A 72089-nucleotide genomic window follows, 5' to 3' on the forward strand; every position below is an offset into this window, starting at 1 on the left:
ACAGAGGCCTCATCCTAACAGACAGGCAGAGCTGGGTGCAGCAGACTCTGGATTCTGAGAGGATGAAGACCACAGAGCACATAGCATTGTTCATCAGCAGAGCACCTCCTGATCCACTTATGCCTGAGATTTGGGTAGGCAGTGCTCAAAAATCTTCATTTAAAAAAATTGTTTATTTATTTACATAAGACAGGATTTTACTCTATAGCCCTAGCTGGCTTCTCTATGTAGACCAGGCTGATCTCAGACTCACAGAGATCCATCAGACTCTGTCTCTCAAATGCTGGAAGTAAAGGCATGAATCACCACACTTGGCCGTAACCCTTCATTTATAAAAGCTATTATAACACATTGATACTTTGAGATCCTTTATACAATAAAATCAGGGTCACCTCAGATGGCTGTATCTTGGTCTACTTCCCCAATTGAAGAAGGACCAGTGTCTGGGGAAGGGCCATCTACACTGACACATGGATTCCGACCAGCTCTGCTTATGGAAACTTGCATGAAGTCCTCCAAGAAATCCTAGACATGATTGGACGGAGTGTTAAAAGGGTGGTCTTTGTGGTAGTTTGGGGTACTCGCTATATCTGAAGAGACCCATTATAAAGAAAGTATCAGACCTCTTTACTCAGCCCCTTCACCCACAAACCACAATCCACCGATCTTTTACAGTTTATAATTTTCTTTATATTTATTTGTTTGTTTGTTTATTGTTCAGTGAGCCATCTTGCTAGCCCCAGTTTGTCATTTTTAATAAGTAGATAACATAAATCCTTAGATAGCTTCCCATGTGACTCAATATCTCCTCAGAGAAGGTCCTAAACAGATCCTACCAAAAATCAGAACATTATACTTGGGCTTCAGTTCATTATGAACTCCACAATTAGACCCAACTCACCATCAGCTACAGAAATCAAGTTCAGACTTTGCTATTGCAGGGCAGCAATGGTCTCCTGTCCTCCCTCCCTGGACCCAGTGCAAATCATGGCATCGGTGGCCATTGTTCCATTCAGCTCTTAATCGGCTTTAGGAGCCCAGTCTAATGCTTTTTCTTGAGTCATGGGGAGTCTGGAGCATCCACAGTTTTATTCAGGTGGTGCCAACCTTTCCTTAGCTCATCCCTTCAGTCTCACTGTTGGCCCTGCCCTGTCTCTCCCTCTGTCTTTTCCCTACCAAGTTTTTAACAGCACCCTCCTCGGAACTGCATCCTATACCATGCAAGTTTTGGCAAACTTCCGTGTGTTTTCCTCCTTTCTCTCAGTCTCCATCCTTTCCTTGCAAAGCCCAAACATGCCTAATCTCAGCAAAGCCTCCTCGGGCCTCAGTCAATCCCAAGCCCAGCCCAGAGTCTGAAAGCAGGCTGCTGCTTGCTCTGGGATCTTCTCCAGCCCCACCCTGCCGTCTCTCTCCACCCACCGCCCCCACCTACACCCAGTCCACACCCAGAGGTGAGCACCTGCCCTCCCAAGCTAGTTACTGCCCTCCCCACCCCCGGAGCAAGTTTTACTGCTCATTATTCACCAGAGGGTGGAAAGCACTGAGACAGCGCTCAGGCCCTCTAGAGACGCTCCTGGAGGAGCTGGGGTTCTCTAGGACAGCAGCCTTCAGTCCTTTTCTTTTTTACTATAGCCCATCTCAAGAAATACTTTTTCCACTGTGACCCTTTCCACTCTGATCCAGGGCATACACACAACACACACACACACACACACACACACACACACGCACGCACGCACGCACGCACGCACGCACACGCACACGCACACGCACACACAGAGAGAGAGAGAGAGAGAGACAGACAGACAGACAGACAGAGACGGGGGAGGGAGAGAGAGAGAGAGAGAGAGAGAGAGAGAGAGAGAGAGAGAGAGAGAGAGAGAGAGAGAGAACCGAAATTAAGTCATCACAATAGAAAAAAATAACTGAAGGTACAGAATAGTACATACACAAAATTAATTCCCACTAACTCAACTACGTGTTTAAAAACAACAGAAATGAAAATTGTGTGTGTGACTTTCATTAATTTCATGCATTATATATATTTCTGTACTGCAATAATAATATTTTGCTCAGCACTTGCTCGAGTCTGGAGAATGTGTCAAACTACACAATCCTTTTGGTTGTCAAGTAAGCACGGGTATTTGCTCTGTTTTCTAGTAAGAACCTGAGAAACAGAAAAGTTAAAGGACACAGTCGACAGGTGGGAAGTGGTTGGAGCGGGATCCGAACCCACGCTGACATAGTCTACAACTGAGGCCCCAGCCTGGCACCAGATATGGGTGACACAGCCTAAGGTCAGCTCATACAATGAAGTATATTGATAGTTAGAGCAATTTAAGGGTTTTCACAGTTTTTATGATGAAAGTTATTCTGATTCCATGCTTTGTTCACAAGAAACACTCATGTTGACACTTTCTCGAAAATTTTTGAAATGATATCATCTTAATACAATAAATTGTGGTAACAATACAGTATTTCCTGTTAAATATAAAACATTCATTTGTTTGTTTGTTTGCTTATTTATTGGTTTTTCAAGACAGAGTTTCTCTGTGAAACTCTGGTTGTCCTAGAACTCACTCTGTAGACCAGGCTGGCCTTGAACTCACAGAGATGCCCCTGCCTCTATCTCCAGAGTGCTGGGATTAACGGCAGGCTCTAGCACTGCCTGATTAAAACACATTTTTAGTCTATCACATATCTAACTTTTCAGACAGATGGATTTTATAAGTATAACAGGAAAGGCTTTAAGCTAACCCTGCAGTTACCTATCTGTTATTCTTTAACTAAAGGAGAAAAGGTGGATACTAGGAAAATTACCATAACGTGAATGGCAATAAAAATTTCCTAAAAACAAGGTCTTCCCCATTTTCCCACAATCTTAAATTCAAGAGTCTTATCCCCACCCCCTCTAAGAACCTTTTTGGAATAGATAGTTACTGGGAGAAGGAAAATCCATTTATTCAATGGAGTGACCCTGCATATATCAACCTCACCCCCAGGGCAGGCCCCATGCTCAGGCGTAGTTGGCCCACACAAATCAGACTCCATGGTTTGTTAGTTTGTTCAGTCTCATTTTGTTTTGGGTTTATTTTTATTTATTATTACTATTACTGTTATTATTATTATTATTTATTATTATTAGAGAGAGAAAGAACATGAATTTGGGTGTGTAGACATGGGGAAGCATCTGGAAGGAGCTAAGGGAGAGGAAAGAATACCATCAAAATACACTGCATAACTTTCTCAAAAGTTAAATAAAAGCATTTTTTAAAAATCAAGAGAATTAGCAAACTGAACAGACACGTTTTCCACTTAAGAAAAACAATAAAGCTCTGCTTCTGTGTTTAAATTTTAGCTATTAGTTGTGGTTCCCTTGGATAACTGTAAAGCTAATAGAAGTCTCAGTTCCTTTGAGGATCCCCACACACATGGTGAGTTCATCATTCTGATCATTGCTAGGTAACACTGATATTAGCCTCACTGTGTGTGAGCTATACTTTTCAAAGTCAAAGTGCCATATCAATGAAATAATGAAGTGAGAGCTGGACCAAATGTGGAAGCATGCATGACAAGAATCAATAGACTTCAGTCGACAGTGGACTAGTCTTTCTTGTCACATCAAGTCCTTAAGTGTCCTTTGTAATGTGGCAGCACTACATTAAACACCTATTTCCAAACCCAGACTTATTTCCTTTTCAGATATACAGAATGCATACTGGGTAGTACAAACTCATCAGTGTTTATAAAAGTAACAACTTGCTATTATGCCAAACCAAAATTTTCAGCATGCAAAAAAAAAAAAAACACCAGGTAATTAATTATTGCATTAAGAGCCACACTGCTTAACACAATTCCAACGTTTCTTTTCTCTGAAATGTAGAAGAAAATGTATTTATTATGGGCACTTATTTCCTGGACTCTCACATTGCTATGGCTAGGAGCAGCCCTAGTTCTTCTAACAAAACAATTCATTTTGGAGGAAAGAACTCTGCAATCCAGAGATGGGTCAACATGCCTTAATCGTCATTTATTTTCAAATGTATGGCAGTGAGCCCTGATGAAAATTACCCCCAACTTCCTTAAATGTCACCAAGCAAACCTCTGGTCTTTCATGCCACAATACTGCGAGAGTGAGAAAAATCTCGCTTAGCTTCTTAATGCTTCTGTCCTTCTGAGCCATTTGAAACCCCTCATCTTCCAGACTGTTTCATGTGACTAATAGTTGCTCAAGAGAAAGAACAGGTAGAGTGTAAAGCTCTGTGAGCAGGGTGCACCCACGCAGAGAAAAAACAAGTTTAACACGTTCTCGTGGAGCACACCCTTAGCCAGACCTATTAATTTAGAAAAATAATAGTAATATTAATATAAGCAACTGTTGTAGCCAGTAGGATAATAAGACACCAACTGGTGTAAAACAGTGGGAAAACCTTCCCGAGTTGTGCAAGGGTTGTTCCACTTCAACACGAACATGCACAATTAAGCGAGTGGGAGATGTCTGCTCTGTGCTTGTGGTCCTACCTGAGAGTTGTCGCCAAAGGACTGGGCACTTAGTTGGGCAGGAAAAGGAATACTACTCAGCTTCTACTAACATCTCTAACCTCAAACCATTCTGAGGTGAATGGCTCAATGTTTCAACCAAATAGTCACCTCAACTTTGAGAGGTCGGTAACCATGCATCCTTTTATCTCAATACTGCTTGCAGGGTCTAGAAATTCTATAATGGATCACCACCTCAATTCAACAATTTCCCCAGGTTTAAGGGGTCATCACCTAGCTAGATTCTGCAAACATTTCCCCCTTCCATATTAGCATGTCTATTGATGTTGCCATTGTTCTGGTCTTATTGATGCAGCATTTCTAGGCATCTGTTCCACAGCAGACTTCCTGGTATTCTAGCTCTTATAGTCTTTCTGTCTCCTCTTCTGTGATGTCCCTGAGTCATAGACACAGTAGTGAGGATGCAGATGTGTCTACTGGGGCAGGAATCCCCACGGTCCGTTGATCTCTGCATCATGTCCAGTTGTGGTTTTCTGTTATGGTTTCCACTTGCTGTAAAGCTTCAGTGATGAGGTCTCGTAGCCATACTTATATAGGAAAGGTTGCCCATACCAGAAAGGTTTAATAATTTTTATAATTTATCACAAGAAGTTTGTGATAGGAGAGGGTAATTCAGACATCAAGTGAAAGAGAGAATAAGAGGAAACCCCAGTTTTTCTCAACAAAAACACACTGATACTACAGCCACTGTTTCCCACACTCTTACCTGATCATATTATCTACCACTATTGATAACATTTTAGCTCAATACTAACAACTTTGTATAAAATAAAGGAGAAAATAAATTCATTGTGTAGAAATTAATTTGTGTATTTCGTTAAGTAGCTTATTTCATTCATACTCATCAAATTTCCATACAGTATTCTGTACTAAGTGAGCAATGAGTTGTAGGTACCAAACAAATATCCATGAAATGAACAAATACAATATTAATGAATTACTCATCCTTCATTATTAATTGCTTTTATTAATTTTAATTGAAACATAGTGTTATGTACTCCAGGCCAGCTTCAAAGTCATTATGTAGCCAAAGATGACCTTAGCTTTACAATCCTCTTGTTTCTAACATCCAAGGGCTGGGATTACAGGCCCGACAGTCAGTTTATGTTGTACGTGGGGTCAAACCCAGGAAGCTGTGTGTGCTAGAGAGTCACTTACCCACTGAACTGCATCCCCAGCCCTCATCATCTGACTTAAAACTGTGTTTCCTCCATTTGCTTTCTAAGTTCCTGTGCCTGTTCTTTCTCAAGAAGTTGCAATTTTTGATGTATGAAAATTCTCTCATAATTTTATAGACATTATAGTTGTATAAAAGTTTTTACTGAGCACAAAATTACAATGACATCTGTCAAGCAAATTCTCAATGACTAAGGTCTTACCTAATTGATTTAATTAGTATTTTATTAATTTTACAGCACTTTACAAAGAAGGCACACCCTAAAAATACTTGGGAGTGTTTCTAAGATGTTTTCTTCAAAATCATGAATGGAAGATGATCAGATTTGCATCTAATAATTATTTAGATTCTGAAGATGGAGCAACTTAAGGTATCAGAGGCTCCTTAAAATAAATTCAGCCCATCAAATTTCCAGTTGAATTATTAGGCTTATAAATCTTATTAATTAAATGATACTAATATAAATATGAAACAAGGCTCTCTAGACTGTGAGGTCCTCATAAGTGCATTGAATCTCAACACGTAGCATGGCACCTAATAGTAGGGATTTAGCTTCTTCATGAATCAATGCACGGTCAGTTTCACCAACTGGCAAGTCTACAAACCTACCAGTACTTCCAATCACTCTGCTGCTGGGCTCCTCTTCCTGTTTCTGTAATCTATGAGGACTCTTGCTCCAAGTGGTGTCGGTGAGGACAGAGTGTGGTGGAGAGCAAGCGAACTCACTCAGAAGTGCAGGCAGTACCCGTGTTCTCACTCACTGTACCATCCCTGTCTGCACCTCTGAACCCACAGCAGATACATCTTCTCTTTTAATTTTTTTATAAATTGTAGTGCAAGGTATTTGATGTCACTGTGGCATTTTCAGTGTTTTAATGATTCTCCTTTCCCAAATCTCTCCCATCCTCTGTTACTCCTGATCCCCGCTTATAACCCCAAGTCCCATTTTCTCTTTTCATGTTCCATGTATTCCTTTGCCCAAGCCACAACCTTCCTCATAAGCTGTTTTAACTCTCTCTCTTATTCTCCTTTCTAAATTTTTAGGCTTTATCCACACTCACATCCATTTGAACACACACATGGATGCTTTATACACTTAAGATCTGCACATAAGAACATGTGGGGGTTTCTCAAAACAGTAAAATTAGACACTATCTGATCCAGATGTTCCTGAGCAATGCCCTAAGGTCTCTGTAACCTTCCACATAGACAATGGCACTGCCATGGTTATTGCTGCCCTGTATACAATAGCAAATGGGACCAACATAGATATCCACCAACCAATCAATGGATAATTAAAGTGTGGTACATACAAACAAAGGGATGTTACTCAATTGGAAAGAAAAATGGAATTTGAGGGTAAAGATGTGGGGCCAGAAAAGGTTTCTTTTTAAAGAACTAATGCATCCCTCAAGGTCAAACTGATTCTTACCAAGAATCCTGATCTAAAAAGAACCCTGAGCAAAGCGTTATTGGCAAAGGCGAATCCAAGGCCAAAAGACCCTTATTTCTAGAATTAGAGAGAAAAATGTAGACATCTCACAAGAGATGTGTAGTTCCACAAGAAACCTTCTTGGTCCCAAAATCTTATTTGTTTTGTTTTGTTGTGTTTTGTTTTGTTTTAGACAAAGTCTCTCTATTATATAGCTTTGGCTGCCCTTGTTATGTAGACCAAACTGCCCTCAAATTCCCAGAAATCTGCTTGCCTCTACCTCTTGAGTGCTGAAATTAAGGGCATTTTCCACATACCTGATTCCATCTCAAAGTCTTAACATTAAGCAAATATAATCATGAAAGGAAAGTGAATATTTAACACACTGAGCTTTACATAATACATGAAAAACTATATTCACCAACACACACACACACACACACACACACACACACATACAGGTTGAGAAGACCCCTCCCCCAGCAGAACATTCATGACTGAAAGAAACAATAATAAACTTTAAACAAACATTTGGAAAAGAATTCTTGATTTTAAAGGTACATTTTGGATTTGAGTTGTATAAATAAAAAGGGCATGAAACTTCACCATTAGAACTGCTGTTCTCAACCTGAGCTGAAGAGGAAATGCTTCTCATAGAGTATCCCAAGATGCCTAGCAAATGAACACACAGCAGCCATTGAACAAGCCTCAAGAAAGTTGTACTTGGCCTTCAGAAAAGTAACTCTGATGTGGGCGGCTGTGAGCAAGCTAGTGGTGATCACAAAGCCACCTGGTGAGGGCGTATCTTGGTGAGGAAATGGGTAGGGAAGAGAATGGCAGCCCACGTGGCATGCCATCGCTGTGATGCCTTCGCAGCCCACTTTCTGACTGGAAAAGGAAGGTGACTTGCAAGAGCCAGTGGAATAAAGAAGTCAGGGCCGTTAATCCCAATAAGCAGCAAGACTGTCTCTCCCAATTAGCCAAGCTTGGTACAACTGTTCTCTCTAGGGTGACACATTCCCCTCCTCCCATCCATCTCCATCTACAGACTTCCTCATCCTCCCTCTTGACAGGGCTCAAACATCCAGTTCTCTGGGGAGGCCTTCTCCCTGCTTAATGGTCCTTCTTGACTTTTCCTATAGAATTTTATGCAAACTTCTATCACAAAGTTGGCCACATTAGCTGGGTATAGTGGTGCACGTCTTCAATCCCAGTACTTGGGAAGCAGAGGCAGGCAGATCTCTATGAGTTCAAGGCCAACCTGGTCTACAGAGTAACTTCCAGGGCAGCCAGAGATACATAGTGAGACCCTGTCTCAAAAACAACAAAAACAAAAAACAAAATTTGCCACATAACATTTTAATTCACTTTGACCCCCATGTATTTCCCTAACAGATTGTGTGAATGAGTTCACAGGCCTCACGTCTATCCTAAGATCTTAGCTCAGTGTGCTTAATAAATAGTAGCTCATCTATGCTGCTTGGTGAGGTACAGTGCACATAACTTACCCTGACTCCAGACAGCCTCTGCTGACAGAGCTCAGGCTGTCAGTGGCAACCTTTACCATACCAAATCTTTCCCCATCTATGTGCCTCCTCCTCCCCCAAACCCCCTCCTCCCCCACTGCTACCTCCTTTTCGAGATTCTTAGATAATGAGGCTAAGGTTAAATGGGGCTGAGTTTGTTCAAGGACACAGCCCAGCTCTGGATAGCTCTAATAAGATAAAGACCATGAGAGCACCATGGGATTTGGAAACCTATCATCAAGTTCAAGGACACCCTTTGGCTCTAAAACCATTCATAATCACATCTATGGGTTTCTCTCTTCTTACTTCCTTTCATGTTTCAGTTCAGTTCAACGGACTACGGAAAGCTGCCCAAATTCATTATGGTTTCTCACCCCCTCATCTAATTCCCATGAGCCCATACTTGCCTGCTAAACATGATATTAATGTCCACTCTTCAAATAAGGAAACCAAGACATATTCATTGATTTGACCAAAGCCTCACAGTGGAAGACCCAGGCTGGAGCTCAGCTCTGTATGATTCAAAAATCTCTGTTTTTCCTCTGCACCTGATGATTTTCTCTAATCAGGAGCAGCAGCCATACAGTCAGAAATCCTGTAAACTAACCAGAGCATCTCACGTAGAGATTTCTGGAGTCTTCAGTCTCTGCTCATTTTTAGGATATTTCTGATACACACATTAGAACATTGTGGTACACATCTTACTAACAACCATGTTCCCACATCAAATGTCTTCAAATTTGAAAAGACATCTGTTTCATTATGGAAACTTTATCTAAATAGTTTCCTGGGCCCGTTCTCTTAAAAGATGGACTGAATGATGTAAAATCTAGTCCCCCACCCCCAAATCCACATTTCCATTACATTCTTAGAAATAATTTCTATATGCTTTTTATACAAGACATTTATTACCATATCTCCAGTGTGAAGTATAGTTTGAATTTGGTTAGAGTTTGGTTTGGGTTAGGGTTCATGGTAAAACATAGACCCAAGATCCTGACAGACTTGGGCGTTACTGTCACATTCTGAATGTCTCTGACCATATGCAGATTCTGCTGGGTGTCTTCTCACTGCCTGGAAGTCCACCACTCTGTGACTCAGAATATACAAGTCGGACAGCTTGGATGTGAGTTGCAGAGGTTAGTCATCAGCGTTTCAAAGTGCCTCACTGATTGTATCATGGAATTTTGATGATGTTTGCAGTAGCTTGAGTTGAGAAAAAAAAAAAAAACTTCTGCCAAACCAGAAACATGTTTTAAAAACCTGTTCTCTGGTTTCTTGTTGTAACCCTTGTCATAATTGCCAGACTCTACCCTCTGCTCACTCGCTACAACTGCAACTGAATCCTTGAAGTCATCAATAGTAGAAAAGTTTTATAAAATATCAGTGCACATATACATGTTATACATACCTATCTCATTGTTTGAGACCAAGTAATGAGAAAGCAGTTGATTTAATGAACATTAATTATTTAATTATTCATTCAAGAAACTGTAATGAGGTTGAATTTGTACAGAGGTTACCATGAGGCAGAGTTGAAATAAATACTACAAGAACAGGTTGTCAATTTCTAAAAAATGGAGCTTAATTTAACTGATATATTTTGCACACTTATTAGGTCCCCATGCAAGACAAGCCAAGGGAAGGGAGGAGCTTCTTTGAGAACCTGGTCACTTCAGGGAGAATACACACAGCTCCAGACCATAATTCATGCATTCATAAACACCACTTCCCAGAGCCACACCCTAAACCTTTTGAGATCTGACTTCCAAGCATGTGAACTCTAAGTGAAGGTTTGGGGCCTCAGTCTGCTGTTCCTGGAGATCCCATTCACTTCTGATGTCTCTTTTTACCCCAGGAGACCTCATGCCTTGTGTCTCCTAATCACCACTCATCAGACCATTCATAACTTCCTTTTCTTTGCCTCCCAGAACAGCCCTTAGTCCAGCTGTGGGGGCACTCTTTCCAAAGTCCACCCTCTCATTGTCCGAGATGGTTCTAGAATTCACTAAATCTGTTTGTTGTTTCTAGGCACTTAATTTCACCTGCTCATATTTCTCAATAAAATTTGAAACACATATGCTTTATTCTTGAACCTTCACTTTATTTTTGTTTACTTGTCAATTAATTCAAAAGTATTTACAAAGCAATGTCATTTGCTTTGTTTGCAGAACCTGTGCATAACAGTCCAGTAGAAAGTATAGATGTTAAGCAATCAAACATATAAACATAAGCTGCTTCTAGACTAATTGCGAAGAGGCTGTAGCAAGGTGATGGTCACTCTTATGTGATATAAGAATGAAGTATAAGTTGAACCTGAAAATCAGGCAGGTTCTAGACAACCACACACCACATACCTGAGACCAAAGTCTTTTCTTTCCCTTTATTCTAAAGGTCTGTGAGGTTTTTTTAATTGCTAGATTCTTAACTGGTCATCTCAGGGTTACTCTTTGACATTACTTGCAGTCACTAGTATGGTGTATCCATACTTACCACAGTGGAAGCAGACCTGGTAGTATGGTATATCAACAACCCAGGGGAAAGAAAATAATCGCTTAGTTAAGTTACCAAAATGGAGAGAAGGGGTGTTACTTGAGATATTTTAGATGAAAAATCAGGAGACCTTGGTGATGGATCGAACCTGAAAGAGTAAGAAGAGAAAGATTCATAGCACTTGCTGGGCTTCTTTCTGTCTTACACAGATAGATGGCTGTCTTCAACCCCATTTGCCCAGTGCTGATGATGGGAGCATGAGTTTTGAACCCACTGAATTCCAATTATATTTGCAAATTCTAAGCTATCAAGGAAACTTGTAGATGTAGAGGTCTGGTGTTTGGGAAAAGGCTGACTCTGATGCAGTTCCTACAAGTTGGTATTGTGTGAGATCACTTTAGAGGAAACTATGAGTGAGAACCAAGCCCTAAAGGACACATTGGATGACTAGTTAAGGGAAAATACAGGAGCAGATAAACAAAAAGCCAATAGCTAGAAAGCTCAGAAGGAAAACGTTCATGTTTGGGGGCCTGGGGGAAGGGCTCGGGAGATAAAATGGTGATGGCACAAACATAAGAGTCTAAGTTCCATCCCTAGCAACCACACGAGATCATAGTGTGGTGGCCCATCTCTGTAACCCCTGTGCTGGAGATGGTGCAGGGAGCTCCCAGCCAGCCAATAGAGTAAACAAGCAAGTTCCAGCTCAGGGAGAGATCCTGCCTCAAAAACAAAGTGAAGGGCAGTAAGGGAAGAAAGTGGATGTGGATCTCTGGCCTCCCTCCCAACACATGCAACCTGCACACATACACTGAAGTGTACACACACACACACACACACACACACACACACACACACACACACACACACTGAGGAGGGATAGCTCTGTTCTCATGCTTCTCTGATCTTCTGGACTCCTCTAGAAGCCTTTTGTGCTGAAGCCTTGACTATGATTTGAATTTACATGGAACAGAACTGGCTTGAGCACTTTTCTGTCTTCTGTGTTGACTTTTTTCTAAGCAAATGTAGGGAGGAGTTCCTCCTCAGGTACCATCTTCTGCCTTTCTCTCTAGGCCCTCTTTAGACAGCTTCTTCCACCAAGCAATTTCATTAGTGCGTTTCAACTGACAGTCTTCTAGTGCCTCTCTGTTGCAGATGGTCGTTCAACTTGACTGTAGGCTCACACCACACCAGAGTGACAGCCATGAAGCCTAAAATGTTTTCATTGTTTATTATAAAGTAAGAGTGTTTTCAACTATTGAAATAGCTTGAAAGGGTATAAAATTAAGCATTTCCTTGTCCTATATGAAGATCTATGTGAAAAATTCCAGACAAGTTTTGGGCATCTATAGATATGTATCCATAACATAGTTTTCATTTCCATCTTGTCTCAGTTACCACACTTACTATGACTTCGACATCTTCCTCTATTGGCACCTAGATGTATCTCCTAGTTTTTTCATTATGCAAATGTCCAACAGTTTACTCTGCCAACTCTGTTGTGATTGGCATGTAGGTTGTTGCAATTTTTCACTTTTCTATCAGCAGCAATGCAGCAAATATTCTCACATTTGATTTATAATCTATTGAATTTCTATACCTGTGACTAAGTTCAGAGCATGAAAATTGCTGCATCCAGGGCTGGAAAGATGGCTCGGGGCTTCAGAGTTCATGTTGCTTTTGCAGAGGGCCTCAATTTGGTTCTCAGCACTCACATCGAGCAGTTTCATGGGGATCTGACACTTTGGCTTCTGTGCACATTCACACACACACACACACACACACACACACACACACACACAATTAAAATATATCTTGAAAGCTTGTTGCAACAAAGTGCTTATGCACTTTTAATTTTTGTTAGACTTTGTCAAATTGCCAGCCCAGCACATTAAGCCAACACAAATTCTCACTTGCAGAGAGGTGCTTCCCGGGTTTCCTATCCTCTTCCTCAAAAGGTATTGTCTAATGTTTTGATGTCAAAGGCTCGCCTGACTGGTGAAACACTTTTTGTTTGTTTTGTTGTCGGTCGGTGTTATTTTTGTTTCTGACTGAGGTCAGCCATCTTTCCGTCTGCCTGTTAGTCACTGCACATCTGTTGAGTGGCCGCTCTAGTGACAGCTCCTGCTATGGTTGGATCATGGGCTTTCTTACTGGTTCACAAGTGCCCATTTTGTGTTATGGAAACCGGACCCTTGTATTTTACACGTGTAAATGGTCTTGCCCTAATTTACCACTTTTCTTCTGTGCTAATGTTTACTTATCAGATAGACTTTCAACTTCCCTGTTGGCAAAAGTCACCAGCCTTTTATTTTATGCATTCCGGGTTGGCACAGGTAGCACTCAATTCAAAGTACTTCAAGTACTTAAATCTTCACTCAGTTGTTTTCTCCTACAACAGGCATCTTCTTTATTTTTTAAAAAAACCTTCATTAATTCTTTGAGAATTTTGTATGTTTTGACCATATTCACCCCTCCCCCAACTCCTCCTAGATCCACCCCACTTCCCTACCCACCCAACTTTGTATCCTCTTTTTTATATGTCTTTCTACCCATCAGGTCCTAATTTGTGCTGCCCATGTGGAGTGCAGCAACTTATCAGGGACTACACAGTCCTGACTCTGCCTCCAGCGGCTCTCAGTTGCCCCTAGCTCCTCAGACAGGCGTGGGACCTCATGTCACCTGCCCTCCCCATGCTGGGACTTAGTCTGGCTTGAGCTTCCAGGGATTATAGAGTAGGCTTCTCTTTCAGCAAAATCTTCACTCTATTGGAGATTTCTCTGGTATGAGGAGTAGGCTAACTTCCTTCCAAGAGCCTAGTCATGTTTCTCAGCATTAACAAGTTGTCTTTTTTTAGACAGGAGATCATTTCTTAATACACACATGAACACACATGCACAAGCACACCTACACACATGTATGCACTTAGGGGTCTGCTTACAATATTGAGTTTCTCTGCACAAAAGCAAAGTGTTTTTTGTTTTGTTTTTTTTTTATCCATGTTGTCTCTATATCCCTGAGGAAATTTTCAAGTTTCATCACATGAGCTCTGCACTCTTCTTAGCTTCACTATGAAGTACTTTACATTTACAGTTGGTACTTTGAGTGGCATGTGTTTCTTTCATTATACACTGCATCTAATAACTGAATTATTTTTCCTTCACTTGAATAATGTGACACTAAGAATGTTGCTTTTTTTTTTTTTTTTTTTTGGTTTTTGAGACAGGGTTTCTCTGTGTAGTTTTGCGCATTTCCTGGAGCTCACTTGGTAGCCCAGGCTGGCCTCGAACTCACAGCGATCCGCCTGGCTCTGCCTCCCGAGTGCTGGGATTAAAGGCGTGCGCCACCACGGCCCGGCAAGAATGTTGCTTTTATGATACAAAAGTTTTAGTTTGGTGACTATGCAATTTATTTGCATTCCAGCTTTTCATTTTAAAATGAGGAGTAACATCAAAGTTTTCTAGTTCTGTTTTTGCTCTTTCTCAGCTGTCGATAATCTCTGAGTGAGAGCTTGCTTTTCTTCGACATTCTCATCCAAGGAGTCCCACGAGCTCATGTGTCTTGCGAATTCTTTTTCAGTCAATGTACCAGGGATGATAAGCATCATTATTCTTTTGATATTTCTTGCATCAAAGACACTTAGGCTATTATTATGCAGCAAAAGTCTGTTATTAAAAGATACAAAGTATAGCACTTGGAATTAAAGTAACATGCTACCTTCAACTTACATTCAAATCTTTTAACAAAATCAAAACAAGAAACATATGTGGAGAAATAGAGAGGAAGACTAATGTGACAAAATGTTAATATACTTTAAATCAATTATCTTCCTTCTGCATCTAATTTCTAAAGAAAGAAAGCTTTCCTCCCAAACCCTCACTTCCCCAATCCTTTACTGCCATGTAGCCTCCACTCGGACAATCTGCTTCAACTCCATTATGTCTCCAGCATCCTTTCCTAGCTCAGGCTCATTGCCTTAACTATTATGATTGCTTCCAATGTGGCTCCCTAGCGTCTCTTTTCTAACTGTTCCTCACAAAGCTTACTGGACAAACTCATAACACGTGATATTGACAGGCTAATACCTTACAGTGGATCTCTGTGCCATAGAGCATCACACTCATTCCTCAGCAGGGCCATCAGAACCCTTCATAGTTGGTCCCTGCTCTGTCCCTCACCAACCTCTCACAATTAATGGCTTGAGAAATAAAAATTCCTTTCTGCCTTTGTTCTCCATTTGTTGTGAGCATGGTCATCGTGGAAAACCCCAAATCTCCTTTGTAGATTTCTTCATCTATCTTCCTTAATATGGAAATTATTATCCTAAAAGGGAAATTTAAGATCTAGACAAATTACCATCATCTTTGTGATGAGAACCTTTTAAAATTTGTTTTTATTGTTTGATAATTTCATACATGCTTATAACATGTTTTCATCAAATCTACATCCATTCCCTCCCCTCCAATTCCTCTTCTATTACTCCCACTACTCATCTCTCCTAACTTCTTGTGTTTTGTTTTGTTTTTTAATCCACTGAGTCTGCTTGGAGCTGCCTGTGTGTTCTTGAACATAAGACACTCTACTTGAGCTTAGGTAACCTCCCTGAGACTGTATCCCTGGAGAAAACAGACTCTCCCTCCCCCAGCAGCCATCAATTGCCAATAGGTCCTCAGCTAGGGGTGGGGTTTTAGGAGCCCCTCCCATGTCCCCGTGGGATTTTTGGCTGGCTTGATCATGTTCAGGTCTTATGCTTACAGCCATAGCTACTGTGAGCTGATGTGTACAACAGCCCTGGAATATCTGGAATATCTGGAAGATATTGTTTCACTACAGACATCTACTACTTCTAGACTTTACAATGTTTCCACTTCTTTTTCCATGATAATTTCTGTGCCTTGGTGAGGGGGTCTCTGCAGGTGTCAGACAGAGAGGTGAACAGCAAGGAGATGAGAATGAAAACTTGGGTCAGATTGACTTCAAGAACCTGGATCAGGACTTCTAAAGAGTCTGATATCAGGAGGTTTATTCCCGACACATTTAAGCCCAGTATAATTTGGAGAAAAAAATCCTGGTGTAATACAATCCTTAGTGCACAAGGGAGCCTTTCACTCAACTCAGGGTGCATGTCATTCCTTCCAAGAAGATGGGTTCTAGAGATAGGCTACCTGTGCTAGCTTAAGGGCCTAAAGGTCTGGTCTGGTCTTGGTCCTACAGATAGCATAGAGGTCATTTGGGCTATTAGCCACTCCTGGTCCTAGTTGTGGGACCTTGAGGAACCCCTGACTGTAAGGGTCAATTAGGTTTCTAACCACCTCTGGTCTTGGTTGTAAGAGCTTGACATGGCCTGGCCCAACAAATAGCACAGATCATCAGGCTATTAATCACTTCCAATTCTCAGCTTTCTGGATAAAAGAACACATTTTTCATCTTTCCCATTGGTAAGACAATCCTGTGGGCTTAACATTCCTTGTTTGTCTGGAAGTCTATGAACACAAGGACCTTTATACTGTGCTCCCAACAATGTGGAAAGAGGAGTGTGATATAGATATCCTATTTAGAGATGACTGCTCCATAGTCTCTTATTCTCCACATATGGCCAATTCTGGGTCTCTGTGCTAATGGCCATCTACTGCAAAAGGAAGCTACCTTGATGAGGGCTGAGAGATGCACTAATATATAGGTATAAAGGTAAGAACTTGGGGGGACAGTTTATTACTATGGCCATTTTGCAGAATAAAAGGATTAGGTTTTATGACTTATGGACTTTGCAAGTCACAGGTTTTTTGGTTCAGTTACTGATACCAACATGAGTTCCATTTTATGGAGCAGATTTTAAATCCAGCAATAAATTGATCTGCCACTGTCTTAGTAATTGTTCTATTGCTGTGAAAAGACATTATGACCAGGGCAACTCTTATTTAAAAAGGTATTTAATTAGGGACTTGCTTACTGTTTCAGAGGTTTTAGTCCATTATCATCATAGCAAGAAGCATGGCAGCAAGCAGACAGACATGGGACTGGGAGCTTACATACTGATCCACAGGCAAGCAAGCAGGCAGAGAGAGAGAGAGAAAAAAAAAAAAACAGAGGCAGAGGCAGAGAGACAGAGAGACTGGGAGACAGAGACTGGGCCCGGCATGGGATTTTAAAACCTCAAACCCACCCCCACTGACACACTTCCTTCAATGGGGCCACACCCCCTAATCTTCCCCAAACAGCTCCACTAACAGGGAACCAAGCATTCAAACATCTGAGCCTGTGGGAGAGGTTCTCATTCTAACCACCATAGTCACTGCTGTAACTGTAATTCGTGCTGGTATTGGACCAGAGCATCCTCTGTCAAGACAGTTGTTAGTGTAGCTTTCAGTGTTCGCAGCTGGCCGGTGAGACTGCCCATGACTTTTCTTCCCTCATAATATGTGTAGAACACCCAGCACTATGAAATCTAGGCATTTGGGCATGAGGCTTCGATGTCAGTACCAGCTTGAGTTTTCATTGTCTTTTTATCCAAGTATGTGATGTCTTCAGCAATATGGTCTTACAATCAAGTTCTGGGGAATAACCAAAAGCAACGACAAGAGCCTGGAAAGTTTGGGGTGTCGATGAGAGCCTCAAGCACTGGGCTTTTCATTTAATAGCCTATGGTGTCTATGGGAAGTATTGTCCCCTTACTATATGTATATATTTTAGGAAGTCTTCAAAATAATAGATTTCCGTATGGATATTTCAAAGGTTTTAAGTTTTAAAACCTTCTCATACTCCCTCCTCTAACCTGTCCTCCTACCTCCTACCCCATTTAGCCCTTCATGATCTATTATTCCCATTTCCTCTTCATACCACCTGTGTTCTATCCCTCTCCCATAAAATTCACCTCAATGGGCCTCACTAATTTCCTGACTTCTATATGTACTCCAGTTTAAGCCCACATAACTAAAGATTCAAAGCTGGCATCCATGTATGAGAGAGAACATGAGGTTTTTGTCTTTCAGGGTCTAGGTTACTTCATTCTGAATGGTTATTTCCAGCTCCATCTATTTACCTACAAATTTCCCAATTCCATTTTTTTTACAGTTGAGTAATATTCCATTGTGTATGTGTACAACATTTTCATTATTCATTCATCAGCTGCTGGACACCTAGGCTATTTCCATTTCCTGGTTGTTGTGAAAAGATCAGCAATAAACGTGAATGGGAAGCATCTCCATAGCAGGATAGAGAGTCCTTTGGGACAAGGCACAGGAATGGTATAAATGGGTCATAGGGTCAGTCTATTTCTAGATTTTTGAGAAACTTCTATCCTGATTTTCACAGGGGCTACACCAGTTCACACTCTAACCAATGGGAAATAAATGGGAACTTTTGTGATCTGTATTTATCTCCCCCACAACCACTGTAGGTCCATAATAGTCCTAAGAAATGGTGGAACTGAATTTTAAAAACACAGCAAAGACAATAATTTCTGAAAAAAAAAACTGAAGCGAATTGTTTACCTGTTCACAGACTGTTCTCAAAACCTTAATGAAAACCATTCTGAACAGATTTCATTCACCACTGTTGATAAAGGTTAGACTGATATTTTTTAGCTTTTCAGATACCCTGCTCTCTACAAAACTCACTCTGCCTATGCAGAATGAAATTACCCATAGAAACTGTAAGTCTGGTGGCATTCCAATTATAGACAAAAACAGTCAGAGAGCCAGATTTGATCTATGTTTATAATTTTTCACACCTACTCTACTCTATTACTTTTATTTTATTATAGAAACTTTCAAAAAAACAAATCAGAGAGAATACCTTATGCTACCATTGAACATTAATAGTTGTTAACATTTTACTGTATTTATTTCATCTATTTTAACTGCTTAATGATCAGGAATTTACATTATTACAAGAGTTCTTTTCATAATCAAGCATATATGATATATGTGTGTGTATATAAATATATAAATATGTATTGTGACCTACCCTAGCAAACCTCATATTAATTCTCTAGTAATCCTGTTTAAACTTCCCTGAAAGTCCCCATAACTACTACCAAAGCAGCTTTGTTGAGCCAAGAATCTAATAAGCATAAAACTGCACTTTTATTCATATAAGGCAGAGATGCATCTTTTGGATATCGATGTGTATGACACTAACTCATTAAGACATCATCTCATTTTGAGCAACATGAAACACTCTATCCCTGGAAAGTTAGTACAGATGTAAAACAAACTTTATGAACTGGCCACAAATTTACTCTGTAGCTGAGGACGACAGAATGTCAGGATTACAGGCCTGCACCACCGCCTGGGTTTACACAGCACTGTAGCTGAAAGCCCCTCAGCTGTCCTACATAAGAGAATGTGTAGGGCTGGGGAGAATAATTTTGACCCATACTGAAGTCAGAGGTTCGCATATGTCAAAGTGGCACATTCTCAAAGGTTCCTCCAAGCTGTAAGCACTCTGCAAACGAACTTAGATAAGCAGTGGATTCTTTTAGTTATGCCAACAGAATGCAAGCTCAGTAAAATCTATTACCCTTAAGGATTGTGTGTGTGTGTGTGTGTGCATGTGTGTGTGTGTGTGTGTGTGTGTGTGTGTGTGTGTGTGTGTGTGTGTGTCTTACAAGAAAGGGCTATGCTATCCCAAGTGCTGAGCAAATGCAGAAATGTCATCCCTTTAAGGTAACATTCTGGGGTTTAAAAGAAAATCCCTTCACCAGAATTCTGATCCCATTGTCAAACTTGGTCAGCTCACTCGGGGAACTCCAACTCAAAAATACCCTCTGCCCCCGCCAAATTTCATGAAATGTCTATGAAATGAAACTCACATACATAGTCACCAACACTGAGGGGCGGTTTGGAATGTGTGGAGATGGACAGATGCAAACTGCGTAACAGTTACACCACATTGAGGAAGGGGCCACCACAAGGAGACCACTTGGAAGAACTGGAAACACGTGAAGAGGGGGAAGAAGAGATTCGCAGTCTGCTTGAAAGTTTCGTCTCTCCTCAGCATCAGGGCACAGGAACAGCACAGAGGCAGGAAAGCGTCTGGGCCTACGATTCAGGGAATTCCTGAAAGGAAGGGGAATGAAAGGATGAGCAGACACTTTGGCACACAGCTTCAAGACTAGCTCTAGGGAGGCTGTGGCAAGGAGGTGCTAAGTTCAAGGCCAGCTTGGGCTATGTAAAGAAACTTTGCCTTAAAAATTAAGTGCTAGTTGGAAATGGGAATAAAAGTAGCACACACGTACAAATACATATATTTGCACTACATACGAAGTAAATAAATGCACCTTGCAATGGTCCTATTTCAAATGCTCATCAGGCAATTAACAGTCAGTGGCCTCCGTATTGGACAGAGTGGTGACTATATCTGCGTTGTCGAAACTTAGACGGCACTGGGAAAATGAAAAGATGAGGAAAGAGGCCAATGAAGAGAAAGGATGACTTGTAAGCGCCCGCCTCACTTTGCTTGATGGAGCTCCTCTCCTGTTGAGACTGCCATTACTCAGAAAGATTGGGGCTCCACCCTAACTCCTCCCCCAAAAGCTGCTAGATAAGTTGCTGTCCCCCAAACCATCTGGTTGGTTGGGATTGTTGGAAAAAGGCCTTGAGTTAGGGTGGAGCCAGGGATGGGCTCAGGGAAAGATAATTCAATGGATGAAGGAGGTCCATGCGCTCGCTGGCACCAAGCCCAGAATTCCAGATGGATAGACCACTTTCTTGTCACTGACAGCCTATGAGAGTCAGTCTTCCTGCCTTCAGTGACCAGTGAGTGTTCTGTCATTCCTGGCCACATGATCCACCTACAAACGCGTTGTTCAAACTAAGTCATAGTTTGGAGTGTCATAGACGGATACTCACATTCCCATTTACTAATGAGGAATTTTGTCTGCTCCTCTCTTACGTTGTTTATTCACACCAGCCAATCCCTACCACAAGCATTTTTACCAACTGCACACACAGGCTCCCTTTATCCACCCCTCTGAGTGCTACAATGAGTTATGTGACATTTCAAACCACTGTCAAGTAACTGTTGCCACATACCCAGAGCAAAATGACAACATTCTGTAGACTGGCCCCCAGAGAGCTCTCTCTGTTCTGGGATATGTTTAGCATTCTCTGACAGTAATCTACATATTATCACACAGGTCTTGCTTCAGCGTGCCATAGCAAACGCTGGCGATATCCAGCTCCAATAGGGTTCCTGAGACAGTATTTAAGAGAAGATATCCCAAGAGAGTTTCTGAACGTTGCCTCGTATGGGTCAACATTCTTGCTAACCTCAAGCTCTTGCAGCTCTGCATGTATGGGCAGCCTTTCCCTGTGCTCTAATTGGCTCAGTGTGCAGTCTTGGCCCTGTGCTTGGGAATCGTCACTGACTTTTAACCCACCTCACCTGGAGTGCATCTGCTGTTTTCTCATTAGTATTTCAACACCGGACCTCAACAGGATTTTGACTGGGGGCTGTGGTTGTTTCCTTTACATCTACCTGGGCTCAGTTTTCAAGTTTGCTTTACTGTCTTTTCAAAGGACGGACTCTGAAAGAGGAGAAAATTGAAGGCAGAGAAAAAAACATCCATAGAGAGAAAATAGAGGCCTCCCGGGACTTAAACAGGTCACTGAAAGGAATTACACAGAGAACCAAATGAGTGTAAGGGTTATGTCTTGTCTGTTCAGAAATGCTTTTAAAAAAAAAAAGTCGTCACTAATCATTAGCAATTTCTTCTCTTAAGAGCTTAGGAAATAGCTGCACCTTTCCTAACATCTACTAAAATGAAAAGCTTATAATTTTCTACTGTGACCTGAGGGTTTGGCTCTGAACATAAGCTGTGCAAGCCTATGAACGACACGGACTCTCCAGATACACTCTCCTTCTCAGTCTGACGAGGAGCTAACTTCCTAGCCGCTGTGGAGCCCTCAGCACGAACAGGAGCCCCATGCTTTGGCCATTTTGACTGTCTGTCACCAAAAGCCTTCAGTAGAGAGGCACATCCTACCCCATAGAGAGCAGCTTTCCAGCTGGCAGAAGGGTGTGTCCCTGGGTTTTTACCTGGGAGCAATGATGATCTTGTCAAGCATTTCACTGAGACCAGCCCAAGTTTTTAGGGTGGGGATCCAGACTGGTTATACGTACCTTCCCTCCTTCTCCCAGTGGAAGGCAGAAACACCTCAAAGCCTGCATGTAAGAACATCTACTAGGAAATTATTTTAATCAGACACCAGCTGAGTGGGAGAAAGGAAAAGAGCAGAGAAGAACAAACAAAACTCCCTTGGTCGTGGATGTAACAGAAGCCAGCGGCAGCGATGGACTGGCACTCCTTCAGAACAGCTGCCGCGCTGCTCACTTTCCTGGTAAGTGGATTCTGCTGAAAGCCACTCTTCACCCTCCAGCCTCAGCATGACCGAGAAGGCCTTTTCAGAGAATGTTATTTGCAGGCACTTCTCTGCTAAACCATTAAAAGTTTATGTTAATGACAAGGTGGTTTTTTTTATGAACTGGGATTTTAAGTGGTGTTTCTCTCTTTAATTGAAGACTCCAGATCATATTAATGCCGCAGAGTCCACTCATCATACCATGTCTCTGACATCCCAGATACCGATTGGTCACTCTGGGAAAATATTGAACTGAAAAAAAAGTCCTAAAGTTGCTGTATTTGCTTGTTCAAATTCTCATTGGCGGGGATGGGGCTTTTGAACTAAATATTCCAGGTGTGTCTGAGTTTTCAGTCTAAACACTTTCCCCTTCTTTGGATCTTTTGATTGACAGACTGATGGCATGTTTTAAAGCCATGAAAGACTTCATATACATTAGGATTGCAGATGTTGTGATGAGCCTCACCGTCCTAGTACCCTCTTCCCTTCCAGATGTTGTCAGACTCCATTCAACTAACACCCAAAACCCTACACTGTTTGCAACTTGAATTAAAATGCCATTGCTAATGTCAAAAACTGCAAGTACAGGAGATTTGTAACTAATAGAGCAGGTGAGGGAATGAGCATAATTAAGGGGTAAACGTAATTATTGATGTGGTACAGAAGCCGCACATCTGATGGTCAGACCATGCAGTGCAATGATTTATTGTTGCCCCTCTATGGGTCATTCGCTTTCTCTTTGAGTTGATAAATGTGCCACACCAATATATCAATGTTCAGCAGTAAGCTTTAAAGTCATAGTCTTTCTCAAAGTTCAAAGTAGGATAAATGTAATCTTAAAAGGCAAGTGCCAGGTAAATCCCCCTCCAGCTTTGGCAGGATGTGGCTCTTATCTGTTTTTACTTGCTTAATTTTTGAACTGGAATGTTGAATTGGTATTGTAACAAGTTAGAGTTTTGGTTTACTATATGCTGGCTAATTTGAATTCAGTTTATTCATTAAGAGGGGTCATAGGGCTGGGGATTTCATTCAATGGTGGGACACTTGCCTAGCATACATGAGGTCCTGAGTTCAGTTCCCAGAAGTGAATAATAAAAGGGCAAGGGAATTGTGAGCAGTAACATGTAGTTATAAATGACTCTCAATGGCTTTAGTTCTAAGCTGCCTTTTAAATGTGACTTTTATTCTATAGGCTTTTTAGTGGATTTTTAGGTTCAGTTAATGTCACAACCTGGGCCATGGCAAAGATCAATGAGTATTATATAGCAGATCATTTGACCACAGGAATGTTTGTCTATTGCTAAATAATCGAATACTTTAATTTTTAATTTCATATAAATTTGGCTTATTGTAGCATTTCCATCCATTAATGCAGTTCCAACAACTGTATGCTTTTATTGAATTGATAAGTAATTCTTTATTGATTTCTGTGATTATTTCTAATTAATTGCATCTTATGAAATTCCTCCAAACAGCTATTTCCTGGTTAGTCATTCATCAGTAAAATACATCATTTTATCAAAGTTCTTATGGAACTGTCAGCCCAGAGAGAGAAACTTCTGAGAATTTATACTTTACTCTCTAAGCTTGGATTGTGTGTGTGTGTCTGTGTCTGTCAGCATGTCTGTGTCTGTGAATTAGTCTTGGGAAGAGGGAAGAGGGGGAGTCTGTGGCCATATTTACTGTGGAATCCAGCACAAATTTCTCAGATGCCTTACAATATTTATCTGTTTTCACTTAGGTGTATGTATGTGTGAGTCTGTGTAAATGTATGCAACAAGTGTGTGGGTTCCCTGGAGCTGGAATTATAGGCAATGGTGAGTCAATGAATGTGGGTGCTAAGAACTGATCTCAGGTCCTCGGGAAGAGCAGTGTGTGCCCTTTACCACTGTGCCAGCCCCTCTTTAGAAAGCTTTACTGTAATGAATTAAAACACTTTATTTTCAGGTTAATACAGCATTTTTGGTAAGATGGTTCACTTTTGAAGGTTTTGAAGGTCCTATTTTCACTACTAATTTTAGCAGATGACTTGCAATCCCAGTCTTCTGTCTCTTGTCTCACTGAGTGTGTTTTTCTTTATCAAAGGAAAAGGTTAAAAATAAATAAATAAATAAAGTTTTTATAGTCTTCACTGCTCAAAGTCAATAAATGAAAATACATGGTAGAAATACATTTAGAAAAATGCAAATATATTTAAGATGTTTAAAATGATAATATTTTCATATAAAGCTATTTAGAGAGCTTAGCAATTATGTGTTGGTGGTATATTGCATGACCTGCTCAGCACATGTGGAAGTGGGTGCTTTAAGCTTTGTCCAAATTAGTAAGGTAGACCACAGAGACTAAGCAGAGAAGCTGCTCCTAAAGGGACCAAGGCTGCTGTATGAGCTTTCTACCAATCCAGACTTCTACTGGACAGATGGTAGCTCACATCTGTTACAGCACTACAAGCTGAAGGCATGGGTTGACTCTTTCCCCCCTCCTCTTTCTTCTCTGCCTTTTCCTCCTCCCCTTCTCCCTCTTCCTCCCCTTCCTTCTCCTATTATCTATCTATCTATCTATCTATCTATCTATCTATCTATCTATCTATCTATCTATCTTTCCATCTATCTATATGCAGGAAGTAGTTATAATTTTCTCCTGCCAGAGAACAGTGTTATACCTGTGCATCAAACAGGAAAAAAAAATCTGTGCAGATAGATGTGATGATTATGAAAGGAAATCCTTAACCTCCATGAGAAGGAGCACAGTAAGATCTGAGAACTCTGGGGACTGCTGGGAAAATCACCTGCAAAGTCACCACATCTGACTACTCCGCTAAACATGAGCACAAATCTGATGACATCCTTTTCTGTAGAGGCACATTCTGCAGATTAAGTTCTAAGAACAGAGAAGAAACTTATTTTATCTGTTAACAAAAATGATGCTCGTCATAGTTTTGGATTTTTCTTCATTTTAGATTTTTGATTGAAGGTTTTACTCTGCAGCCCAGGCTAGCCTGCACTCGCGATGTAGTAGCCCAGGCTGGTCTATGTCCTCCTATCTCAGCCTCCTAAATGCTTGGGTTACAGCCACGCACCTCTAGACCAGGCTCTAGTTTACTCTTTTTATGATAATTTTATGAGATTACTACTTCATTCAATTAACTAACACCCAATAAACTAGCCCTACAATTTGAGCTTTGTTAAACTTTTTAAGAATACAAACAGGAGTTAAAATGGTACTCATTTATGACATAGTTGATTAACTTTCTTTATTTGAACCTGACATTGTAAGTTCTCTTATTTACATTCACTGACACCAAAAAAGAAAGTACTGAAGTTCACTGACACCAAGAAAAGTACTAAACTGCTGGTATGGACCCAACAGAAGACAGTCCTGAAGGGACTCTGACGCTTTCTTGTACATATATTAAATTGTTGTGCACTGCTGAGGAGAGCATTTCAGACCAAGATTTTATAGGGAATGAAATCAAGTGTTTCTATTCCTCTGGTTAAGCTGGATTATCTCTGCAGATGTGGTATTGGCAAAAGCTTCCTTTTTTTTTTTTTCTTTCTTTTTTTGGTTTTTCTAGACAGGGTTTCTCTGTGTAGCTTTGCGCCTTTCCTAGAACTAACTTGGTAGCCCAGCCTGGGCTTGAACTCACAGAGATTCGCCTGGCTCTGCCTCCTGAATGCTGGGATTAAAGGCGTGCGCCACCACCGCCCGGCTGCAGAAGCTTTCTTTATTCACTGAAAATCTAGGAGTAAAATCTTCCTCTTCCACTTTCCATCCTCACTTAATGAGGGCTGTGACAGTGCAGAAGGCATTTCAGTGACGAGAAAAGCTAGCACACAAATGCTGGAGGGACGCATCAAGATGCAGCTATCGGAAGAAGCTGGCGGATGATGACAAAGGACGTGTGGGTCCCTGTGCACGTCACTTACTTTCTGATACTTCTCTACTCTGCGTTCAACAAGGACTCTGGTGCCGAACATCTGGTGTCATAAGAAGAGACATTGCTTAACGTACAGGCAGGAAGCTTGATCTGCAAGGCATTGTGCTTAGGTTTCTCCTGCTCCTTCCGCTGAGTTAACACCCTCCAGGGTACTGGGTCATGCCGCCCATTCTAGTTATGCTTGGCCTGCAAACTCTTGTAATGGACCTGGACAGGTCCAGCCTTTCTCATGCCAATGGCTGGTGATCCATGCTCTTAATTGCTCTATGAGCGTGGAGTACAGTCTTTCATACTTGTCTAATTAGAATCACATCCCTACAAATTAACAGCTGATTGCTGCTTGTGAAACTCTTTGACTCTAAGCCATTTGAAGGCAAGCTCCATGTCTGATTAACCTTTGGATCACTCACAGCTCTCTCAACAAAGAGACTCCATACAAGACTGAGAGCCACAGTATCTCACTGTACTGAACAGAAACACCAAAAGGGAAATTGGGGGGTATTTCCTTTCTCACACATAATCGAAAGAATATCCTCTCAAGGTAATCAGTGAAGAAATAATTGTGTTGCTTTCTCCTAATGTTTTGTGGTATTGCATTGCATCCACTTCAAATTTCATTCTAAGCTTACCAGAACTTTCAGGGTCTCAGCTTTCCTAATGCTGAGATCCTTTGACACAGTTCCTCATGTTGTGGTGACCCCCAACCATAAAATTATTCCATAGCTACTTTATAACTGTAATTTTGCTACTGTTATGAATAGTAATGTGAATATCTGATATGCAGGATATCTGATATATGACCTTTGTGAAACAGTCATTGGACCCCAAAGGGGCCATGACCTACAGGTTGAGAACCACTGTTTTAGCACCATTATGCTGTCTTAGAACATTGTAGTACACATTTCTCAAAGAAATGAACAATCGTGAATAAATATGAAAAATTAACTCATGGAGGTATGGCCAATCCCAACATCATATCCTTTGTCACAGAAAGACAAAAGAAGGATTTTGTTGTTTTGTTTTTGGCTTTGGTTGGTTGGTTTGTTTTCGTTTTGTTTTTCGGTAAAGAAACAAATTTTATTTTACTATTCTTTCTAGCTTATCCTTGTGATGTACCTAATAGTTAACAAAGACATTTTATTCAACAAATTGCCACTATCTTACCATTATTAAATACAAAAAAATTTCCTCAGCAAGAAATTACCCTTCAAGTCAAATTTTAGTATATGGAAAAGACAAATTTTAATTTTAAAAAAACTTGCTGAAATTTACTTTAACTAGATAATCATTAAAAATGTCATGAATTTGCATCCTGTAGCTTTAAAATAAATATACTTTGATTGGCTGTGGAAGCAGATGTAAAGGGAAGAGCTCACTGAGATGAGTTATTTACTGTTGTTACAGAACTTTTGGACTCCAAGGGAATTTAGTTTTCAATGTTTGTGACAAAACTGTGACTCAGACAGATTTCCATAAGTTTCCAGCGGGCACGAGAGCAGAGTCTTTTTAAACACCTCAACAGCCCATGTCTCTGGGGGAATCTCCACAGCTGTTCCCATTGCACAAAATCCAGAATTGTTTCTGAGCCCCAGTTTCTCCACCATCATCAGAAAATCACCGTACCTCTGCCAGGGAAGAGGGCTCTGTCCTTTAGAATACCTTCTCTCTGACTTTGCTTCCCCTATCCATGTATCAAAAGCCCCATCCTTCCTCTCTCTACCCATCCTTCCTCTCTCTACCCCTCCTTCCTCTCTCTTTACTCTTTCCCAGCCTGTCTTCTCCTGCTCTCTCTGTCACACTTCTTTTACATGGCTTTTTTCCAATCAAAACCCCTTCTCAACCTTCAAACATAGTATCTCCCTCAACCACACAATTTTCGCTGATTCCCACACCTAAAGCTCATTTGGTCTTTCTCTTTTTTTATCATCAAGATTCCTTGGAAAGTAATTTTCTGTCTTCCTTTCCTCTCCACCCCTTGTTCTCTTTGGAGAGGGCTGATCTTTGTCTTGTCTACCTGAAAACGTCCTCTAAAATGACACTGAAACTCTACTATTTCCTCAAATTTTACACAGTTCCGTCTTTCAGATCACCTGACTTTCGTGTCCCATCAGTCTCTGAATGCCCCTTCTTTGACAGCTGTGAATCATTTTACCTCCCCCGGTCCACATGGCACACTTTTGTTTCTGCCTTTCTTCCTTCCATCTGCCTCCCTCCCTTTTACTGTCCTTTCTTCCCGTCTCTTTCTCTCCGTGTCTCTCCCTCTCTCCTACCTCTTCACAACCACTACCATCACTCCTTCCCTCCCTCCCTCCCCACACCCCCACGTTGCACTTATTCCCAGTTAAACAAATGTAGGAGTTCCCTGTGCCATCCTCACCCACAGGCCGTTTCTTTACTACACCCTCCTCTTTTTCTAAGTATCTAATTCTCCCATGATTTTAACAGTTCTATGGGAGTGGATGCACCTCGACGTTACATACCCAAGCTAGGGTTTTGCTCAATGGTGTTCCTCTAGCACCTCGAACATTGTCCTATCTCTGGCCCTAGTCCACTCTTTGGGACTGCTAGCTCCAGGGACCCCTCCTGCTCTTTATCTGGCATCCCATCTGCTCTCTAACCTTGCGGATCCTGTCCGTCCAGATCTTTCCCTGTGGCTCCCATTGCCTTTGCATCTACTTAGCTCTTCCTCACCTCTACTTTGATTGGTGCATAGAATCCAACAGCCTTCAGCCTGTAATTTCCAAGTCTTCCCACTGCTCCTACTGACTATTGTCCAAGTAAGCTTTCAAACCTATAATTTCAGCATGCCTTTCCCATGACCAAAATACTTCAATATCCTCCTACGGTACACAAGGATTTGATGGTAGGACTGGAAAGGTATTTGTGTAGAGTCTGTCTACCCACTTCCCAAATGAGATAAAGCTCAGAGAATTACCATACACACACACACACACACACACACACCAAACACAAACACACACACACAATATATATATAGATATAGATATAGATATATAGTTTTTTGACAACCCAATTATCTTTCCATGTCATTATTTTGTCTTTAAAAGCCTAATACTTTGTATCTGAATTTATTCTACACTCTGATTTAAAAATAAAAAAGAAAAGAAGAAGAAGAAGAAGCTTTCATCAACCCACCACATTTTAAAAAGCAGACTAGGCGGTTTTTTTAATTACCCATCCAATTGTGAGTCTGACACTGTGGTGAAACCTACTTGGTCTTTTGCCTAAGTTGCTTCTCATGGGAAAGAGAATGACCTGGCTTCATAAAGTTGGGAAGAGTTCTTAGTCACCTGGCCAGTTACCCAAAGCAGTAAGACCTGGCGCTTCACTCCAGGCAGGGAAACGCAGTAACAGATAGCAGATGAGTAAACAAGAGGTGTAGCTATGAAGAAATGACTTCCAAACAGACAGATGAGGCAGTCCTGCAGGCCTGTCCCACCCACAAGCAAGAGCAAGAGAAGGGTGCCCAAAATACCACAAGCAGCAAGAACTTACTGGAGTAAGTGAGGTCTCTAGTCAAGCTCGGCTCTATAGACAACACTGCAGTTGTCCACCCTAACCATTAAGCTGTGTGGATTCCTTTGTTGCCTTGTATTGCTGTTGTTGCTGCTGCTGCTGTTTCTATATAACCAGTACCAGTGGGTCTCGGGAGATGGCCCAGTGGATGAGAGTAGCACACTATAGCTTTTAATATCAGTGCTAACGTCTGATTATGAGCATGGGTTTCAGGCTTTGCTGTTAGGAGAAAACTCAATTAGAAGTTCCATACCTCTTATTTGAAAAGATATTTACAAAACTTAAGGGTGTACATTGGTGTTAACTGATCCTCAATGCAATTTAAAACAATGAATGCAAAAAAAAATGCTTAAGTTTTAAATATACATTTGCCATGTCTTAAACAAAAACAGACACATTACTTTGACATGCAAATTTTGGTGTTTTAAGTGATGACTTTTTTAGATTTTTAGATTCAAAATAATTTAATATATCCTGATACTTCTGTGCGTGGAATTCAACTTAAATGGAGCTCTATTTAATAGCACATGCTTTACTGCAGAGAGAAGTTCCCTAATCAGAAAAAAAAAACGGCTAAGAAACATTTACCACCATTAACTGAGCCCAAATTTGCATTGTTTAGTTTTATTTTTATGTGTTTTTAGTTATCTGTTAACATAGAATTGAAAACACTCATTAAAAATGAACTATTGTGACTGCTTTTTACAGGTGGTGCTTGAAGTTAACAGTGAATTTCAAGTCCAGGTAAGAAAAAGCAAATTTATTTTTTCCATACTGAAAAATAAAAGGGCCAGGCATAAAGTGCATATCTGTAATCCCAGCATTTCCAAGATTGAGGCATGAAGATTGTGAATTAGAAGCCAGCCCTAGCTACATTAAAAAAAACTCTCAAAACTTACATAATAAACAAACAAATTAAAATAAGAAAGAGAAAAAGAGGGAGAGGGAGAGAGAGGGAGAAGACCAAAGGGAAAGATAGATTAGCAATGCCAACAATACTCAAGAAAACCCTCATTTTTCTAAGTACAAAATTACTGCAATGCTGTGATTGCAAATGTTAAAGTTATCAGAATTCTTAATTTTCCACTTAACTGTCTTCTCTTCCTGACATAATTAGTCTTCCTCCCAAATCTCCACTGGAATACCAATAATAAGTAATAGTTAATAGACACTATGTTTTACTCTCCCTATTCAAGGTAAGAGACTATAATGCCAAAAATGGTACCATTAAGTGGCACTCCAACAGAAGACAGAAACGTGAATGGATCAAGTTTGCCGCAGCTTGTCGGGAAGGTGAAGACAACTCAAAGAGAAACCCAATTGCCAAAGTGAGTGTCAACCCCACAGCATGCATCCAAACAGCACAATGGATAGAGTCACAGTTCTGGAAGGACCCAGCTTGCATATGTTTGGTGCACACATTCTACTGAAAAGTTATGGCCTAACGGCACCTCCCTATTCAAAATACGAAAACCAAAATTCCTAAAGGGATAAACCAAAAAAGTTAGTTAATCGGGCAAACAGCTAAATATTGCCTCATCTCATTGGCAGAAATAATGCACATGAATATTTGTTATGCTAGACTCCAAAAAGACCATGGTTTACAGATGGATTTACAGGTCAACATGTTCAGAGTGTGTGATCTCTCTGCTTAGTAATCTATTAGAACTTAACTCCTATTTGTCTGTATTTATAAACATTCAAAGCATGTCTCATTCATAACCTCAAGTTCCTATCATTTTCCCTATTCCCCTTTCTTCATACACAAACTCAGGAAACTATTCTGACCATACACACAGATTCACACCTGTAGACATATAGAAACATATGCAGATACAAACACAACCATTCATACAGATAGATATGGCAACTGCCTTGTAAAATTTGCTTATATTCATATGTTTATGGCGGTTTGAACAAAACAGCCAGACTTTAATCCTTTATTGAGATTGTCTCTTTACTTTCCCACTTTCAGAATTAAAAGTTTCAAATGACTTGTTACTACAAAAATCTATTTAAATATTTTTCTGTTCTTTGTAGTTTTTAAAGTTTTTTTTTTAGTTAAAGATCAACATTATGTGATAACTGCATTATAAAACTCTCTAAGAAGGCAAGGAATAACCTACTTTAGATAAAGAGCTAGCATAGAGTCCAAAACTAATACAAAAATAAAGCTATAAATGTTTTATGATTATGGCATCTATGCACGACATCTACGAAGACTTCTTAGGGTGACATTTGATTCTTCGTTGTTTGGTAGACATAGAAATAAGGTTTGGCAGTGATGGTGCACTTCTTTAATCCCAGCACTCAGGAGGCAGAGGCAGACAGATCTTAGTGAGTTCAAGGCCAACCTGGTCTACAAAGTGAGTTCCAAGATAGCCAGGGCTGTTACTCAGAGAAACCTTGTCTCAAAAACAAAAACAAAAACAAAAATAAACAAACAAAAAAGACCTAGAAATGGAATTGTATTATTACATTGTTATTTACCATTAAAAATACAATACTGACCATGTACCTACTACTCCATTTCCATGTTTTTGACACCTTTCAAGTGATGTCACAGACAACACATTCAACAATTCCCAAGGACAATAGTTGTCATATGTCACATTGAGAAGTCCACACAGCCCCTGTAACATCTTCACCTGTATCTTTCTGCAGATTCATTCTGATTGTGCCGCAAACCAGCAAGTGACGTACCGCATCTCTGGAGTAGGAATTGACCAGCCACCTTATGGAATCTTCATTATTAATCAGAAAACTGGCGAAATCAATATAACATCCATCGTTGATCGGGAAGTCACCCCCTTTTTCATTGTAAGTGGGCTTTGTTTCAATATCTGTATGCAGGTGTAAATTATTCTTGGAAAAATCTTAGACCATACCAGATTTGATTTCAAGAGTCCCAAAATCGGGATTTCTGAGATCTCTCTTAATTCACAGGTACCCTAATAGATGAGGAAAAAATTAATATAGAAACCTTTCCCTCATATGTTAGCAAAAAAGCTAGTTAACATCAGCTTCCTGACAGACTAGAGTATTTGTTTGGAAGGGCAAATCTTTAGCTTTTACTCAATCTTAAAAAAGAAAATCAGTGGAAATCAACGCTTCCTTTTAGCTGCACTGTCAAGTGATGAGCCTGGAGCTGCTTGCTATTTGTTCCATATGAACATACTTCATCATAACTTCACACTGTTCGAGATCATCTGAACTCTAAAGGAAATTCGAAAACTCACTCATCTTTAATATCTCTCTCAATATCTCTCTCTCTCTCTCTCTCTCTCTCTCTCTCTCTCTCTCTCTCTCTCTCTCCCTCTCTCCTTGTAGAAGCTGACACACAACTTACATAGCCTCTATTCTAATGCTCCACCTCATTTCTCTTTAAGCAGTTCACACCCCCACACAACCATGCCACCTATCCCAATATAGCACTCTCTTTTCTGGCTCAGATACATTGGTCGCTGAGTCTTTTGCATGATCAGCTTTCTGCCTTCCTGGAGCTTTCCCCCAGGACACGTCTGCCACCCTATTGTTCCTTGTCTCTCGAAGAGCATTATCCTATCACTGACTTTTCCCCTTTTATTCTCCTTAGCTGTTTACTGTCTCCATTTCCATCGATCATCATGGCTAATACTTCTTAATCAAAAACTAAAATAAGAAAATAAACTGGGCGGTGGTGATGTGTGCCTTTAGTCCCAGCATTTAGGATGTGGAAGCAGGCAGATCTCTGTGAGTTAGAGGCCAGCCTAGTCTACAAAGTGAGTTCCAGGACAACCAGGACTACACAGAGAAACCCTGTCTCAAAATAATGATAGAAAAACAATCTTTCCAATGACCTTGTAGTCTCTTCTATTAAAGTCCCATCAAAGGTCTGAGGATGCAACTCGGTGATCATCATTTGCTTATTGTGTGTAAAAGCCTAGGTTCAATTCCCAGGCCTGAAAAAAAATAATATTCCAAACTAAGTCCATATATCCTTCAGTCCTTGCTGTATTCCTTCACACTGCTCATCTCCATCCCTAGAACTACTCTAACTCCTTAACTTCCAAGTCCAAATCTGTACTCTTGACTTTTTCCCTCCAGTGCCTCCCTACAAATTCAGCAAATCAGCAAACCAGTCCACCTAAGGCACAGTGTATTGTTACACAGAGCAGATGACCTCTGTGAAATACTACACTTTACACATCTTCACAAGGGAAGCAGTAATAATGAAATAAACAGCCACATAACACCTGCCCCCAACACTTAAGAACTACACATTGATTTTAAAGTGTTCCTCTGACTCTCTGACTGCATTCTCCAAGGCCCTTCCTCTGGTACTTTTTCTTGATTTTAAGCATAGAATCTGCAGCATTTCCTTTGTCTAACGTATCAAGTTACCTTTTTAAGTAGCATTTTGTGTGCTCTTGTTTGCCTTTTCTTACTAGTTATATGTGTTACACCTGTCTATATTTTAGTGGGAAATAATAATATGGTGTCCCTTAATCCCATGTGGTACCAGGGCCATATCTCCATTCTGTAAGAACTTACAAATGCATACCTCACCACAGATCCTTTTCCTTCATGTCTAGATCTATTGCCGAGCATTGAATGCACAAGGTCAAGATTTGGAGAACCCACTGGAGCTAAAAGTTAGAATTTTGGATATAAATGACAACGCTCCTGTGTTTTCCATGACTACATTCATAGGACAAATAGAAGAAAATTCTAATGCAAGTGAGTCACCTGTTCTACTAAAGAAATTATGTGCTGATGACTAAGTTACTGTTGCTAGGCAACTGGGCTGAGCTGGGTCAAGGTAAACATCAACTGGGAGAGAAAATGTAGAAAGCATTCAGAACCAATGACTCAGTAATTCCAAAGCAAAAAGTGGGATTCACACTCATGCCTCATGGCCTAGCTCCTAGGAGAGTCGTGCAATAAATCCCAAAGGATCTGCACAGTAGTGACAGGCTTAGAGGGATGAGAATTTATTCTCTGCCTGACTGTGATGAAAAGAACCCCACTCACATGTAATGCAGTCTTTTCTTCTTATCTGCTGGGTTTGGCTCCAAGAACCCTAAACATAAAGAGATGTAGGGAGCTCACATCCTTTTACAAATTATGTCTTGTTTGCATATAACTCGCATATATCCCTCCATAAATTTTAAATTATTTCTAGATGACCACAATACCAATGCAATGTAAATGTCATATAAATATTTATTATCCCATGTTTCTTAGATAACAATAACTAACAATATGAACAGGCCTTTGTAGATTCAGTCAAGTTCTTTGAATTTTTCCCACTCACTATGAGCTGAACTGTGGGCATGGAACCCACAGCTGCAGAGGGCATGCTTCAGTAGTTTTGTTTGCTCTTTGTTCACGTTCCTGGGTTTTTACACTGGAAGTGTGTTATAAATGTGATTGTATGGGGCTCACTGTGACTATTTGAAGCATATCTCTCAAATGGTGAGCTGGTACTAAGTAGGTAGCACTGAGGAATCCATTCCCCTCTAGCATTTCTCTGCAAGGGCTCTGACAATCTCAAAGCAGAGTCACTACCCTGTGACCTCCTGAACCTACAAATTTAATTACCAAACACTCAGTGGCCTAAGTGAGACCAGATATTAGCCATTTGTACACCACTCAAGATTATTCAGAGGTATAGATCTAAGAGGGAGAGATGATATGGGGAAAGAGAAAGAGAAGAGAAGGGATGGGATGCCTTGGCACACTAGCAAATTATTTTGGAAACAATTTAGAGAGTAGAGCAGAATTCCAGTAGATGAATGAATGTTTTCATGCCCACTGGTATCATTCATCAAACTACTTATTAGATTTAGAAAGAAGATAAGGACAGGGCAGTGTATGTGATTAAACAAGCATTTCCCATAAGCTCCTAGTTACACAGGACCTACACAAGAGTCAATTCCAATCTAAACAACAATGCCACTTTTTAAATGCCCAAAATGGACAATAATGTTCATTAAAAGTACATTATTTGGTAGACACTCCATCAATATTCTCATTTGCTATTGAATTCTCACATGAGTGTGGTGTTAATACAATTCTCATTTGTAACTATGGGAAGTAAAAACAAGACCACATAGTAAAAATCAGGTCATATAGCACAGTTGGGAAAACACTGAATTTTAATGCTATTTTATTTCACCATAAGCATCTTGTTTAAAAGAAGTTGTATCAGAATAAGAAACAGAGAGTCAGAATAAAAGACTGCCTTTTCCCTTCAGCAGTGTCTAGGCTCCTATTCAAATATGGTCTTTTTATCAGGGCAAAGGTAAAGAAAGAAGTTAATATATTGGTATGCTGATGTTATACAAAGCGAAGAAAGTTGAACATACACTGCTTAAACATAGATAACATATTGGATTGTAATAGTGTTCATTGTCTAATTGTGGCAATTGCACTGGATTCCTAGACACGCTGGTCATGGTACTCAACGCTACCGATGCAGATGAGCCAAATAACTTGAACTCGATCATCGCTTTCAAGATTGTAAGCCAGGAACCTTCGGACTCACCAATGTTCATTATCAACAGAAAGAATGGAGAAATCCGAACAATGAATAATTTCCTAGACCGAGAGGTAATTCTTCATCTTTAAGAGGTTTTCATTCAAAAGGATAAGGTTCTAAAAGTAAGGGTACTTAAGAGAGAGGAAAACTAAAAGAATGTGTTCAAATTTTGCGTATTTTTATGGTATTTATTTATCTCTGGGGGGCGTGTGGTCATATGCGTCCTATGATATGCTTGTGAAGGTCAGAGGACAACTTCTAAGAGTTGGTTCTCTCCTTCCATCATATAAGGTGTCTCTCAAATTGTCAGGCTTTGTGGTAACTACATTTACTTGCTGGGCCGTCTCACTAGCCCTATTTTTACATCAACACTTTAATTTAAATGTTTTTATGCACAGGATATTTTGATTAAGTTCTTTTCTCTCCTCTAACTCCTAGATTCCTCTCCTCCCTACCCACCCTATTTCATTCTCTCTCTCTCTCTCTCTCTCTCTCTCTCTCTCTCTCTCTCTCTCTCTCTCTCTCTCAGAAAACAACCATCAAAACAAATTAACAAAAAAATAAGATAAAATATTAAAATAAAAATTCACATACACACACAAAAATAGGAGTCTCTTTGGTGTTCACCACCTGCTCCTGGACATAGGCCCTGCCCTGGTGTGTAGTTGATATGTCTAGTGGCATTCCACTGGAGAAAACTGTTTCCTCTTTCCCAGTGGATAGCTTCTTGGTTAGGTTTGTGTCCACTTCACCTCAGTGCTGAGATTTTTGGAATTTTTGTGGCCTTCCACAATCACAGGGGATTCTGAGACCATGAAGAGATGTACTGAAGTTATACCCATAAGTGGGAATTATTATGTTTGTGCACAAGTCTAAGGGAGGTTCCATAATTTTCACTAACTTCTAAAAGTGGAGGCACCACTGAATAGAATCAAAAATAGAAACATCATCAGTGACTCCACTGTCCACCTCTTTATTTGCCTTGGGTACTCAGTGGATCTTCGCTCATGCTATGTATCTTTGACGAAGCATGTCTCTCTCATCTTGAACATTCTGGCCTGCCTCATCCTTTAAAGACTTCTCCCTCTGGACATACAATGAGTAAGAAATGAAGTCTTTAACAAAACGGTTGCTTCTTTGAGATTATGCTAGGGAAGCATCATGGAAATGGACGTGACAAATTCCATATTGAGTGATGTGAGATCTGTGGATTTTCATCTCTGTTACCTTGTCTTCTATCATGGATTTGTGTAAAGGTTGAGCCAGTGTTTTAAAAGACCTCTGCATAAGACCAGCTGTCTATGCCTAGTGTGCCATATCCTGTAATGTGTCTTTTTCAGCAATATAGCCAGTATTCTCTTGTCGTGAGAGGCTCAGACCGTGATGGTGGAGCAGACGGCATGTCTGCAGAATGCGAGTGCAACATCAAAATCCTGGACGTCAATGACAACATCCCATACCTGGAGCAGTCATCTGTAAGCATTTGTTCAATTACATTTATTGCATTCCAGTTCTTATAGGAACCCATTCAGTTGTCAGGTGTACTTGCTACATTTGCTGTTTACAACACCAGTGTAGACATACACTTTCTCTTAAATTACTTCGTACAGTAGGAAAAGTGGATTTGAACGATGAAGTATGCAACTGTCAGTGAGGATAGTGCATCTGAACAGTTAACTGTAAACAAGCAGTGGACAGCCTGGTATAGGCACTCTCCCCCACTTTGCTCTGATATTTTGCCTCTTGTTTCAGTATGACATCAGCATTCAAGAAAACGAACTGCACTCACAGCTAATGGAGATCAGAGTCATTGATCTGGATGAGGAGTTCTCAGACAACTGGAAGGCAATCATTTTTTTCATCTCTGGAAATGAAGGAAATTGGTTCGAAATAGACATGAATGAAAGAACAAATGTAGGAATTCTAAAGGTTGTCAAGGTATGGCATAATTATCTAAGTAATTTGTTTTGCTGGTCTTTTCTTTTTCAAAACTTCAAAATTACATTGGTATTAACATTATATGAGTGAGTCTATGAAATAATAAAAATTACAATGTTTTAAAATTATATAAAATACAAGTCTTTAATATGAATATATATGCTTATATTGCTTCAGGAAAATAAGTATTAAAAATTTGAAACTCTTTTTATCGATACAGTCCTCCAAAGATCGTATGAGGGGAAAGCATTTCTAAAGAAGAGGGCTTTGAACAACAAAGTGTGATTAAAGTATAATCTTTAAAGTTAAGGTTTTGTTTGTACTTATTTAAAGATTTATTTTTATCATTTTTAATTACATGTATGTGTGCCTATATCTGTGTGGGGCATGTACACATGAGCATAATGCCCTCAGAAGCCAGAGGCATCACATCCTCTTGAGCTGAAGTTATGTGCAATTGCGAGCTTCCCAGTGTTGGTTGCAAGAGCAGTATGTGCTCTTAACCAGTCTGCCAGCCCAAAGTCAATAATTAAACATTTTTTTTTCCGAGACAGGGTTTCTCTGTGTAACAGCCCTGACTGTCATAGAACTTGATTTGTAGACCAGGCTGGCCTCAAACTCACAGAGATTCTGCCTCCCAAGTGCCGAGATTAAAGGCATGTGTCACCGCCACCCAATAATGAAACAATATTTTAAAAAGCAGGTTTAACATGAACTTTAAGAATCTGCCCATGCCAACACTGAGTCTTTAGCATTATGCTTTAAGACTATTCATCAAATAAATTAAACGTTATTATTTTTCCAAGATGATTAAATTAAATCATTGTAATTTTCCAGCATGCTTTTATGGAAATAAACTGAAACTGTGACAATTGTAGAATTATAGAACCTTCATCCTCCCATCTCACTGTGTCTGTTGGCCAAGGCTTATTTTATTTCTCCTCTGAGTCAACTGTCCACCATATTTACATGCAGTGAAATGTCCTCTGAGATGTAAAGTGAAACCCTGACTCCTGAGAAGGTGATAGTAACATTTTCACCCTGTGGTACAAGACTCTAGGACAAATGTCTTAAGTCCTCAATAATTCTTCATGATTGTATGTGATGCACACAATATGAATCATTCATGGTACAATCAATCCTTCTTCATCTTCTTCTTTCTTTCATCCTGCCTGCAGGAGCCCCTCCATTCCCTGGGGATTCTACCTCTTAGTGTAGACCCAGGGTTCCCCTAGCTCTGTCACTCTGCAATCTCTAGACTTACGCTTAGTCCTGCTGGAGCCTGCTGTTCAGAAAAACCCTATGAAGCAGATTTCCAACGGACTCAGTCTCTTCTTTCAGGGAGTGTGGGCTTATGCCTCCCATGTCCCTTAAAATTTCATTCACTGGGACTATTGCTTCCATTTGCTTAAAACCATTTCCAGATGTTTCTGTCATCTCGCCCAGCACCCCTCGAAGATTAGATTATGTCAAATCCATATTGTAGACGAAAAGATGGAGGCTCAGACAACATGCATCTTACCCTAAATTCATTGCTAGTAAATGTTACTAATACTTAAATCTAGGTTTCCTTATCTGTTAAATTAATTATTTTCTGTGATATTATCTAGAACTGGATGCGAGGGAAATTAATTTCTAATCTATTTCCCTACAATTTTATGTTACTCTAAAAATTATTCATCTTATTTGTTCTTAATACCTCTACCTAAAAACTAGGATAGTTCTCCCAAATATGATAGCATACATTAAACCCTTTACTATAATTATAGAGAAGTAATAAGAGTATGGTTGTGTATACATATGTAGATATATTTATGCTATACATACATATATGCTATAATTGGTATTTTAAGTTGCAAATAAAAGTAATTCTTTCCTATGGAATTTTAGATGAACAGGAGAGCTCATTGTATGAATATTTTCATTTAAAATACTCATAAACATTAGAAAATATATTTGGTACATGGGGAATACATCAGTTATTTGGCAAATTTTATGAATTGTGGGTTTAGATATCAACTTTCATAAGAAAACTTATTGCTTGATTATTTTATAGTATGAAATAATTTTTAGAACATATTGAAGAAAAAAGATTTATTCATGTACATATACATTTATACACATACATATATGTATGTATATATACATTGACATTCAAAAAGTCACACTAAAGTGAATTTTTAAAAATAGTTTTTCAGGAATAAAACTAGTTAAATGATCTGTGATATATTTGACTTATATTTTGTTATAAAAAGAGCTACTTTCTCAGAAACGTTCTAATATAAATTGTCTCGGCACTGCAAATATATGAAGTAGATCATATGTTGAATTTAAGTATTTACTTTGGTGAGAAACTAGGATTCATGTCCTACGCTTTCAATCTTTTCAAGAAAAGATCCAGAGCAACTCAATTTTTTCCCTTACTTATATTTGCATGTTTACGCCTTGAACTAAATACCCAACAGGTAAGACTAGACTAGGTAAATTGTGTGGATTTATGTTCAATTTTATAACTGAAACAAGAATGTAATAAATTGCTTTGACTAGTCTCAAAGGATTTCTCTGTCCTCTGAAATGTTTACTTACAGTAAAACTAATTCTTTCTGCGTTTTCTAGCCCCTAGATTATGAAGCCATGAAGAATCTGCAACTCAGTATTGGTGTTCGAAATGTAGCTGAATTCCATCAGTCAATTATTTCTCAATATAGACTCACAGCAACTATGATCACTGTGACTGTGTTAAATGTAATTGAGGGCTCAGTGTTCCGGCCCGGTTCAAAGACATTTGTAGTAAACAGTAAAATGGGAGCAAATTACAAAGTAGGAGACTTTGTAGCTACCGACCTGGACACTGGTCTACAGTCAACAAATGTTAGGTAAGAATGGCATTTTCCAACTAAAATTATAATCTTAGGGGATCATGAGAAGGGAAGAAGCAAACTTTTTTTAAAAGATTTATTTATTATGTACACAGCGTTCTGTCTGCATGTGTGCCTGCACATCAGAAGAGGGCACTAGATCTCATTATAGATGGTTGTGAGCCACCATGTTGGGAATTGAACTTCTCTGGAAGAGAAGTCAGGGCTCTTAACCTCTGAGTCATCTCTCCAGCCCGGGAAGAAGCAATCTTAAGGGAGAAGGAAGGCAGGGTAATGGAGTGCATGTGACATGGAAGTAAGAATTATTTGCTGGGAGAAAGGGAACCAGCAGAGGAGGGCAGGAGGTCTGAGGTGGGCAAAGGGAAGAAGGATCATGAGAACAAAGTATGTGACATTTACATATGAAAAGATACAATAAACCCATTATTTTGTATACTAACTAACCTTAAAAATAATGTTACAAAGTCTCTTTTTTAAAGATAACTTTAATTTCTATTGCATTCTTTGAATACAGATATGTAATGGGAAATAACCCGGCTGACCTGCTGGCTGTTGATTCAAGAACAGGCATAATAACTTTAAGAAACAGAGTTACTATGGAACAATACCAAATGCTTAATAGGAGATATGAAGGAACAATATTATCAATAGATGGTAAGAAATCAATTTAACTTCCTTCCAGAGGAAACCAAGGATGAATAGTCTCAGATAATTTAAAAATTGCTATCCTATTGTAAAGAAATCCCCTTTCCAAAGTTGTCATGTTGAGCACTGTATGCTCAAACTATCAGTAGCATGGAGCTGGACTGTGGTGAGACGAGGTGGCTGTCATGTCCCCTCATCTACTGATTATTGAATCTTATAGAAACCATCGCACCCATCTATACCCCAGTTTTCTGCAAAGTGGGTCAATAACAATATATGCTGATAATGATAAAAATAGCAAAGCATGTAACAATAGCATGGACATCACTGAATGAATGAGGATAGCCTTGAGGTCAGATAAGCATACTTAGAACTATGCCTGTTGCACATCTCCAGAGATTTCATTCCTTTTATTCAGAAAGCATTATTGAGTCTTAACTAAGTAAGTGCCAGCCTTTGTGCCAGGCTCTAGGGCTCTGTCCGTGAAAGTAAGGATCAGGGCTTTGCAATATCACAAACCAAACTCGACTCATTTCCTTATTCCTATCTGATAATCCCACTTCCAATAATCTTTGGGAATGTGCTAAATACAGAAGGCTGTTTGCACAGAGATGCTAACACAGCACTGACTTCACCAGGTACTATTGAAAGCAATAGCCACAGGTAACTGAGTAAGGAAACCATAGTCCATTTGCTACAAAATTATGTACCTGTCAGAAACTATGTTAACCAAATGTGTACATAAGCATGAAAGAGTGCGTACAATTTAAAGAAAAAAACAACTCTCAAATCTCATTCAAGTAGGATGAACCATAAGATCATACCAGTGTACCATAGATAAGTAGCATGAGCTCTATCCCTAAGGACAATTGATCATGAAGGAATCTACAAAGTTATCCTTGTGTACTGGTGCTATGGATTAGCTTCTGGCTGTGACTCACATCTGTGTTTTTGCATTATTCAATTTAGACATACTATCAAACTTGCAACACTATAAACTATCCAGTAGACAGTATTACTGGTGATAATGATTAGGTTAGTTATAATGCAACCATTGATCGGCTTTAAAACTGAGTAGAAGAACTAAGGAGACAGAATGATAGGTGAGTCTCCAGAACAAAAAGCTGGGCATATCAGTGGACACTTGTAATCTCAATGACAATGGGGGGCCAATCAGCCCAGCCTTTACTCTGGGAGCTTCAAGCCTCTGAGGATCCACAAGTGAGGTCGTCCCCCATCCAACACAATCACACATGCATGACAGTCACACAGACTGACTGGAAAGCTACTGAGTTGATGCGGGTAAAGGCAGGAACAAGCTGAGGTGGGACAAGAAAGGGGTTCTGGATTTCTGACAATTCCTAGGCTGTGTACAGACGGCTATTTCCACTGTGAACCTTGTTACAGATAGTCTCCAAAGGACCTGCACCGGAACAGTCATCATTGAGCTTAGTGGCTCTGGCTGGGTGACAAGCACCGATCAAAATACAGAAGATGGAGGCAGTACAAGTGGTGGAAGCGGTACAGGAGGTGGAAGCGATACAGGAGGTGGCGACAATACAGGAAGTGGCGACAATACAGGAGGTGGCACAAGCGGAAATACTTCCACTGAGCAAACCACAGGATCATGGGATGATGGTGGTGGAAATGGCGGCACTGGCGGAAACGGCGGCACTGACGGTGATACCTACGATAATGGTGACGGTGGTGAACGTCAAAGAAGGCCTGGAGACAACGTTCACTTTGGTCCTGCTGGGATTGGGCTGCTGATCATGGGGTTCTTAGTCCTAGGATGTAAGTACTTCGACACTTCTTTTGGCATGGGCCTCTCAAAAAAGATGGGAAAAGAAATGGTTTTTCTCTTTTTCTTTATTCTTTTCTTTTCTTTTTCTTTTTTTTTTGTTTTGTTGTTTTTTGTTTTTTTCTTGGTTTGTTTTTTTTTTTTTTGAGACAGGGTTTCTCTGTGTAGCTTTGTGCCATTCCTGAAACTCATTCTGTAGCCCAGGCTGGCCTCAAACTCACAAAGATCCACCTGCCTCTCTGCCTCCCGAGTACTGGCATTAAAGGCGTGCGCCACCATCGCCTGGCAAGAAATAAGATTTTTCATTCTTTGATGAAATATATTTTACATCTCCTTATATTATGTAGTTATCCAGAAATGTTTGTGCCAGGCATTGAATTTACTGGGAGGAAAAAAAATCTACATATAAAAAGCCAAGAGCATGAAAGGCATGGCATTGAAATAGAGAAGTCCCATAAGGAAGAAATAAAGGTTGCTGTGGGATAATGCTCTTGTACACTGGTTTAATAAAATGCTGATTGGCCAGTAGCTAGACAGGAAGTATAGGCAGGGCCAGCAGACTAAGAGAATTCTGGGAAGAGGAAGGGCCCAGGAGTCCCCAGCCAAACACACAGAGGAAGCAAGATGTCAAAGCAGAATTGAGAAAAGATACTAAGCCACATGGATAAACATAGATAAGAATTATGGGTTAATTTAAGCATAAGAGCTAGTCAGTAATAAGCCTGAGCTAATGGCTGAGCAGTTATAAATAACATTAAGCCTCTGAGTGATCATATTAAGCCAGGCTGGACCCGATAAACCTTCGGCCTACAACTGTGTGGTAAGGAATCAGGCTAGGAAGCCAGGCTGGATTCTGAGGGATCTCAGACAGTGCAGGGTTGCAAAATTTAATGAAAAGAGGCAGACAGGACAAGTGTTCAATTTAATAATATAGGTCTTCCAAGGATTACCAAACCATTCCGAGTTTTGCTGTTCTTGCAAAATAATTACCGCTTCTTCCCTCACAACACCACTAGGTGATGGAAATCTGCTACGGGTGATGTCTATGGCACATCCTGGGGCCACTACAGGAGCCTTAGTCATGGACAGAAATACAAGCATAGAGTCTAATGGATGTTTCGGGTGAACTTTAACATTGCCCTGAATTATGATGGAAACGAGTGGAAACGGGGTAGTATCTTGAAGCTTACACAATGTCATTAAGTTAACACAAATGTTGACATTTGCAACTACGTGTGGCAGCACACATCTGCCATCCTGGGAGTTGGGAGGTTGAGGCAGGAGGATCATGAGTTTGAAACAAACCTGAGATATATGCAGCAAAACTCCAAATAAATAAATGCAAAACCGTGAAAATTGCCCTCTTCAAGTGTAGAATCATAAAATCTTGGTAATAAAATGTCTCACATATTTAATTAATTATTCACTAAAATGTACATTGAGATAACTCATATACAAAATTTTGAAATATTTTTTCTGCCTTAATTTCTCTCATTTCAAAAAAAAGTATACTTATATTTACTTTAGGTATATGAGTGTTTTGCCTGCATGTATGTACACTTTATTAACCATGTGGGCCTAGGGCCTGCAGAGGCTGTAGAGGGTGCCAGGAATCCCTTGGAACTGAAACTACGGGTGGTTGTGAGGTGCCATGTGTGCCTGGTAACAGAACCTGGGTCCTCAGCAAGAGCAAGAGCTCTTAGCCACTGAGCTCCCTCCCCAAACGCTCTTCTTTTCTCCTAATGAGTAAAAAGCTACAAACAGATACTTCTTCACTAGGTTTTCTCTGACTTTAACTCATCTTCGGGAACATTTCATTGACATAGATTCATCTAAACTACAGGGAAATTTGTTCATGCTGAAGAGAACCATTTAAAGTTGAGCACTTTCTCTAAAATTTGAAATACACTTCAAAAAATGAACATTCTGGGTTAAGTAACAGAAATTCATTTCTATTGGCTCATAACAAATAGAACTAAAGATGAGGAAAAGTTCCACGAGAAAGATAATGGTTGAAAAATACACTTTTTCATCAAAATGAACCAAATAAAGGAAGATGTGAGCATGAGGACTGGAATGAGAACTCCGCAGGAGCACAGATCATCCTCTGCAATTTGTTGTCAACTCTTTGTTCTACTAAAGCAAACTAATACCAAAGAGCTAAATAACGGCTAACTTTCATTTTCAGTTTCCTTAATATCAGTGTCCAATATCAGATAGTGTGGCTCATAAAGACTTTCAATGATATACATAAGCCTTTGGGTTAATAACTCTTCTTTCAGCTTTACAGATTTCCAAAAAGAGCAAAACTCGTCAAAATCTTTGCCTTCTCTCTTTTTTCTATTCTCCATCCACTCCTCCCTCTGTCCTTCTCTGTTTCCTTCTACTATTTACACATTCTTTCTTTCTATCCACGATTTCAAAATGATCTAGCAAGATTCTCTGACAATAGTAAACATGTGAGTGAAAGCCTCAAACAGATTAGGAAGAAAAAACACTGCTAAAGTGATAGTCTCGATTTATGTGAGAAATGTTTAAAGAAAATATGTCTCTGTGGGGGAAAACAATAACCTTCATGAAGATAATAAGTAATTAAATAAGATTTCCCCTTAAAATAGAGAAAGAAAAATGTGTAAAAATGGAAAAGTAAGTAGAGGTTTGAAGGATCAAAAGTGATGCCTGAATTAACCTCCTTTAGTCTCTGCTGTCCTCTGAGTGATGATAGGGAAAAGAATCAACATTTTAATCATATAATTTTATCTGTAATTTTAATACTGTAAAACAAATTAAAATTCACTGCAGTCTGGTGGTTCCAAGCTCATGCTTATTTGGGGGTCTGACCATTATTAATTTGTTGTCCTGGCATTTAAAATAGTAACTTTAAATTCAGACAGGTCAGGAATTCTCACTTAACGATTGAAAATCAGACTGTTCTCTTTTAACACAGCCCACCCCTAGCCCCTCACCTCTCTCTCTTCCTCAGTGGTCCCGTTCTTGCTGCTCTGCTGTGATTGTGGAGGAGCCCCTGGTGGTGGAGCTGGCTTTGAGCCTGTTCCAGAATGTTCTGATGGAGCAATTCACACATGGGCAGTAGAAGGCCCCCAGCCTGAACCCCACGATGTAAGTGCTAATCTGTAAGAATGGGATTTGGGGACTCACAAAAACCCAGTCTCCAGACGTGCCCTAAGATTGTGCAAATCACTCAGTCTACGCTATTCTTGGTTCTTGGGTAGTGAACGGGGAAAGGAAGAGGAGTGGAAGGTACATCAAGACTCAATGGAAGTCACCAGGGAAGGCTTAAACATGAGATTCAACTTTCAAGTAGCATTCAGAAGCTTCCTACATAGTATTCTTTTAGGAATTCTGTGATAATTTTAGAATAAGACTATATTCCAGCAGAGAGAGAAAAGCCTTGTTATTAATAGGAAAATGTTGTCTCTTGTCTTTTAGGGTATAGCTACTATCTGTGTGCCACAAATGCTACCTGGTAATGCCAATATTATAGAGTGTATTGACAACTCAGGTAAGCAAAGGAGGATGACTCAGTTTTGTCTTCTTTTGTTTTTGTTTACTTTACTTACTCATTTTTACAGAGAAAAAGGCATTCATTTTTGGCAGAAGTATAAACCCTGACCTCTAAAACATTTGTCTAAATTCTTAAATTGAAAGCAAATAGACAAAACACTTTTACATCCTTCCCAAGCCCTCAGATAAGGTTGTGCACACGTGGGGGGGTCTCTCCTTGCGTGGTATTGAGACTGGATATCTCCAACTCATCTTGAACCAATGTCTGGAGTAATTCCCAAGCAGAAACCAGGAAGCTACTACTGTAATAAAAAGAACAAGTAAAATAACTTCTTCTGTCAATAGAAATAGTCTTACTACTTTATATTTTTAACAGTAAAATTTACTTATTTCTTTAGTTTTCTTTTAATCTTTTGAGCAATTATTACTTTTTAAAGACTTAGTTATTTTTATTTTATGTGTATGAGTGTTTGCCTACTTGTGTATCTGTGCACAATGTGTGTGCAATTCCCTCAGAGGCCAGAAGAGGACATTAGATCTTTGGAGCTGTAGTTAGTTGTGAGCTGCTATGTGGGTGCTAGGAACCAAACCCAGGTCCTCTGCAAGAGCAGCCAGTGTTTTTAACCAATGCGCCATCTCTCCAGCCCCTATATAATTACTTTTCTACTTTGAATGCTATAAAATGCATCAGACATAGGAATGTTTCTATTTTGTAGAATTTGATTCAATAGTCTGCATATCTCCTGTACAATAGATCACTAGTCTCATTTCTCATCATGTGTCCATTTTTGTTAGTGTTGCCAATATCTCCCCATGCAGAAAATAGAAACTCACTGGATCACATCCACCCCATTAGTCTGCTGTTAGTTACAGAGACCAATCAGTTCATCAAAATCACCAATATTTATTTATGCATTGTTTCTTTCATTAAGTCTATGAATTTTCACACAAGTACTAAAGTAGCATGGAAGGCATCAGGATAACTGGAATATGAAAAGTATGTTTCCCTCAAACTCAAATTAAAATTCTGTGCCATGGGGCATCCATCCTATTGTTTCTTTCTTTCTTCCTTTCTCTCTCTCTTTCTTTCTTTCTTTCTTTCTTTCTTTTAATTTGTGGGTTTGTTTGTTTGGTTGGTTGGTTGTTTTGGTTTTTTTTTTTTTTTTTTTTTTTTGGTTCTTCGAAACGGGGTCTCTCTGTGTAGTTTTGGTATCTGTCCTGGATCTCTCTCTGTAGACCAGGCTAGCCTTGAACTCACAGAGATCCGTCTGGCTCTTCCTCCCGAGTGCTGGGATTAAAGGTGTGCACCACCACCACCACCCGGCTGCTTCTTTCTTTCTTCCTTTCTTTCTTCCTTTCTTTCTTCCTTCCTTCCTTTCTTTCTTTCTTTCTTTCTTTCTTTCTTTCTTTCTTTCTTTCTTTATTGTTTCTTTTTTATTATTATTAAGAAATTTTTTATTCATTTTACATACCAACCACAGATCTCCCTCTCTTCCCTCCTCCCACCTCCTAGCCTTCCCCCTCAAACCACCCCCCATTACCTCCTCCAACAAGGTAAGGACTCCCATGGGGAGTCAGCAGAGCCTGGTCCATTCAGTTGAGGCAGATCTAAGCCCCTCCCCCTGCATCAAGGCTGTGCAAGGTGTCCCACCATAGGTAGTGGGCTCCAAAAAGCTAGCTCAGCACGCATCCTATTGTGAATCCCCCACTTTTATTTCACTCCCTCAAGCTTGTGACATGCTTCTTCCCACTTCTCACATCCAAGTGCTTATCCAAGATACTTCCAGAAACCTTTCTTCCCATTGTTAACTATGACCTCTTTTGGAAACCCAGTGGCCCTTAAACTTTCTTCAGGATGCCATGTGCATCCAGGAATGCATTGTGGGTATACTGGTACTATTATTTAACTTTTAAAAATAGAGCTACTTAACTCAATTTAATGCAGTTTAAGATCAAACTGTTCAGCCCACAAATTTTTACTGTTTCATTGCACTTCTATCACATAGAAAAGATGTCAACAGATGATGAAATTAGCAAACTTATTAATATTGTTTTTATTAATATTAATTTTAAAATAATATAATTATCCATCCTTTGTGCATCATCTTCTTCTCTTCTCTGCTCATAAATACAACCTTGAATGGAGAAACTATACATGAGAGTAAGTTAGCTTTTAGCTTACACTACACTAGAAAAATCAAATTTGATATGTTCATGCTTTTAGGAGTTTATACAAATGAGTATTGTGGCAGAGAAATGCAAGATCTGGGAGGAGGAGAAAGAACTACGGGATTTGAACTGATGGATGGAGTTAAAACATCAGCCGCACCTGAGATATGCCAAGAATATTCAGGAACGTTAAGAAGAAATTCAATGAGAGAATGCAGAGATGGAGGTCTCAATATGAATTTCATGGAAAGTTACTTCTGTCAGGTAAGGCTTTTAGCCACATGCTTTTCTCTCCGTCCACCATATTCCAAGCTTTCACCGGCTCCCCGGAGGGCCTCAACAGCAATCTAATCTTCATGCCCAACAGCCCCTGCTTGTCGCTGAATTTTTCTGAAGCTCTGACCGGAGAGCAATTCACCCCTCCACACTGCCGATGGCTCCCTTTTGTCTCTAGTACGAAGTCCTAAATCCCAGTTCAGGTGCCACTTTAGAGCTCCATCCACCCCTCAGCATCAGCTCACTTGCCTTATTCACAGCTGACTGCCCGCCTCGAACCTCTGGTTATTCTGGTCCACCCTGTGATGCTGTGTGTTGTTGTTGTTGTTTGTTTGTGTTTCCCATCCCTCCTCTCTCACACATCTCTACCCACCTTTCAAGATTCGGTTCAAATATCGCCACCTCCCAGAAGCTTTAGCAGTGAACTCTCTCATCCAGAGGCCACGTTTATTCCACACTTTGTTGTGTTTTCTTTTTAACACAATTTATAAAATTTATTGTTGCTAAAAATGTGTTAGTTCGTGTGTCTACTATTCTTAATTCCAACCCATGAATTATTTACATGATATGGCCAAATAAAACATGAATCCAGGAATAATTTTTTTGTTTTACAAAAAAAAAAAATCAAAACTAGTATCCAGAATCACCGCACCACCTTGCCTAAGTGAGAGAAAACGTAATCTTTCGTGAACCTGTCAAATACCCTCCTTGGACCAAACATGGTTCCTCTCACTAACTTTTTTGTGCATGCTATTTTTACTTCCCTCCTTCTAAATTAGTAACAAAATAGACACTGAATTTTTGTATGTGATTTTTGTGTTCAAAGTGCACTATTTTAAGCAAGTTCATCTAAAGAAAATTTTAAAGATCAAAATGTACTGTAATTATAGCTAAAATAACTTTGAACTGAATTCTTTCAAGCACCTATGAAATCATGTTTAAAGTAATTCTAGTGAATATTAGAATTTAGATACATTCAGCTCTAAAAAAAGTTGTTACTGTTTGTTTTATTTTTCTCTTTCCTGTACAAATTCAGAAAGCTTATGCTTATGCGGATGAAGATGAAGGACGCCCATCCAACGACTGCTTGCTCATCTATGACATTGAAGGTGTAGGTTCCCCTGCAGGCTCCGTGGGCTGTTGCAGCTTCATTGGAGAAGATTTAGATGAGAGCTTCCTGGATACCTTGGGTCCCAAGTTTAAGAAGTTGGCCGACATCAGCCTGGGAAAAGATATAGACTCATATCAAGGTCCCGAGCCTTCTTGGCCTCCTCAGAGTACTGAACCAGTGTGCCCCCAGCAAACAGAGCCCCTTCCTAGTGGACACCCACCCATCTCCCCACATTTTGGCACTACCACAGTAATTTCTGAGAACACCTACCCCTCTGGCCCTGGTGTACAGCATCCTATGCAGATTCCTGACCCTCTAGGCTATGGTAATGTCACTGTGATGGAGTCATACGCCACCTCTGGCACTCTGAAGCCCTCTGTCCACTTTCATGATAACCGACAGGCTTCAAATGTGGTGGTGACGGAGAGGGTGGTGGGCCCCATCTCTGGTGCTGATTTCCATGGGATGTTAGAGATACCCGACTTAAGAGATGGCTCGAATGTCATAGTGACAGAAAGGGTAATAGCCCCAGGCTCAAGTCTACCCACCTCTCTGACCATTCCCAACCCTAGAGAGTCTTCAAATGTGGTTGTGACAGAAAGAGTGATCCAACCAACTTCCACCATGATGGGCAACCTGAGCATGTCCCCTGAGTTATCAAATGCCCACAACGTGATTGTGACAGAGAGGGTGGTTTCTGGGGGTGGTGTAAGTGGAATTAGTGGCACCGCTGGGCTAGGTGGTGGCATTGGAGGTATAGGCAGCGGCGGCCTGGTGAGCACAACCATGGGTGCTGGTGGCGGAGGTCTGAGTGGGGCTGGCGGTGGCACTGGGCTGAGCGGCTTTAGTGGAGGCGGGGGCCTGAGCGGCATGGGTGGGACAGCCACTATCGGCCACATGAGGAGTTCTTCCGACCATCACTTTAGCCAGACAGTTGGCTCTGCCTCCCCTAGCATGGCTCGAAGTCGAATAACGAAGTATAGCACGGTACAGTATACCAAGTAGTCAGGCCCCAGAGTACTGTTCACCATCATCACTGTGATTTACATTCGACTCCTGCCCCCCAAATCTAACAGTACAATTTATGATGCAGAGCAGGTTAGAGGGGACCTGGAGAGTAAGGTGAGGAGCCACAGTGAGAATAACAAATGGCAACATCGCAAGGCGGGAGCACTCCCTAGCATTGGTAAACCTTTTCTTGCGTTAACACTAATGAAATAATGACGGTGAACTTGAGGCACGGTCTTATTTGTGGCTATGTGGTCTACAGGGTTGGTTTTTGCTTGTTTATTTGTTTAATCTGTGTGCCCTGTAGGCTATCTCCAGCATGTTGAATAAATAAAATGTGGTTATGAAAAGCATTGGCTTTAAATGGGAAATGGAAGAATTCTTCTTGATGTTCAGAAATTAACCAAAAGATTTCAATGTGTTGCTTGTGCTCACTGAGGTGAGGAAAATCTGACATTTTCTTCACATACACTTTGTCTGTTTCACAGGCAATACAAATTAAAAACCCTCCCCCAGATCCAGGCCAAGGCTAATGAAATTCTAACTACATAGTTAAGTCTATCAGACTCCAGTTATTCTCACCTTGACCACATCTAAACTGCACTTAATGGAATAATTTTCAAATTAAGAAATATGTCCTAGGAGGAAACCCGCAGACAGGAACAATAGAGTAAGACTTGTTCGGCACAAACTGAGCCTGATCTCAAGCTGGAATTTCAGGTAAGCCTGTGGGGTCAAGGACTTTGCAGGTTCCAGTTGTGTTTCATAAGTATGCTTATGAAGAATCTTGCTTACTGGGGAGGATATAGGGCACAATGCTCATTTTTCTCTTTACCACTGTAGTCATGAATTAATAATAAAGGAAAGTTGCCAAGTTTACATTAGACTAAAGCAAGTGACCATGATGTGGCTGCCCTCACCAGTGTTAAATTACCTCCTAAGTATACAGACGGGGCAGTATTATATCTTCAGTCTAAGCAGTAAGTGACACTCAATCCTATGCAGGTCTTTAGTGCATAATTCCAAAGATAAAATAGTTTGCTTATGCTGAGCTGTGGGGCGGGGTGGGTGGGGTACCTGCAGTATGGCTAAGCTTTGGGGTAATTTTTTTAAGGGATCTGAGGGGGGGAAACCCCTGTTTTTAGAACATGAAAACTGTCTTGAGTGGGGAATGTTAGAAAAGAATTGTTTGTTCAGTAAAGGAATTGCAAACTATTAGATATAATTGAGTTTAGTGTTTTCCTTTGATGGCCCTCCACTGTCAATTTGAAGTGATTAACCAGGACCCTTTACCAGAATTGATGTTACTTTGGAAAGAATGAAATAGTTACCAGACAAACCCATCCATCAACTAAAATTTTTCATGCACACAACTTTGAAGTTCTTCATTTGATTTGTCAATAATCTCCTGGCTTCTAAGTGTTCTGACAGTTTACAAGTTATAGTATGATACATTTTTGTAGCTTTGAAATTTAGTAATGTGCTATTTATGATGTGTTGTTTCTGTTTGCCATATGGTGTTACCTGATTTAAAATCTCTCAGAAAAATCAAAGCCTTCTAAGAGACAGGTGCATTTTCTATATTACAAGGTAGAGGAATCTTTTCTTGTTTTTAAATTCAAAGTTAAAATAAGTGCAGTAAAGTGAAATGGGACATGGCAAAATAAAAAACAGAGAAAATACTGGCCCTGGTGTTGTGAATTATATAAAGCCTTTAAAGATTTCCTTTTCCCCTCACTACCCATTTCCCAGGTTGTTACAGAATCATAGCATCCTTATATAACTTCCAGCACTTGTCAAAGATCTAGAAGTGATTGATTAGCGCAGCAAGAGTGCTTTGTTCTGTATAAGAGCAGATGCAGTGAATGTCTTAAAAGCCATAATATGTCTAATTTTAACTGTATAGAACATGTAAAATTTTGCTAACGTGTAGCATGCCAAAATGCAGAGGTGTAAATAAAGTCACTCAAAGGGAGTTTTTCTCTTATTTTGTTTTAACATTTATAGTAATGCACTGAAGATATGTAATTTTTTAGAAATAAACTCAAAAGGTATTTGTTGAAATATACTTGAAGATGCATTGGTTTGGAAGTTTGAACAGATAGAAATAATGTAATTTTACTTCTTACTTCATCCAAAGGAAAGATCTCAGGCTACAGAAGGTAGTGTACTATATCCTTGTATCTTTACTTAGATACATGATGAATTCCAAAGATTTTGGGGGGTTGTCTAACAAGTGACAATAAGACCATCTTTAATAAATGCAATTAGCATTCATCAGTTATATAAGACCTGAGAAAATAAAATTTTAAATGGAGAACTTGTCTCCCATCTTCCTAGGAAAAGTAACTCCAGATCAAACCATTTCAGGATTGTACAGTAGTGTATTGTTTAGTCCTGCATCCTATAATACTTTTTAAAAAATCATTGCATCATTGAAAGGTAGTTGCTCATGAATGACCTTTGGGCAGGACTTTGCTCCTCTCTTTCAGTGATTTAATCTGAATTACAGGTGTTATTTCACAGATATAGGAGATAGGTAGAATCTTTTCACAAATAAATGGCTAGATTTTAGATTCATAAATTAGGCTGAATCTTAAACTCACATAATTTCAACCAAAGGAAAAAAAATAAATAGCAACGTAGTGTTATTTGTGTGTGGCTTGAAAATAAACCACAATACAACATCTGTCTTTCTGAAAAGGTAGTCCCTAGGGACAGAAAAAGATGTGTCACAAATTCTTTATTGTTGAATATGAACCAAATGACACACATGACTGATTTTGACATACAACTCCAGAAATGTCTACTGTGTGCTGTTTACCTCCATGAGTGTTGTGGGGCACACTACATTTGCCCAGAAAATTTTGCAGAAAAAGTATTCTTTGAGGATTCTTGATATAAGTTCATCTGGACATCTGTTCAGCATTATGTATAAAGATTGCAGTGTTCTATTTCACTCAGTGTAATGTGCTAACAGAATTTTAATTATGCATCTTCAAAAATCACACTTCTATATTAAATAGATGCTTTTAGTTACACCATTTACTTCTGAATTCATGCCAAGATTTTGTTAACAGCTAAGATACATTTTGCATGACTTTAATGGAGCCTTAAAAACATTATAGTCTCTTTAGAAAGACACTGAAAATCCAAGTAAACTCCCAAGTGCTTAGCACACTTTCCCATGTGTAAAATAAGCCCTAGCCTGTGGGATAGTCCTGGTGTTTTAGGCTCCAGCACATATTGCCCTGGGGTACTCATAATATAGCTCTCATACCCATGCAAGTCAATCTGCCCTCTGCCTCCAGATTACTCAGTTTTTTTGTTTGTTTGTTTAATTGGTTTAGTTTGGAGCTTTTTTTTATTATTTTTTTTTTGACATAGGGTTTCTCTGTGTAGTTTTGGGGCCTGTCCTGGGTCTTGCTTTGTAGACCAGGCTGGCCTAGAACTCACAGAGATCTACCTTGCTCTGCCTCTGGAGTGCTGGGATTAAAGGCATGTGTCATCACCACTCGGCACATTACTCAGTTTTTGTTAGGACAAAGCTTGAGTAGATCATCCTGCCATCCACCAAATAATTTAAAGTGATGAATAATTTATTGTTTAATTCTCTATATTCCCTTCCATTTAACTGTATTTGCATAAACGCTTTATGACCAAAGTGTACTTACTTTAACGTATTTGTCTTATACTGTTTTCCAAGCATTTTAATTTCTCATATCCACCTTTTTCAGTCTTTTAACACAAAGTGCTTTCTTTCACTATAAACATTTGGGGATGATAGGGCTGCTAGTTCCTTGCTTCAGCATCTGTTGACTATTTTAAGACAGTTTGTAATTTCTGAATAGTTGTGTTTACAACAATAAAATGATTGATATGCCTCCATTGTCTTTCTGGAATTATATAGTTGGGGAGATTTTAGATTAGAAGAAATAATTAAAATGTAACAAATCCAGTTATTATTTTAATTCCACATTCAGGGAGATCATTATTTTCCTGTCACAATATTTACGTATGTTTTCATTCTCCTTTGCTCAGCTTCCTTTCTTTCTGTGTCTACTGGTAGGCATCTCCTTCCCAATACTGCCTTGTGACAACACAGAGCAACCATCACCAGGAAGCTAGCCACACTCAGGAGAACAGATGAAAGCAATAATAAGGCTTGCATTTAGACTCTCTAAGGGACAGTGTTTCTCTTATAGGACATATTTCTGTAAACAAGAAGGCTAAAGCAGCAATAGCCCACTCTTAAGGCCAAAGTGCATTTGACACCCTCCCCTCAAGCCCTGGCATTTTCTGGGAGTCTCACTAATGAGATTATTAGCTTTGTGGACAGCGAAGGTACCCTAGCTTTCTGCAACTCTGCCATCTACACTTCCACCTCAGCATTTGGAAGCCTATGAGGTGGCCGCCAGGAACCACCTGCTGATTTCATTGAAATTCCTTAGCAACCATTTAAGACAATAACTTCACAAATGACCCAAATCCTGCCTATTACTGTTGTAAAGACCATGGAGCACAGCTCTTCTCTGAGAAGCCGAGAGACATCCTCTCGAGGATAGCTCATTCTTTCCTTCTGTCTGTAAACTGACATTCTTAAATCTGTTTAAAAATGCCTTTTAATAAACTTCAGCTCTGCTTCATACTAACTCATCTTCAAATTGTTTTCTGTGACAAAACCAATCATCAGGCTTTACCCTAGATGGCAAATCTTGGGGGACATTTGACGTTCTGCCCCTGGCCCAGTAGACTGGTGGCCAGCTCATAGTGGAGGATGCTTCTTTGCAGCCTCCAGAGTCTCCATAGCCTTCCTTATCTGTGTGTTTGGGCTGACTTTTTATGTCTCTTATTAAAATATACCAATTATACGTAAGAATGGGTTTCATTATGGTATTTTCATACATATGTATAGTGTTTTCAATCATATTTAACCCTCCTCCAATTTCCCTCTCTAGCTCCAATCCCACTCTCAGCAATCTCCTTCCTCCTCTCCTCTAGCTGTGTGTCTGTGTCTGTGTGTATATGTGTCTGTGTGCCTGTGTGTGTCTGTATTTGTGCCTGTGTGTTTGCCTGTGTGTGTCTGTACGTGTGCCTGTGTGTATCTGTGTGTGTCTGTGTCTGTGTGTGTACTTGTGTGTCTGTGTGTGTGTGTGCGCGTGCATGTGTCTGTGTGTATGTCTGTATGTGTCTGTGTGTTTATCTGTGTGTGTCTGTATCTCTGTGTGTCTGTGTGTGTGTGTGTCTCTGTGTGTATGTGTGTGTGTGTGTGTGTGTGTGTGTGTGTGTGTGTGTGTGTGTTCCAGTGTGTTTCATTAGGGTTGGCTACATGAGCATAGGTGAGGTTTGTTTACAGGAGCGTGGTCACTTTACCCGTGACTATACCACTAAAGAAAACACTCCGCCTCTCCCATCAACTATTAAGTGTATATAAATCCTCAGGGGGGAGGGGACCTCATGAGCCCTCCCTCTTCCATGACAGACTGTCACAGGCCCCATCTTGTCTAGATCTTGTCAATGTAATCACAGCTGCTGTGAGTTCAAGAGTTCAATGGCTATGTTGCGTCTGGAAGTCATTTCTATACCACTCCCCCACCCCAACCCCCACCCCAACCCCCACCCCCACCCCAACCCCAACCCCAACCCCTCCAGGTCTTACATTCCTTCCATCTCTTCTGTGATGCTCCCTGAGCTCCAAGGAAATGATACAGGCATCCCATTTATGACTAAGACTCCACCAGTCCCTTATTCCCAGTACTTTGACCAGCTAGGAATCTCGGCAGTCACCACTGACCACTCAGAGAAGAGATTCTCTCACCAAAGCGAACATGGCACTAACCTCTGGATGTAAACATAGTTATATAGAGAATAACTCCATTGTGTACATTTAGTAAAACAACAGCAGCTTTTCCACTGGGGTCTGTGGCCTCTCGACAACAGGCTTTTCATTGCATTTACAGTTCCACAAAAGCCCACAGAGTCTGTAACAGCCCTGACACTGCTCAAAAGTCCAACACAATCTCTCATCCACCCCAAGGCTCCCCTGGATTTGCCGTGTAGCTATGGATGACTTTGAACTTTTGATCCTCCTCCTTCCACATCCAACATGCTGGGATTACAGGTGTGTCCATTATGCTAAATTTCTGGGGGCTGGGGATTGAACCCAGGGCTTTCTGCATGGTAAGCAAGCAGTCCACCACTCCATTCTCAAGGCAACCCCGTAAGTGTGTGCCATTGTAAAGTCAAAACACAAGTTACATATTGTCAATACACAATGGCCCAGAGTGAAAATTCTAGTTCCACAAAAAAGGAGAAGTAGAGAGACAGCAAGGAGAGATTGGACCAAAGCAAGACTGAAACACAGCAAATACCAGATCCTGTATCTGCACATCCAGTATCTACTTCCCTGCCCTTCATCTACCCACCTGTCTAGTATCTATCCACCTGTCCAGTATCTACCTGCCTGTCTAGTATTTGGAGCTCATGATGGAATCATCTGGGCTCCAAAGGGCATGAGTAGCTCCTCCCTTTCAGCTCTGCCTCCAACAGCACGCGTAGCCTCTGTGTAGGAGCGGGCTCCATTCTGTGCCGGCAGCTTTCCTCCACAGGCTATTGCCAGCAGCTGAAGGAATTCTTTTTAGAGACAAAATGTGTTTTGGATCCAGAATGTGCTATTTAATAAAATTGGTTCCTCTGGGTGTCACTCCAAGTCAGTTTGCTTCAAAAGGGTCTCAAGTTGCCCTCTTGAAGTCAAAAGGGTAGTTTAGAATATCGGTGGAAGTGTCCTTATAATGACACCCTTCAGGACAATCTGTGTATTGTTTCATTTGGCTCGGGAGTAGGGTATGGATAGCCCTGAGGGATTTCTCTTTCTGGTGTCAGTGGTGTTCATTAAACATTACATGAGTCTCTGGCCAGAAAACAAAGATGCGCAAGCAAAAAAAAAAAAACAAAAAAACATGCTAGAGCAGTCATTGAGGAGACACACCAACAATGCTTCACATAGATGATGGACAAGCCCACAGTAACGTCATCGTTGGTGGCGGCAGAAACTCTGCTCCATGCTGCCTCCTGCAGTGCCTAGCAGGGCTTTTCTAAGATCTCCACCAACAGAAGCAAGAGTCTTGGTTTTGCCTCAGCAGAGAATTTCAGGATGAGCCCGGATGGAGGAGAGTTGGAGTTCAATAGAAGACTTTCCAACAGGTTTCAAAATGGGGGCTAAAAGAAGAGATGCTCAGAAGAGGAGGAAGAGAAATCCAAGATCCAAGGAGGAGGAGCTCCTCAAAGGAGAGTCAGGGTTCAAGAGGGTATCGGTATTTCTCAAGAAAGAGTAAGGGTTCAGTATCTTTGGAGACACTGGTGTTGGTGGCTTCTGAGGTGGGTTCTCAAACAGCATCTAGGGAAGCTTTGTTTTTTTTTGGGGGGGGGCGTGATTTGAGAAACAAAGGTTTAGTCTTATGATATTACCAGAAAAAAAATGTCTGAGAAAAGAGTGAGGACAAACTTCAAGTCAGCCAGTTAAATTTAAATTTCATTGTGTATTGCCTTGAGAAAACGTTGAGAATAATAACATTATTACATTGATCAAAAAGTATGGAAATGCCAAGTGTGGTGGTGTATGCCTTTAATGGTGCCATTTTCTTGCTACGTACTTGGTGCCTGAGTTCAAATAAGACAAATTCTGACAGTGTAGGAGAGACTGACTTCATAGCACCCAGTCTGCACACTCCAGTCTGCATGCCCTGCCTGTGCACCTGTTTCCTGGTGTTATCCCTTCTTTCAGACTCTCTCTCTCTCTTTTTTTTTTTTCCAAGACAGGGTTTCTCTGTGTAGTTTTAGTGCCTGTCCTGGATCTCATTCTGTAGACCAGGCTGGCCTCAAATTCACAGAGATCCACCTGGCTCTGCCTCCTGAGTGCTGGGATTAAAGGCGTGCACCACCACCTGGCTCTTTCAACTCTTTTAAACAAAACCCAGGCGAAAGAAATTCTGCCTCCAGAACATCAGAATATCAGACTCTGTTCTCACCAAAACTCACATGTGGTTTGACCCAGAATGTAAATGTCACCTTTTTTCAAAGGAAAACGCCTTATTCAACCTGTGAGATATTACTTTCAGACAAACCCCCTGATTAATTGCAGGCCTAGGCGTCTCTGGCCTATTCATGCTGTGATCTAATTTTAGGTTTATACATAATTGGATCACAGAACAGAATATGGGGTGTGTAGTTGGTTGTTTCTACTCTTTGTTCTTCGAGGGGCTCACCACCCAGCTCCCAAATAAATAGACAGAGGCTTACTCTTTTTTATGAATGCCTGGTCTTAGCTTGGCTTATTTCTCGTCAGCTTGACTTAAATTATTCCATCTACTTTGCCTCTGGGCCTTTTCCTTTTCTTACTTGTGTATATCTTACTTTCACTCTTACTCCATGGCTGGCTGGGTGGCTAGGTGGCTGGCCCTGGTGTTCTCCTCTCCTTGTTCTCTTGCTCCTTGATCTTTTGCTCCTCCTTCTGATCCCTCTAATGTTCTTCTCCTATTTATTTGCCCTGCCTGCCAGCCCCACCCATTTCTCTTTTCTGCCTTGCTATTGGCCGTTCAGCTCTTTATTAGACCAATCAGGTGTTTTAGGCAGGCAAAGTAACACAGCTTCACAGAGTTAAACAAATGCAACAGAAAAGAATGCAGCACATCTTTTCATACACAAATGCAGCACATCTTAAACTAATATTCTACAACAGGGATAATTTTGGGAAAAGTTAGTGAAATCACTGACAGACATGAAAAGAGAAAGGAAAGGGAAGGCAGCTGACAAAAGCCACAAGACAACACCGGTTGCTACCACAGGCAACCGAAGTGAAGTTCGGTCTGCCTGACAAACAACTGGAAGCCAGTGAATTTTGTGTTCACTGCAGAAGTAAGCACACAACGAGTGAGGGAGGTTGAACATCTATACATGCCGACTGCTTCCAGCTAATAACCTAGGCCACCTGCCACCTAGGTGGGTAAAGCAACTCGGGCATCACTGAAGTAAAGAAATGCATATGCTAACTCTTTGGATAAGTGGATATGAGCAAACTATGGAGAGCATTTCATAAAGACCTGTCAGTCATCTGTGCACCTACTCTCTGAATTTTTTGATGGGACAGGACTTGCTTGGGCATTCCTCTATAAATAAAGATGACACCTGAGCCAACATATTGGTGCATTGAGTAACAAAGACAGATGGTGTAAAGGCCCCCTTGTCACTAACATTGGTGGGTTTATAGCACCTACATCGATTAGATGCTTGCCCCTGCTGAGAGCTCAGGCACTCACTCACTCTCCTCTCATGCATGACTTTGCTTATTATGAAATGACCTGGGTAGACGGATGTTTGGGAATCTGTTTATTGCCAGAAACAAAGGCGACTAGTTTACCAAAGTTATCACTGCAGCCATGACCTCAGCATCTTCCAACACATTGCTAACAGCATCATGCCGGTGTGCTCTGTATGAGACAGCTAGCTTATCTTAAAAGGGACATCAGTGTTTAATACAGCACTATTCACAACTAAGTAATGTCACCAACCTAGATGCCCAACAACAGAAGACTAGATAAAGAGAATGTTGCTCTTACATACAGTGGAAGTTTTTACAACTTCCATGAAGAAGAATGAAATCATGCTGTGTGCAAGAAACTGGAGGTAATCAAGTTAGATAAATCATCAGTCTCAGAAAGAGAAATATCATGTTTTCTCTCATTTCTGGGCCCTAGACAGTAGAGACATGTTGAGTCATAGATGTACTGATGATGTGAAACAAGCTAACTGGGGGAGAAAAGGGGACTGACTAATAAAAAAGGGAAGGAGAAAAAGGATACTGAGAGAGCATGAGAAGAATACGTTCAAAGTATATTACATACATGCATGGAAATGTCCTCATGTAACCCTGTACAATTAAAAAATTAAATCAGGAAATGAAATAACTCAGAGTTAGATCTATAGTCCGTAGTCTCACATGAAGCAAGACAGAGTCTTAAAACACAGGTGTGCTTAGTAATGAGATTTCTAAGTTTGTTTGTTTAGCATAAGCAAATAAAATAAAACACTGTAAAGGGAGAAAAGGAGCACACTAAAAAATTACATCGTCAAAGATACATATATGTGTGTGTGTGTGAAAAAATTAAGTAGCAATTTTTGAATTAACATACAACAATTTTTAAATTAACAAGTTAAACAGAAGCTTGGCAGTTGCTTGCTGAATATGAATAAATGCTGGCTGTTGGCTGTTCACATTGTTAATCCTGAGCTTCACCAGAGAAAAATCAGTCCACCCTTTTGAGCCGAATTTCAATCAAGCTTTATTTAAATATTAAATACTGACCTAGAAGGACTTTGGCCAGGGCCACTCCCTGGAACTTCCAGCTGAATGGGCCAGGAACGTATGTTAAAGAGCTATAGTCGAAGGCCACACTTTGCTTTCCCATGTGACTTTGTTGTTATTTTCCAAGAACTACAGCTCCCAGCATCTCAGGAAGTTATGTGGTCCTTGGGCAAGTGACGTTTACATGAAATCTATTCTTGCTCTGAGGGTCTGCTGTGAGAACTGAGCCCTGGACCACACCACGCTGCCCCTCAAATTCCTATGCCTTCAGAGACAGCTGCTTGCTTGAATTGTCCCTTAGTGTGATCAGGTCTCTACAAATTGAGTGTCAAAACATCTTAACCTTGTCAGAATGCAGATGTTTCTTGCCCAAGTGTTTTAAATATTTCAGGGAAAAGATGAGATTTGGAAACATTTGACCTAACTAGTGTCTTTTTGAACCATAAGTCAACTGAAAAGATAATAAAAATGAAAATAAAAGGTTATTTTCTAAATATCTGAAAAAGACTTCCTCCTCTTAAAAACACCCTCAAAATGGGGTAAAGTATGCGATTTTGTTCAAAACAGAGTCACAGTAAAACAGAGATATGCCCTGAATGCAGTGAGATCCATAGGCAGAGAGTAAGAAGAGCTCGGGTCACTTCCCATTGGGATGACAGGGTACCTGAGAACGTGAGCTTAAGAGAGGAAGGCTGCTCAGCCTCAGAGGTTTCAGGACATGGCTGCATAGCCCTCTTGCTTTTGGCCTGTGGTGTGGCAGAACATCATGGCAGACACAGTGAGTAGAACCTGCTCACTGCCCTGTGGTCTGAAAACAAAGAAGCGGGCAGAAAGGCACAGGCACCCAGTACACCCTCTCAGGTCTCTCCTTATGGGAATGAGACCCACCTCCTACAGGTTGTATCACCTGTCAATCACATCACCATCTGGGAACTAATCCTTCAGTATACAAGCTTTTGGAGGACATTTAAACTACAAAACACAACAAACAAATATATTAAAAACTGCCTAATCGATGAGGTAAAATCTATAAAAACTTCTGAAGCTTTCCACATGCTGTTCATTGCAAGAGAAAAAAAAAAAGAAGTATTTCCTCTGTAAGGGGAAAATGTTCTCATTGCTCAAATCCTATGCAATGATAGATGTCAAAATATCCCTCTATCTTTCCTCTACTCATGACAAATAGGCAATGTTTAGAATGACCCCTTGGTTGCTAGGGCAAGCAGAGGTCATCCTTTACAGAGAAGATGTGGACTTCATGGTTCTCATCCACAGACAGCATTATTCCACACTAACTAACAGAGGAACTCCTTCTTTGTGCAGCATCTTCTACCAGCTGGAGCTGAGACTTCATTGCCAACAAAATGAGATGCTTCCAACATAAACAAAAGGGCAAATGTGAGCCTGTGGGAACCTTTCAGAGGGAGAACGCAATGCAAGGGAAGGAGTGTCTCCCTTGTGGCTGAGTCAGTCTTCCTCGGAGGACTGTGACACCTGCGAGCTTCTCTCTCAGAAGCAAGGAAAAGAGACCAGAACCTTGGAAGATACACGTGAAGTGCTTGAAAAGCCTTCATGAATGGGATTATTACTCTAATAAAAAACATACCCAAAGAAGTTCATCACCTCCACCAAAAACATATTAAAACAGAATACAATTTCAGGTAACAGGAGAAAACTATCAGGAAGGAGATGCTATGAATGGAAATAACAAATAAGAAATAAAACCTATATTCAGTTAATAGCATTCAAAATATATTAATGTGTAGAAAAACAACTTATATCTATGCCTAGTGCCATAGATCTTAACAAATATCGAATATGTTGAAGATTAGAGGTGCTAGAAAGTTGAAAAGAATTACTGCTTAAAGAGAATGTAATGCATGCTAGTTTTGTTGCATAAATATATCTAATTTGACCCCCAAAGAAAAATAGAAGAGGGAATTTATAATTAAGAGCAATTAATTAACTCACGGTGGGGGGTGGGGCGTGCACAGCATGTGAGTGGCAGTAGTGGAGCTAGATCTAAATGTCCTGTGGTTCCAGATTACATGCTATCATGCTGGCATAGCATATTTAGCTTAACTTCAGATAAGGATCTAATTTGATAACCGTCAAAAAATGGAATCCACAATTGGGATAGGCTTTAAAAATGTAAATACATTGTAACTCCTATGTAACAAGACCTGATAATACTGACAAATGAAGGTGTAGGGCAGAGTCCATGCATTTTACTCTACGAGGCTCCAGAAGCTCAAATAAAAATAGCATTCAGAGTAAGAGTGGAAACTAATCCTTCTCCTAAAGGAATTTGAGGGTGGTAACTAATTCCTCTAATCATATATGCATATCACACAAAGAATGTGTAGATGTAACCGTCTTGTTAAATAAGAAACACAGAGCCAATGCAGAGATGAAAGCCCAAGAGGTCAGAGTAATAGCTAAGTGCTAAAAACCTTACCCTTCACTGGCGCTCCTGTCCTTCCCTCCGCAAGAGACCTCCTTCCTGTGTCTCTGTCTTCTTATAGACTTTCTGTTCTGCCTTCTCATTGGTTGTAAACCCAACCACATGATCTCCTCGTCACTGCCCATCTATACAGACCTCCAGATCTTCTATGGTTGGTATTGAGATTAAAGGCATGTGTCTCCATGCTGGTGGTATCCTTGAACACACAGAGATCTGCCTGTCATGTGATCAGGATTAAGGACATGTGCTACCACTGCCAGACTTCTGCTATGGCTTGCTATTAGTTCTGACCCCCAAGCAACTTTATTTATTAACATACAAATAAAATCACATTTCAGTACAAATGAAATATCACCATAAGAATGTCTGATAAATCTGGTAAAATCTACATCCAAAGCAGGAAGGTCTCCCAGGTATGTCCAATCTTTTTTTGTTTTAAGTCAAATTCTTGGTTTTTAAATTTTTATTTATATGTATGTGAGTCTATGTGAGTGTATATATGCACAGTAGATAATACATCATTCTGGCTTGGGGAAGCCAGAAAAGGGCATCGGATCTGCAGGAGCTGGAGTTAAAGGAATTTGTGGATCGCCAGTAGTTACGTGGATGCACAGATCCCAACTCCAGTCCCCCCGGTTTCCAAGCAAGCATTAACTACTGAGCCATCTTTGCAGCTTCATACCAGAGCCTTTTGACACTGTCATCTACAAATCCTTGAAGCCAGATACAGTGGCTCACACCTGCAAGCTCAGCATTTGGGAGGTAAAAGCGTAGGATTCCCACAAGTTCAAGGCCAGCCCGGTCTATTTAGCAAGTTCCAAGCTAGCAAAAGCTCCATAGTAAGACCTTGTCTCAAAAGGCAAAGCAAAGTTCAAGCTCAAGGATCCTGCGATCTAATTTAAAAAGTAACACATGCACAAAACCTCACGATGTTTCAAGTAAGTTTAGAGTTGTAAGTCGGGCCACATTTGTAGTGATACTCAGCCATGTGCAACCTGTGAACATGCCTGGTAGCACTACTCCATTTCTAGCTGTATTTCAGAATCTGTGCTATCTGATTGCCTGCATACCTCCAAACCAGTACATTGAAACCTTTGTTATGGTTCACATTGATTGTCAACTTGCCAGGTTCTAAAATCACAAGGAGACAAAAGCCTCTGGGTATCTGATGAGAGATTACTAGGGCAAGTTAACTAAGGTGGGGAGAGCCACCTTGACTATGGGCTCCACCATTCCATGGGCTGGAGTCCAGGACTGAATAAAAAAATGCTGAGCATCAGCATTCATCTCTCTCTGCATTTTGACTGTGGATGAGTGTTGCTGGAGAGCTTCTCTCCAGGTTCCCCAAGCCCCGCAGTCCCACAATCCACTTATAAAATAATCACTCAGATGCTTGTATCACTTATAAACTGTATGGCCGTGGCAGGCTTCTTGTTAAGTGTTCTTATATCTTAAATTAACCCATTTTTATAAATCTATAGCTTGCCACGTGGCTGGTGGCTTACCGGCTTCTTTACATGCTCTTCTCCTGGCGGTGGCTGCAGTGTCTCTCCCTCCTTCTTCCTGTTTCCCCAATTCTCCTCTCTCTTTGTCCCGCCTATACTTCCTGCCTGGTCACTGGCCATCAGTGTTTTATTTACATAGAGTAATATCCACAGCACTTCCCCTTTTCTTCTTTTTTTAAAAAGGAAGGTTTTAACTCTAACATAGCAAAACCACACATAACAAAACAATTATCAAGCAAGAATTACAGTTACAATATTAAAGAAGATGTCCTATCTATCTTATATTTGTGAGTTTAAGGTTTTATATCTAACTTATCTTTTATCATAACCGAGGAAATCATAACTATCTAGTCTTCAACCACATCAAAGACCTGAGAAGGAAGATAATGGTACCTGAGAAATGGTAGATGGATGCAAGCAACTTTCGGGAATCTTGCAAGAGTAGACCAAGACAGCTGGCAGCCTGGACAGTCACCCAATGTTTCTCAGCATTATTGGTGCATTCAAATTGGCTACAGGCCTAGAGTATCTGACAGACCATCTTCAGAAGCAGGAATTCTGAAAGACCATCTCACCCTGTCTTGGCAGAGTACAGTGGTTGCTTTCCTTGTGTCCCGCTTGTCCAGGAAGGACAGCATTGCATTCGTACTGTCAGCCGTCAAGGCAAGGACAGTTCTTTGCCCAGTAGGCCATTTTGTGACAAAAAGACAAACTTCCAAATGGAAATGTCTTAGAAGCCCAACATTCTCTCGGGATCAAATTGGTGCAGCCAGGAGCAATTGTGTCTCATGTCAACAGAATTCTAAGTTATTTAAATGCCATATTCTCTAGGTCTATGAAGTGTTTGAAGATTACCTATCTATCTGAAATATATCTATGTATACCTAGAAGACTTAACTAACATGGTTACAAATATGATTATCATAAATGACTAATTATTAACCTATTTTTAATTATCCATTACAATTTTAAATGAGTTACATAAACATAATACCTCAAACTTCCTGCCTGGTCACTGGCCATCAGTGTTTTATTTACATAGAGTAATATCCACAGCAGATGAGATGTGATGAACCAGTCAAGTACCTGCTGCCATGATGTCTTCACCGTGATGGACAGCATCCCCTCGCATTGTAAGCTGAATTAAACCTTCCATCCCTCAAAGTAACTAGTATAATCCTAAAGCTGAGGTGTCAACATTAGGAGTGGGACCTTCCCAAAGAAGGACATCACCTCTTCCACCATGAAAGTGAACACCAAGGTGTCATCTATGAGGCAGGAAGCAAGCCCTTGACATTCACAGGATCTCCCAGTGCTTTGGTCTTAGACCTCTAAGCCTTCCATGCTATAAGAAGCAAATGTGCATAAGCTCACCAGTCTCTGGCTTTTTGTCTTAGCAATATGAATGAACTGAGACAAGAAATTAGTATTCTCCAAAGGTAACATAATCTTTCATAATATAGGGACATCCAGTTATAAAATTACCTGATTCTGGAAACCTGCTTCCACATCATTGATTAGCAGGGGAGGGAATATGGAAGGTCAGACTCCTGAAAGATGTCACCTGTACTTTTTTCTAGTAAGTTGGCATGTTTATAAATTAGCATTAATTATGTCATTAACCAGATGGACTAAAGAGGAAAGGAAGTAACCCTCCCATATAAAAATAAATAATGGTTAATATTCCCCTCCTCCATGAAAAGACATTAAATTACATCAGAAAAAAACTGTTCACAGACTAGCAAGATGGCTCAGTGGGTAACAATACTAATCTACCAGGCCTGATAATCTAAGCTCAACCCAGCAGGATCCACACAGTAGAGAGAAAGCCAGAATCAGCTCCCACAAGTTATCCTGTGCTCTACATGTACACTATGGCACATAGGTATGCTACCACACACATGGGTGTATACACACACACACACACACACACACACACACACACACACACACACATTAAATAAACAAATAATATTTTTAAAGAAAAAAATGAGGTTCTTATTTATATCACATCCTCTTTCTCTGGTCCATCCATAGAATAAGATAATGACTCTGAATCAACAGTTCTTTTTAAATATTCTTATCACACATAGTTTACTTTGTGTATAGGCATACAGGAATGGGCACACATATGCATGGAGTATTGAGGAGGTCAGAAAAAAACTTCAAGAATGAGTTCTGTCCTTCCACCATATGGATCCTGAAGATGTATTTCGGTTGCTATAATAATATACCATGATCAAAAGCAATTTATGGAAGAAAGAGTTTACCTGGGCTTAGAGCTACAAAGTCCAGTCCACAACTAGAGAGGTGTATCAGGAAACAGCCAGGACAAGAATCTGAGCAGTCACGTTCTTAATACCAATCATGAAACAGACAGAGCAAAACGGAAGTGGGATTAGGCTATGAACTCTCAAAGCCTGCCCCAGTGACATTCTCCCTCCAGCAAAGCTGCATCACCTCCCAAAGAGGATCAACAGCTGCGGGCCAAGTGTTCAAATACCCAATCCTGCAGGGGACCTTCTCATCCAACCCACCACAAGATGAAATTCAAGTTGTCAGTTTGGAGGCAGGCACATTTACCCACTAAACTATCTCATTGGCCCTTGAGTCAAAAGGTCTTAACTTCAGCCAGCAAACTCAAAATTACCTCAGGAGCATGTAACAACTAAGTAATTCTTTGGCTCATTCCAGATTTGAATTCAGTAGACTAGAGGACAAGACATCTTCATTTTTTTTCCCACATTACCTAAGAAATATATCTCAAAGGCCATACCTACTTTAGATCCTCTTAGTCCTTGATTTCTTTCCCAGACTGAGTTGCCCAGATCCTGTATTTGAGTTGGCCAGATACAGAGCTTACATATCAAAGGTGAACAATATACTCAGTATAGCTTTGCTGCAGGAAGGGCACAGCCAATGGCCTTGAGCAAGGCAGAGTGACATCTACGTGATAATAACACGTACAGGTACCTCTGTCAAAATCGGGAATTCAGAAGCCAATGAAGAGGCCATTTTCAGTCTAAGTATGTAGTGAATATGTAAGCGGTACACTTTAATTAATACACAACCAGAAGCCAAGCTGTTCTGTGTCTATGTGTTTGGAATACATCCTACACACAAAGAAAATCAGCAGGGCACCTCAGTTAGGGTGCATGTATGATTTTAGGGTGCAAACTAGCATCATCCTTATGGTATTAACATGACTCTTCGGGAAACTAACATTTAACCTCCATGATTTCTAACACTTACTAAATCACCTGGTGGCTGGTCCTTTGTCACCATACATAAATTAGCTTTAATGAGGGCACAGAATGTTTATCTTCAGTCCTGTAGGTGACCCATCAGACACATCGTCACAGCAACCACTCTGGGTCAACACAAAGACAAGGCTGTTTGTGTTTGTCCATCTCCCAGGCCCAGGCTAATGAAAACTGCCTTCCCTGCCTCAGGTCTAAAACCATTGCATTGTATTTGACAAACTAGCTCATGACCATAAGAATTTCTAAGTTTCTTTTCCTCTGACATCAACTTTCAGAAGAAAAGTTGTCTGGAGATGGCCAAATAGCACTTTCTGGGGACCCTATGCTGTCATAATGTGAGGGAAAATATTCACTTGAAATTCTCGCCATAGCCTCTTGGCCTGTGTATGTTATCCGTCCTTTTTCTTCCCAACGAGAACTTGCCATGGGAGAAATCACATTAGAAAAGCTTCTGTATCATTACTTCAAAAACCAGAAGTGTTAGAAGTTCTCACTGTGTTTAACATGGATGTGTGAGAAAGGGCTGTTCTGCTCTTTTGGAAATAGGAAGATAATACACAAACAATGATAAACTACCTAAAGCATCCTCAAAATTCAAGGAGCATTTTTTTTCTAAGAAAGTACCACTAGTTTGATGTCAGATATACATATAGTAAAGGGCTTACTAAAATACCATTCTGCTCATAAGAACAACTACCAAACTCAAGAGTTAGTAAACTCTGATGTAGCTGGAGCTTTCCTGGTCCTGCCTGGCCTAGGGTCAGGACAAATTTCTCTCACCCACCAGTCCCAGAGCCACTCAGACCCAACCAAGTAAACACACAGAGACTTACACTACTTACAAACTGTATGGCCATGCCAGGCTTCTTATTATCTAGGTTTTTTTTTTAATCTTAAATTAACCCATTTTTATTAGTCTATAAGTTGCCATGTGGCTCATGGCCTTCTGGTACCTTACATCTTGCTTTTCATGGCGGCGGCTGGCGTCTCTCTGCCTCAACCTCCCGCTTCCCAGAATTCTCCTCTCCTTGTCCCACCTATACTTCCTGCCTGGCTACTGGCCAATCAGCAATTTTATTTACACAGAGTGATATCCACAGTACTCTGAAGTATGGAAAAGTCATTTTTAAGATGTAACATTTGGTGATCAACAATTTTCACCTTCACGTATGCAGCTAATACTGAAAAGTAGCTGCTGTTTAGAAATCTGTATTGGCTTTGAAGCAGGAGGTGGAATTGTTGCCTATCTTTGGCCTGTCTGAGCTATCAATAAAACAAAGGTCGCAGAGGAGGAAGAGAAGAGGGACTGGATTCTAAGATTTCCACAGGACCTCAGGCACTAATATTTCTTGCTCTGTCCCTGCCATGCCTGGAAGTCCCCAGGAGAAAGAGAATAACTGTTCTTACACTTCATCTTTCAAGATTGTCATTGCGGATCTGCTCCCAGAAAATGTTACTGTAGTTCTTGGGGGATCTGACTAGTTCCCAAGAGTGTGTGTGTTGTTATAAAATGATCAAGGCTGAACTCTGACTCTTATTTGCTTTGTATCTTCTATATAATATGTCCCTCCCCCATGATGCCATTGGCCATGTTGTGAAACACCAGAGATCCTCATCAGAACTCACACCAATAGGCTCATTCAATCTTGTACTTATCAGCTTCCAAAACTGTATAAAAAAAATTAATTTCTATTTTTATTGTAATCTAGCCCTTTATATTTTGTCATAGCAACAACAATAACAAAGACTGATACATGGTCATAAGTAAAACATCTCTAGATTCAGGTTTCAGGAGACACTAAGCTCAAGAGTTACAAATGTAGAAACACAGCCAAACTATCTGGCACTTCCTTCTGTTGCTTGATTTTTTTTAAACCTGTTCTATGAATTGCATTTGTGAAGGCAGAAAACCTTATGTATCTTTCAGAAGAAGAAAACATGTAAAATATGTCTGTCCATAGGACATGTAGACAGCAATAACAAAACAATTATATTTTCCCCTGTGAAAAGCAATGTGACACGAATATCTAAACTGATTACATTATTCTTTCAGAAAAGTAGAATCACCCTAAGTCAATATCACCTGGATGAAAAATGGAACTACTACATTAACTGGCTAAACAGTGGAAATTTAGAGGACGCACGTCGATGAAACGCAGCAGCTTACGTTACCTCAGGGTCTTCTTGAAGTAATCACAAATAGAAAACCACTGCTGCCACTCCCCTTCTCTGTTCCCTTGGTTTCTTTTTATGTTCTGGCTGACCCATGATGTGTAGCCATGAGTTCTGCAGAATTCTCACATTCTGTGGGCCTAAGGCCTTCAGCAGAACCGTTGCAGGTCCTCATGGCAATCAAGTCGTACACAGCCTGGCAAGTAGGTTTAGCAGGTGCTTGCCACCAACCCTGATGACCTGAGTTTGAATCCTGGGATCCACGTGGTAGAATGGCAGACCTGATGCCCTCAGATTGTCCTCTAACATCCACACGTGTGCCATGGCACACACATGTACATACATGTACACACAATTAATTAATTAGTTAATTAATTGATATAAGTAAAATAACTTACAATCTTAAGTCTCCCATATTTATTTTTGGT

General features: G+C 40.3%; 1 protein-coding gene across 1 annotated transcript; it reads left to right on the forward strand.

Annotated features, from left to right (window-relative positions):
* Window positions 1–22338: 22338 nt before the first annotated feature.
* On the forward strand, window positions 22339–53965 carry Dsg1 (desmoglein 1). Its single transcript, XM_076554780.1, has 15 exons — window positions 22339–22527; window positions 30731–30766; window positions 31219–31350; window positions 32687–32842; window positions 34597–34741; window positions 36450–36616; window positions 37886–38020; window positions 38298–38483; window positions 41100–41359; window positions 41877–42016; window positions 43415–43801; window positions 46792–46928; window positions 47259–47331; window positions 49558–49766; window positions 50815–53965. The coding sequence occupies exons 1-15, from the start codon at window positions 22480–22482 to the stop codon at window positions 51892–51894; spliced, it is 3291 nt and encodes a 1096-aa protein (XP_076410895.1). The 5' UTR covers window positions 22339–22479; the 3' UTR covers window positions 51895–53965.
* Window positions 53966–72089: the final 18124 nt, after the last annotated feature.

Source organism: Peromyscus maniculatus, chromosome 19, assembly GCF_049852395.1.
Source record: "Peromyscus maniculatus bairdii isolate BWxNUB_F1_BW_parent chromosome 19, HU_Pman_BW_mat_3.1, whole genome shotgun sequence".
Classification (NCBI taxonomy): domain Eukaryota; kingdom Metazoa; phylum Chordata; class Mammalia; order Rodentia; family Cricetidae; genus Peromyscus; species Peromyscus maniculatus.

What these genes read in the sequence shown, in the direction of transcription:
- Dsg1 (XM_076554780.1), top strand. Translation starts at nt 22,480, where the DNA reads ATGGACTGGCACTCCTTCAGAACAGCTGCCGCGCTGCTCACTTTCCTG. An exon ending in CCGCGCTGCTCACTTTCCTG is followed by an intron (nt 22,528 to 30,730) that starts GTAAGTGGATTC and finishes TGCTTTTTACAG; the next exon opens with GTGGTGCTTGAAGTTAACAG. An exon ending in AAGTCACCCCCTTTTTCATT is followed by an intron (nt 32,843 to 34,596) that starts GTAAGTGGGCTT and finishes CTTCATGTCTAG; the next exon opens with ATCTATTGCCGAGCATTGAA.